The sequence below is a fragment of the Malania oleifera genome, chromosome 4 (assembly GCF_029873635.1).
Source record: "Malania oleifera isolate guangnan ecotype guangnan chromosome 4, ASM2987363v1, whole genome shotgun sequence".
Taxonomy (NCBI): domain Eukaryota; kingdom Viridiplantae; phylum Streptophyta; class Magnoliopsida; order Santalales; family Ximeniaceae; genus Malania; species Malania oleifera.
In genome coordinates, this window is record NC_080420.1 from 60,516,783 (window position 1) to 60,588,871 (window position 72,089).

Consider the following 72,089-nt stretch of genomic DNA (forward strand, 5'->3'; position numbering starts at 1 on the left):
ACCAAGAATTTTGCAATCTTCCATATTAAATTTCTTTAGCAAATCCCTGATATATTTATATTGGCATATGAAAGTTCCATGATTAGCTTGCTTAATTTGTAGCCCTAAGAAGAAACTAAGTTCACCCATCATTCTCATTTCAAATTCACTTTGCATGCATTTGGAAAATTCATTACACAGCTCATCATTAGTTGCCCCAAAAATGATATCGTTCGCATCAATTTGAACAAGGAGCATATCATCATTTTGGATTTGATGAAAAGTGTAGTGTCAATCTTGCCACGGGTAAACCCATTTTCTAGTAGAAAACCACTAAGCCTCTCATACCAAGCTAAGCCTCTCATACCAAGCTCTAGGAGCTTGATTCAATCCATTCAAGGCCTTAGATAACCGGTAAACATGATCAGGATATTTATGATTTTCAAAACCGGGTGGTTGTTCTACGTATACCTCTTCATTAATGTGGTCATTTAGAAAAGTGCTTTTAACATCCATTTGAAACAATTTAAATTTTTAAAAGCTGCAAAGGCAAGTAGCATACGAATGGCTTCTAATCTAGCAACAGGAGCATATGTTTCATCAAAGTCAATCCCTTCCTGTTGGTTATACCCTTGGGTAACTAGTCTAGCTTTATTTCTAGTCACTGCCTCATTCTCATCTTTCTTGTTTCTATATACCCATTTAGTTCCAATGATGGTATGCTCATTAGGCCTAGGAACTAAGGTCCACACATTGCTTCTTTCAAATTGATTAAGCTCTTCTTACATGGACATCACCCAAGACTCATCTTCTATGGCTTCTTTAATATTTTTAGGTTCTTCTTGGGATAAGAAAGCAGAATGATTCACTATATTTCTCAAGGAGGATCTTGTGGCTACACCATGGGATGGTTCACCTATGATTTGATCTATAGGATGACTTCTAATGAATTTCCAATCTCTAGGCAACTGTTGATTTCCATTTTCATTATCTTCAAGTGATTTTTCATTTGCTTCTTGATTTTCACTTGCATTGTTTTCAATAGACATTTTCTCTAAGCATTTTCTAATATCAATATCATCTTCATCATCTTTATTAGAAAATGGATTAGACTCATCAAACACAACATGAATAGATTCAATGACAGTTAAAGTTATTTTATTGAAAACCCTATATGCTTTGCTATTTAATGAATATCCTAGGAAAATACCTTCATCAGATTTGGAGTCAAACTTTCCTAGATGTTCATTATCTCTAAGCACAAAGCATTTACAACCAAACACATGAAAATATGAAATATTAGGCTTATGGTTGTTCCACAATTCATAAGGGGTTTTATTAATTGATGGTCTAATCAACACCCTATTCATAACATAGCATGCAGTATTAATAACTTCAACCCAAAAGTATTTAGGTAAGTTATGCTCATTCAACATAGTTCTACCCATTTCTTGCAGTGACCTGTTCTTTCTTTCTACTACACCATTTCTTTGGTCATTTTTCCTAATAATTTAGATACACAAATATAGTCAAGTTGTAACTCTCTAAAAGTAGGCATGCAATCGAAATCAGAATCAGATGAATAAAATGAAGATAATGACTTAGAAGATAAAACATCATCCTCATGTGCCATTAAGCACAGATTAGCAACCTCCATGTCACTATGATCTATGTCCGAGTCACTGCTGCTTTGTTGGTCCCATGAAGTGTTCGCCTTTATAGCTTTCTTCTTTTTCTTGGTTTCCTTTTTCAGCAATGGGCAGTCTAGTTTGATGTGCCCGATTTTATTGCAGTTATAGCATGTGAGAGCATTTGACTTTTCTTTTGTTTTGCTAGGCTCTCCCTTTTCAATGATAGATTCCCTATAATTTTTAAATGGCTTTCTGTTTTTCCTGAAGAATCTGCTAAACTTTCGGGTTAGCATAGCCATATCCTCATCAGTTTCAGATCCACTGCACTCACTAGATATGTTCGTGGAGGTTTTTAATGCAGTAACTTTCTTAGCCTTGTTGTGCCCATTAAACCTCTCATTTATGGACAATTCATAAGTAATCAAGGAACCTATCAGTTCATCTAAGGTCATGGCCTTAAGGTCTCTACCCTCAACAATGGTCGTAGTCTTGGCTTCCCAAACAAGAGGTAAGCCTCTAAGGATCTTCCTAATCATCTTTTATGTGGGATAGGTCTTTCCTAATGCATGTAGTGAGTTTATGATATGTGTGAATCTAGTGTACATGCTTTGAATGGACTCACCTACATTCATCTTAAAGGCCTCATACTAACTGGTCAACATATCTATCCTACTGTCTTTCATATCTCCAATACCCTCATATGTGACCTCTAACTTATCCCATATTTCTTTTGTAGTTGAACATGTCATAATCCTGTTAAATTCATTTACATCAAAACTGCAGTATAAAATATTCATGGCAGTGGCATTAAGACTAACAGCTTTCATATCATCATCATCATATTCATCCTCAGTCTTAGGAACCCTAGCTGCACCCTCAGTTTTCCTAGGGACATAGTTTCCCTTGGAGACAATCCTTCACACCTTCCAATCAGTATTCTGAAGGTAGATGTGCATCCTCTATTTCCATAAGGTGTAATTAACACCACTGAAAACAGGTTGTTGTGTGGAATATGGCCCCTCAAGGAAAGGGGTCACGAACTATGAGCCATATGTTATCTTTTTGAAAAATAACTACTAGTCTATGCAACGTGGCTCTGATACCAATTGTTAACAACTGTCGACCTATAATGTCAACAATTGTATTCATGGTTTGGGTTGTGAATTGGGGTGAGGAGGAAGTTATACCTCTTGTAAGCAGTGGACTGTAACAGGAAGCTTTGTCCCAGTTAAAGGAGCGGGTTAATGAATCCTTGGTTGCTTTGCTCAAGGCGAGGACATAGGCCGGCATAGGCCGAACCTCGTAAAAATTTGGTTTTTGTGTCTCTCTTCCCTTATCTCCTTTTATTTTCCACTTGCGTTTAATTGCTAATATTATATGTATGTATGTTTTAAATATTACGTGCACTTGAGATTAATTGGGTGTTACTGAATTTATCAAGATATTAATTTTATTAAATCTATTAGGTAGTGTAATAATTGAAATCTAAGTATTCCCACACTTGTGCTTGTTTTATTGAATATTAAATTAAGGGTTAAGAGATAAAATAATTTTCAAATAACCAATTCACACCCCTCTTGGGACTACACCAAAATTAACATTTGGTATCAGACAGTGGTTGCACTAGACTTAAAAGTGTTTTTTTTTTTTTTTGTAAAGGATCACGATGGCACACATCAGTGCAACCCCATTCGGTGAGGGACACTTATCCACTAGACCACCCATATTTTGTGGCGTTAACTACACATACTGGAAACAAAGAATGCAAATCTTTCTTCAAAATATTGATTGGAAAGTATGGAAAGTTGTTTTTAGAGGAAATCACATCCCTACGAAAATTATAGAGAAATAAAATATACCTAAGACTAAAGATGAATATACTTATAAGGACATGAAAGCTCTTCAAATAAATGCTACTGCTATGAATCTGTTATACTGTGCTTTAGATGTAAATGAATTTAATAGGGTCATGACATGTACAACTGCTAAAGAAATATGGGATAAATTAGAAGTCACATATGAAGGCACTAAAGATGTAAAAGATAGTAGAATAGACATGCTAACAAGTGAATACGAAGCCTTTAAAATGTCTTCTAGTGAATCAATCCAATCCATGTACACCAGGTTCACCCATATCACGAATTCATTGCATGCTCTTGGTAAGACTTACCCCACTCATGAAATGATCAGGAAAATTATTAAGGGTTTACCACCAGTTTGGGAGGCAAAGGCTACAGCCATAGCAGAAGGATAGAACTTGAAAGCAATGACACTAGATGAGTTGATCGAGTCCCTCATCATATACGATGTGACAATAAATGCGAGGCTAAGTGAGCAGAACAAAACTAAGAAAGTAACAGCACTCAAAATCATCCTCCAATAATTCTAGTGAAGAGAGTTGTTCAAAATCAGAAGATAATATGGCTCTTCTAACTAAGAAGTTTGGAAAGTTCCTGAAAAAGAATAGGAAGTATACCAAAAAATTCTGGGACTAAAAAACAGAAAAGGGAGAGTTAAGTAGAAAGCAGCAAAAAAATGATCCTCCTACGTGCTATAGCTACAGAGAAGTTGGGCACATCAAACCAGATTGTCCCTAACTGAAGAAAGTGGCCAAAAAGAAGAAGAGGCCCTAAAGGTCAGTTGGGACACACATAGTGCCAACAGTTCAGACTCTGAATCTAGCAATGACCAGATTGCTAATCTGTGTCTAATGGCTCACAAAGACCATAAGGTGCAATCATTTTTCTTAGCTTCATCATATTATTCTAGTGATTCTAATAATGATGATAGCATAATTTCGTATGATGAATTGCAATAGGAATATCTGTATACTCTTAAAATACTTGAGAAAATGACTAAGAAAAATTCTGATTTGAAATTAAAATTAAAGGAATTTTCAAAGTTGTTGGAAAGACAAAATGAATCTCATGCATCTTTGATAAAGGAAAAGGTTTTGAAAATTGAGGAGTTAGAAAGAAATTTGGAAGATAAACCTAAAATTATTTATAAATTCACAGAGGGTCAAAATAATTTGAAAGACTTCTTGGAGCACAAAGAAATTCCCTAAAAAAGGAAGGTCTTGGTTTTAATGGAAAAGAAAACCTCAAACAAAAACATGTTTTCATGGGATACTTTGTGAGAGACTCGAAATCTTATATTCCAACTAAAGACGCTCATAGATATACTACATGTTTTAAATGTAAGAGGTTAGGTCACATAAAATTTGATTGTCCTTTTAAGAACAAAGATGTTAAAATTAAGAAGGTTTGAAAAGTCAAAGGAGAATTGAGCACTAATCCCCTGGACCCAAGAAAATATGGATACCAAAATTAGTCAATTAAATGTCCATTGCAAGTGTGCTTGAGATTGTCTGCGTCAAAGGATAAATGGTGTATGGATAGTAGATGCTCTCGGAATATGATAGGAGATAAAGCAAAATTTGCATCTATCACATCTAAGGATAGAGGATTTGTGACTTTCGGCAACAACGCAAAAGGTAGAATCATTGGAGTAGGTAAGGTTGGTAAGGAACCTTACATTGTTATTTATAATGTGTTATTTGTAGATGGTTTAAAACATAACCTAATAAGTATAAGTCAATTGTATGATAAAGGTTTCAGGGTTTCCTTTGAACATGACAAATGCACTGTAGAGAATAAATCTGAAAACAAAATTTTGTTTACTATTGATCGTCATGAAAATGTCTACACCACTAGCTTTAATAATCTTACTTCTCAACATATAACTTACTTTTCTGCTATAAATGAAGCTAGTTGGCTTTGGCATAGGAGATTAGGACATGCAAACATGCACTTATTATCTAAACTTGTTAAAGGAGAATTAGTTAAGGGATTACCTAAGACAAAATTTGCAAAAAAAGATAAAATATGTGATGCATGTCAACTAGGAAAACAAATAAAATCTAGTTATAAGAAGAAGAAAGCTATCTCCGCCACTAGACCACTTCAACTGTTGCACTTATATTTATTTGGTCCTAATCCAACTCAAAGTCTAGGTAGTAAATTATATGCTTTCGTTATTGTTGACGACTATTCTAGATTCACATGGGTATTGTTTCTTGCACATAAAGATGAAACTTGTAAACAATTTACAAGTGTTAGCTTTACCGTGATCCAAAGAGGGGGGTGAATTGGTATTTTTAGAATTTAACCCCTAGGTGTTCCTCCTAACAGCAGTATGTTCACAACCCTATGATCAATCTAATGCAAATAATGCAAATATATCAGATATTAAATGAAGTGGTTTAATTAATCGCACAAGCACCAGAAAGCAGTAAATAAAGGGTGACACGCAGATATATTATCGAGGTTCGGCCAACTGCCTACGTCCTCGCCTTGGCTAACCAGCACAAGGATTATCACACTAACTTGCTCACTTGAACAGGTGGAGCGGCACCTATACAAACCAGGTCAAATTATCACAGGGCTGACCTCAACCTTTACACCAATCCTTACTGGGCTGGATTATCGCCCCCTCAGGCCACACCTAGAATCTCTCAGATATACAATCAAAAAGTACAATATATGGGTGCTTTCACGTAAAGCAAATTTGTACCACAAATGCGCACAAACACAAACACCACAGATGATTTAATAATGTAAGCTCAGTGTGGTCTAAGTAGTTCAACTCTCAAACAATTTTTCTATCAGTGTAGTACGCACGTGAGAGTGTCAATAATAATCTGTGTATTTCAGAGTATTCAATCAAATGTGTTCACACAGAATATCAAACAAGCCTTAAGAATGTCAATCAGTAGAATATCTCAATCGCACAAATATGTATATGCTTGGACTTGCAAATTATATATGATCTTTGTTTTGAGCAAAAATATATAAGTAAGTAAATATTGCAACAAAGATGTTTCACCTCAAACACAAATATCTCCTCAAATGGTTTTCAAAATAAAGAGCAATAGATATTTGTAAATGGTTTTGAAAATATTTTGCAACCAAAAGCAAATATGATCTTCTCAAGCTATTGCAACAAATATGCAATCTCAGAAGGCTTAGTAAAGTTTTCTTAGGATGAACTTATTGGCTAAGTCCCCTAAGAATCCTTTTGGGTCAGCTCTCAATAAAAATAAATCAATCTCACAACCAAGAGAGAGCAAACCTTCCTATCTAAACACTCAAGAACACTTACAGATGATTTAATGAGTTTTGAATGTAAGCTAGAGTGTATTTGGAAGAGTATGAGCAAATGGGAATCAAAAGAGAGTATTTTTTCTTGAGAGAAATTTTCTTAATCTTTTTGCTAATCGATGCTTAATTCTCCCAAATGAAATAGTATATATAGACATACCAAACTTTTTGACAGTTGGGGAACTATTAGGGATTGTTGGAAAAGTTTAATGACACTTAAGGCATTTTAACCCTGTTTAAAATTTATTTATCCACGGTAAAAATTATAGCAACCCGAGAGGTCTGGTCGACCAGAAATGTTTCGATCAACCAGGACTCAAATAGTTCGGTCAACCAGGAGGTTTTTGAACTGAGGGCTCGGTCGACCGGAAGTGGGTGATTTCCCAAATTTTCGAGGTTCGGTTGACTGGGCCATTTTGAACTACCTGGTTCGGTCGACCAGACCGTTGGGAAATTTCCGAAGGACCCTCCGGTTGACCAGGTAGTTGGAGTACAAAAGTGGTCGGTCGATCAACAGGTCAAAATGTTGACTCCCAAGTGGTTCGGTCGACCGGGGTTAAATGAACTGTAAGGGCTCGGTTGACCAGACCGTGGTCAACATGTTGACCCGGACCAGTTTCGGTCGACCAGGAGAAAATGACCTATGTGGGTCGGTCGACCGAAAGTACAAGACTTGTACATTTTTGTCCTTTTTCAAGCATGCAATCACCTAAGTCAAATATTCAAACATATGTATGCATGAGTGAGTGTCCTAGGGTCATTTTGTGTCCAAATCTAAGATACCGAAAAAATCCAGTGTCGGTCGATCGAAAGATACGCCCTAAGGTCATTTCTAGGTCACTATTTGGTTTGAGCTTACAGATTAAACCATGCATGTGTTGTGTGTGTTTATTACAAACCAAATAACCTAATTTACTATTACAGGCCAAATAGACCACTAAATATATTACAATTGAAAATACGAACTGGTCTTCAAGTTTTGAGCTTTCTCGTGCCATTGATGATATGCTAATATGAACCTGCACATAAGCTAAATATTTATTAAATACAGGAGTATTTGTCATTATCAAAATCGGGCGTGACCTATAAGGTCAACAACAAGACTTTGCAGAAAAATCCAAAATGAAAAGGGGTGCAAAATAACACACATTAGAAGTGATAGGGGAACAGAATTTAAAAATAAGGGTATAGAGAACTACTATGACATAGAAGGTATATCTCATAACTTCTCAGTACCTAGGACTCCACAACAAAACGGGGTAGTTTAGCGAAAGAATAGATCTTTAAAAGAAGTGGCAAGAACCATGCTTAACGAACATAACCCACCTAAGTACTTCTGGGTTGAGGCTGTGAACACTACCTACTATGTATTGAATAGACTTCTAATTAGACCCACTCTAAATAAAACTCCCTATGAATTGTGGAACGGTCATAGACCAAATATTTCATATTTTCATGTCTTTGGTTGCAAATGTTTTGTTCTTAGAGATAATGAACACTTAGGAAAATTTGACACCAAATCAGATGAGGGTATCTTTCTAGGTTATGCCTTAGACAATAAAGCCTACAAGGTGTATAACAAAAGAACATTAACAGTTGTAGAATCCATTCATGTAGTCTTCGATGAGTCCAATCCATTTTCTAAAAAGTCTAATGAGGATGATTTTGAGATAAGTAAGGAATAAGAAAAACTATCTATCGACAATACTTCAGATAAGAGCAATGAATTTAAGGAAACATCTTCTGGAGATAATCAAGTAGAAAGAGAGGTTAATGAGCTACCAAAGGAATGGAAGTATGTAAGGAATCACCCCATAGATCAAATCATAGGTGAACCATCATGTGGAGTAACCACACGATCTTCACTTAGAAATTTGGTTAGCCACTTTGCATTCTTATCACAAGAAGAACCTAAGAATGTGAGTGAGACAATTGAGCATGAATCATGGGTGATATCTACGCAAGAAGAATTTAATCAATTTAAGAGAAATAAAGTCTGGACATTAGTTCCTAGACCTGATAATCATATAGTTATTGGAAAAAAATGGGTCTATAAGAATAAGAAAGATGAAAATGGAATAGTAATTAGAAACAAAGCCAGACTATTAGCTCGAAGATATAACCAGGAGGAAGGCATAGATTTTAAGGAAACATTTGCTCCTGTAGCTAGAATGGAAGCCATTTGGATGTTATTAGCATATGCTACTTTTAAGAATTTCAAATTATATCAAATGGATGTTAAAAGTGCATTCCTAAATGGCTATATTAATAAGGAAGTTTAGGTTGAACGACCCCCAGGATTTGAAAACCAAAAATTTCTAAATCATGTCTATAAATTGACTAAAGCCTTGTATGGATTGAAACAAGCTCCTAGAGCTTGGTATGAAAGGCTTAGTGGTTTTTTTAATAGATAATGAGTCTACTAGAGGGAATATTGACACAACGCTCTTCATAAAGGCTAAAAATGATAACTTGCTCCTAGTACAAATATATGTAGATGATATCATTTTTGGAGCAACAAACGAAGAGTTGTGTAATGAGTTTGCCATCTACATGCGAAGTGAATTTAAGTGAGCATGATGGGTGAATTTAACTTCTTTTTAAGACTTTAGATCAAACAGGAAAAACACGGGATTTTCATAAATCAATTAAAATACATTAGAGACTTGCTCAAAAAGTTTATCATAGAACATGGTAAAATTTTAGGAACACCTATGAGTTCGTCCACAAAATTAGATAAAGATGAAAAAGGTATACTGCTGGATGTTAAGCTCTACAGTGGAATGATAGGTAGCCTATTATACCTGACTACTAGCAAGCCTGATATTATGTTTAGCATATGCATGTGCGCAAAATTTCAAACTGCACCTAAAGAGTCACTTCTATTAGCAGTTAAAAGGATACTTAGATACCTTATTGGAACTATAGAACATGGATTATGGTATCCTAAGTACACTTCTCTTGGGATTGTCAGTTATTTTGATGCTGACTTTGTCGATAGTAAAGTAAATAGAAAAAGCATGAGCGGCACTTCTCACTTTTTAGGACAATCCTTAGTTTCTTGGTTTTCCAAGAAATAGAACTCAATTGCATTGCCCACAAATGGGGCAGAATACATAGCGAAAGGAAGTTGTTGCGCTCAAACTCTAAATATGAAGCAACAACTAATGGACTATGGATCACACTATGAATTTGTTCCTATAAAGTGTGAAAATATGAATGCAATGAACATCTCAAAGAATCCTATGTCACATTCACAAACTAAGTACATAGAAAGTAGACATCACTTTCTTCATGACCATGTGCAAAAGGGAGATGTGGAACTTGAGTTTGTATGCACAGATGAACAATGGGCAAACATATTCACAAAACCACTTACGGAGGGCAAGTTTATCCATATTAGACGTGAATTAGGCCTAATGCATTGTCGAGAAATTGTCTAGAGATATATTGGAGCAGATAACTGAGGGGGAGCAACCTAACTTGAAAATACTATGGTTTTGATATTTTGATGAACTAAATTGGCTACATGCTTGTATAGATTGAAATACTCAATATGAACATTTTTTTGAAAGTAGTTCTTGTTTTAAAAAGGAATTTCTCTTAGCTAAGGTCTCTTTTAAATGCTTATAATTTTTTTCATAACCCTATTTTGTTGATGTCAAAAGGGGGAGAAATATCGCAAAAAAATTTTGGACAAAAGGGAAATATTAATTTAGGACAAAGAGAGAATATTTGTCCTAGAAAACTTTGCAATGCAAAAATTGTTTATTGTATTAAGTAAGAAAACTTAAGGGAGACTAAATTGTTCAAATTACAATCCTTGAAAATTTTATTGTCTTCCTTTTACAACATGTTTGGATTACTTTGCAAAATTGTTTATCATACTTATTCTTAGTGGGGAGCCAATTTAGGCTAAACCCAAAATTTTTACTCGTGTATTTGTCATCATCAAAAAGGAGGAGTTTAATGACTCTATGAGTCTAATCCAATTTTGAAAATGAAAAATCACATAGTATCTAACCTATGCAGTGATATTATGAACAAGATCTTTACTTAGTGTGCACGGAGGGTAAGGATGTTATGGAAGCCACGCGGAACTTAAAGAGTATACGACCTAACACATTCCATGGAATTAGAAGAGCAAAAGAATGAGATACTTCAATTTTTCAATTGTAATGGGTATTTAGTCTTACTTGTATTTACATATCTCATATGATATAATTGGGAGTTCAAAATGACAAATAGATGGACCTTATGATGCATGCATTTTATGAAAAATTCATATGCACTTGTCCTAGGTTGGAGAGGGCTGAATAACTGGAAGCTTGTCGATGAACCCCCTAGTCTCGTCGACGAATGACTGAAGGCAACTTGATGACGAATGCTTTGCTCTCATCGACAAGAAAATACCGAAACCATGAAAATATCAGATAGCCCACTGGTCGACGAATCCCTTGGTCTCATCGACGAACTCATGAAGGACACTCGGCAATGAATGCATACACTCGTCAACAGGTCCGTTGGGAAAAACAATGCTCCAACGCTGAAACAGATGGATTTTGTTTAATTAAAAATATATTTTTTAATTGAACAGTTAGAAAGCGTTTAGATGCGGGATTACCTATATATTTTAACCTAAAACCTAGTTTTAGAAGAGAACAAGAAGTTAAGCAACGTTTGAACCTTTTTGCCAACATTCTTCACATAACAGCATTCTTGGGCATTCCTTACGTTGATTTTCAAGATCAAAGAGCGTTTACTCATATCTTTGGCAAGCAACTTAGGTATTGAGGTTAGGTAAAACAAGCTTTAATTTTTTTAGCATTCAATCATCATATTCAAAGAATTTCTTCTCTCATATTTTCTTTAATATTTTACTGAGAGCAAGAACTTTGGTTCTTCATCGATCCAATATTTGAAATATTTCTTTGGGAAAAAGTTTTGCTAGAGTTTAAATCTTTGATAGCATTCACGTTTATATTTTGTTCAAAAATTTCATCGTATTCTATCGTTGCTAAACTATTTGAGAGCTAATCCCAAAATCTCCAAAATACATATTTTTAAGATATTTTTGTGGAGAAATTTTTAAATAAAGTTTGGATTTTTGGAGCAAGCTATCATATAGATTTTTATATACAAAGATCATATATTTGGAGCAATCTTATCTTATATTCTTTTCACACAAAGGTCATACATTTGTTATTGCAAAAACATTCTTGAAAACATATCACACTCATTAAGCTTCAAACTATATCCTATGAGTGTGTTTTAGGAATTTATTGTACTCACTAGCTTGTTAAGGAGCATCTGAGTGAGTAGAAAATTTGTATTCAACTATTTGAAATCAGGAATAGCTTCCCAAGAGGGGGGGTGAATTGGATTCTTTTTCTATTTTAATGATTTTTAGACTTTTGATTTTAACAACCTAGAAAACAAGATATATATATATATATATATATATATATATATATATATATATATATGAACAATAATCACACTTGAGAGTACTGAAATTTTAAATTCACAAGTCAATCAATGAAATCATGATAATTCAATCACCCAATCAAAATATGAAAACTTTTATTGATTTTCCTGAAAAACTCATAGTATACACTTTACTTGATCAAGATTTCCGTAGATTAATCAACGTACTCCTTTTTTGGGTTTCCGCAAACGATTAATCAAAACATACTTTCTTAATATCAAGTACCTTTGTTTCTTTCTCAATTCATAACCTGCAACCTGCACTTATAAATCATATAACAATAGCAAGAAAAAATTGTAGAGTAAAGCAGAGAGAAAGAGACAAGAGTTTTAACAAGGTTCGGCTTCAACACAACCTACGTCCTCGCCTTTGGCAAAAACACCAAAGAATTCCACTATATCAGTTCCGTTACTTGGTGGAACAATACCAATTTACAACCACTCCTTCTGCTAGGCTAGAGTCCACCTCTCCAAACAATAAACCTTTGTTTGGTTCAACGATTCAACAGCTTTGAATCATTTTAAGAATGATGATAATCAAATTATGTGTACAAAAAAAAACTCTCACAATAGAGCAAAATTGTACAATGATCAGCTCACTTATACTCCAAGGTAATTCAAATATAAGAAATTTGAAGCTCAGAACTTAGTATGAATTACCAAATAATTTTTCAAAGAAAAATGAAAGATTCTGTTTTTTGGAAGCTTTGATTCAAAGTAAATCAATAATAGATCAGAATTTTAAGCACAAGAGAGATTTAGATCCTTTGAGAAATTTGAATACTTGAAGATCGCTTGATCTAAAAACCTTTGAAAAGTTGCTTGATCTAAAAACTTTGAAGATTTCCGGATCTGAAAACTTTGGAGATTGCTGGATCTGAAAACTCTTGAGAATTGCTTGATTTCAAAAACCTTTCAAAATTGCCTCAATGATAATTATATTAAACCTTTGAAGCTTTTGACTATTTATAGATGTTTTAGAAGCCATCCATTACTCCCAAAGATTTCTAAAAATCATTTCCAAATATCTTGAAATAAATATGTTTAAAAAGGTGGTTTAAAAAATCTTCCCGTTGAGAGAATTTATGCCAACGTTCGAGTGGCAGTCGCCTGTCAAGTCCAAGGCAGTTGCCTGGCTTGTTCACGCAGGTGCCTGGCAGTTTAAGCAATCGCCTATCTAGCTACTGACTTTTTGAAAACCCATTTTCTTAATGTGGTAGTCGTCTGCCTCCTCATGGCAGTCGCCTGGCCCTTCATTATTTCAAAAAGTTTTCTTTTCTTAAACCCTTTTTTTTTATTGATTTAAGAAATATTCTTTAGAGTATATATATAAAAACATATTTTTGAATTTTTATGAGCTTCAAATTTGAGATTAACTTTGAAGTACTTACATTTAGAATATAAAAAAATATATATAATTCTTTTATTCTTCAATCTTGTTCTTCCATCAACTTTGTGATTTCAATCTTTCCTTTGTGCTTTTCTCAGTATAGCTTTGTCCTTCAATCTCTTTTACAATCCATAAGCTTTCCTTTGTGTTCTTCAAGGATTCTTTGTAATCCATAAACTTCCTTATGCACTTGAGCTTTGTTACTTTCCTGAAAAACTTTTATTTAAAACATATTAAGTATATCATTGATTTGTTATCATCAAAATAAGAATTGTAAGCCTTTAGGCCAATAGCTTGATTGATTTTTATTGAGAATTAAGTTAAAAATTTTCCCCATTGATTTAATCCATAAATTCATTTATGGGGGAAACTTTGAGAGCTTGTGAGTCGTTGCATAATTTTATTACAAGACTCTTGAGCTTATCTTGTGATTGTGAAGCAAAATCTTTTTGACAAGCTTGTGCTGAAAATATCTCTTGTGCTTAAAGTTTTTGAAAAACATTTTGAGATATTTGATTTGGATTGTGTTTTAACTTCCTTTGATTAATTGTTTGTTGAATATCATATCTTGAATCAAAGGTTGAACTCTCACATATACATATACTCACATATTTTGGAGAGTTTACATATTGGATCTCACCTGAGCATTAAATGCTTATCATCTGTGCGTGCATATTTATTTGGGCTATACTGTGGTACATATTTGCTTGTGTTAGACGAATTTGAATTGTATGCAAATTTCATATTCATCGATTGTATTCCAGACGTGGCTGAGGGGGTATTGATCTAGCCCATAAGCATTAGTTGTTAGGGCCTTCTCCGCCCCACAAGGAGAGTTTGTAAAGGTTGAGGTCAGCCCTAGTGTAATTTAACCTGGTTATAACCAATGCCGCTCCACCCATTAAGTGAGCAATAGTGGTAATCATCGAGCTTACAAGTTGAGGCGGGGACGTAGGCACATTTGCCGAACCCCGATAACATATTTGGTGTCACCTTAACTTTCCTTGCTTTATATTCTGCTTTGTGCTTGGTTTAATTTACTTGCTGAATATACTACATATCTAGTTGACACGTTATTGTTTTTGGTTGAGAGATACTGGATTGCATGTGCTGAAAATTAATAGATATATCATCTCCGCAATTTCATACATATTTAGATTACCTCTAAGTTTTGCAATATTGTTGCTAGATTAGTTCAACCTAGGAAGAATTTTTAAATCTCTAATTCACCCCCCTTTGGGATGGCACCAAAGTTAACAATTGGTATCAGAGCCTCGTCACTTAGACTTAAACGTTATTTTGTAAAAGACCATGATGACTTGAGTTGGTGTATCCCAATCATGTGAGGGTAGGTTCCCTACAAACCCTCAAATGTTCTCTGGTGAAAATTTTGCCGATTGGAAACTTAGAATAACTATTTTTATCAAATCCTTGAATTGGAGAACTTGGAGAGCTATTGCTCAAGGGAATATCGTGCCTATGAAAGATGTAAATAATGTTGAAATTCCCAAATCAGAAATTGAGCTAAATGAGAATGATATGAATTTAATGCAAGTAAATTTTGATGCCATGAACATTCTATTTTATGATTTAGATACTAATATCTTTCATGAAGTAAGGGCATGTCAAAACGCTAAAGAAATATGGGAGGAACTCGAGAAGAGATATGGAGTAACTAAGCAAGAAAAGACTATCACTTTGTGTGATTCAAGCTCAAAAGATCATGAAGGAGAAAATTTGTGCTTTATAGCTTTAACCGACGAAGAGGTAAATTGGTCTCCTTCTACTTCATTGAATAATTCATGCAATGATTCACTCAATAATTCTTGTGATGCATCTGATACTAAATCATGTGATAGTTCTAATAATGAAAGTGTTGATTTAGGTGTAATCCCAAGAGGGGGGGTGAATTGGGCATTTTAAAAATTCTTTGAAACTTTTTTAACTACTTACTTATCAAGTTGGTGTGAAATTATTCAAGATACACAAGCAAGCTGGAAATTGAAATACGATGCGGAAAATAAAAAGGATAGGGGAAAAGAGAATGCAACCGCAATTTTATGAGGTTCAGCTAACTCAGCCTACGTCCTTGCCTTGAGCAACCCACTCAAGGATTCCACAAAAATCCCTGCTCCTTAAATTGGGATGGAGCTTCCCTTACAATCCGCTACTTACAAGAGGTACAGCTCCCTCCTAATCCGCTGCTTATAAGAGACACAACTTCCTCCTAATCCGCTGCTTACAAGAGGTACAGCTTCCTCCTCACACCCGGTTCACAACCCGAACCGTGATTTCAATTTAGGCTCAAATCTGCAAACACTCAATGTTGCTTCTAACAAAAGCTGGTGAGTACAATTCAAATTCCTAATACATTAATATACGATGTAACTTGAAGCTCAGAATGTATGGAAACAATACAATCGTTTATGTATGATATGCTTCAACACACAAATCCCTCTTTAACCAAAACACCCAAGTAATGATATATTGAAAATGCTTTGGAGAATTTTAGGGTTCTTAGTTCACTTTGCAAAAATGCACAAATATATTTGATATGAACTTATTAATAAAAACTTTGTCTTGAATATTAAATCAATCAAAATCACAAAATTTTCTTTTAAATATTCAATCACAACACAACCTTTGCAATCCGCAAATATATATAGACATGTATTCCAAAGATCAAAAACCAATGGGATCTATTTAAGAAAATATCCTTCAACAATATATGTCTTTAAGAATTCCAAGGATATCTAATCAAGTGGACTTTTAATATTAAAAGTATCGAGTCTTTGAATGGAAAAATTCACTTAAACCTAAAATATTTAATCAATACCTAAAGCTATTTTCAAGTGGTAATCTTATCAAAGTGATTTAATATATATATATATATATATATATATATATGCACACTCAAGATCAACCTCTTAATACTTAATCAAAATAGATTTTGCAATAATAAGTTCTATGAACAATATATATACTCTTGAATCAAAAACCAATCAACCAAAAGCTAAAACCTTTCTCAAGTAATGATCTTGTTAAAAAAAATATTTATATGTATATGCACATTCAAGACCAGTTTCTCTAATGATATTTAATAACAAGTAATGAGATGAGAAGTTCTTGAAAATAATAACTTGAATGATCAAACCTCAATACTATATATATATACTCTTGAATCAAAAACCAATCAACCAAAAGCTAAAACCTTTCTCAAGGAAAGATCTTGTTAAAAAAAATATTTATATGTATATGCACATTCAAGACCAATTTCTCTAATGATATTCAATAACAAGTAATGAGATGAGAAGTTCTTGAAAATAATAACTTGAATGACCAAACCTCAATACTAGAATGAAATAAAATGTATACATGAGTTCCCTTCTGATTTTCTAAATTGATTTGCTCAAAGACGATGTGTAGAATGAAGTGCAGGCAATCGTATATCAATCAGCTCAAGTTTCTCTATTCTCTTTCAATAAAATGTGTTCTTCTCTCCTTGTGTGTCTTAGCTTGATTCTAGGGTTTAGATATTTAGTATTTATAGTGTCTTACCCTTAGGATTGATCTCAACCGTTGGATCAAAGAAAAAGCTCGCGAGTTCATTTAATAAAAATCTAATTTTTAAAATTTCCCGCGACTTCAGGCTACTAAAGTTGAAGTTCAAGCTCCTAAAGTGACTTCAGGTGACTGAAGTTCTAGTTCAGGCAACCGAAGTACCTTAGCCAGATTATGTTTTTCCCATTAATTCTTCAGGCTACCGAACTTAATCTTCAGGCTACCAAAGAAATTCTTCAGGCGACGAAAGTTGAGTTCAAGCTACCGAAATGCCATTTTTTCTCAATTTTTCTTCTCTAATTTAAAATTTTGCTTTGCTCTCTTTCTTGGGACATATTTTCCATGATTTTAAAAGTATTTCTAAGTTCATGAAAGTCCCCTAATGATATACATAAAATGCATGAATCCTAAAGTCATTCTAAGTTATATTGAGCCTCAAATTAAATCATATGAAAATGTAAGTACATGAGTTCTAAATACCCATTTCCAAGATGTTCTTGAACTTTGCCGCTTGCTCTTGATTCTCGTACTCTTTGAGTTCCATGGATCTTTCCAAGATATGTTGGTTTTACTTTATGGCTTCCATGACTCGTTATCTTTCTGTGCATGCTTAATATAGGTCATGTTCAAAAACTCAATGCACAGATCAAATACCAAGTGATTTGTCATTATCAAAATCAAATTGGACTCATAGAGTCAACAATATCCCACTTTTTTATGATGAAAAACACACAAACAAAAAGAATATATGATGGGTTATGCCTAACATGGCTCCCCCTCAATTAATGCATCAAATATTCAATGAATGACAATATGCTCATGTTCATACACAAGGTGTTTATCCTGAATCCAAATGAAATATGAAATATGCTCATAATGAATATGCTCATGATTTTTCAACCATGACATCTACAACAGTTTCTCCCCCTTTGTATCTCTCACCCTTTGCATAACTTCACTGACAATTTTTGCTACCAATTTTTCTTTGCTTCTAGTTTTTGTGTGTTATTATTTTTGCTCCCAATTTTTCTCCCCCTTTTGACATCAACAAAAAGGTGTATAATAATAGGACATGAATGGACATACCTTTATGTTCTTCTCCCCTTTGAAATCTTAAAGTTTTAATCTTTTTCAACCATTAGATTTTCAACGGACTTTACTTCTCCCCTTTTAACATCAACCATTCCCCTTTCTAATGCAAAAGTTTCAACGATTATGTGAGGATACCAAATATTGATTGATGTGATATCAAATGTGAACTAATGTTATATCAAATGTGAACAAAATGTTGATACCAAATGTTGATTAATGTGATACCAAAAGTTGATTGATTTAATACCAAGTGATTACATCTTAAGTGACGTTGCTCTCCCTGAATTATGTCATCTAATATAATTCTAGGCAACCACACTTATTTTACCTCAGAAAAGCTCTCCAATGTTTTACATCCTTAAGCTCAAACACATTATGGATTATGCAATTTAAAAAAATCTCTCTTGCTTTAGTTCTCATTAGAAATTTACTCTAGTATATATCTCTCACCTTTTCGAATCTTCAAAACAAGTTTTTATATAGATATTTGCTTTAAGTACATTCCGAAAAGAATTATAACTAGAGAGACTAACCGTACAGATCCTCATTATATCAATGCACTTCAAAACAAGATCATATGGTTAACTCATGAAGTTTTTGGCAAAATAATATACTTTTCAATTAGAGTATACAATATAATCATCATAATTGAGTGCATGCTACAGAAAGGTCACTGCGCATCTAAGCACAAGACATATTGGTAAGCATAATAGGATAAGCAATACTTTCCAAATGCTCCCCCTATGAATTTGAATACTTGCATAGATGAAACGAAATGCTTATACTTATCAAGGTTTAATTTCACTACTAGTTCAAAGCCATATAACCAATCATTGTGAATTCTTTTAGACCAACTAGAGTGACACTATGATGCACATGAGTTCTTTACACTCTTTCTCTATAAATGGAGCTCAGCTCCCCTAAGTATTCTCAAGCATGCAACAAGATTAGTTCAATATAGTTTTAAACAAAAATCATGTGGTTTACATGTTGTATCAAATATGCACACAAGAAACATACCATTCATGATTTGATACCAGATGTAAGCACAAAAAATGATACTAAATGTGATTATGCTTCTGTTTCAGATCCATAGTATTTTCAAGTTAATTTGCTCCCCTTCAATTATACTCTTATCATAATCTTATGTATTTTCCTTGTAATCATTCTTCACCAGTTTAGCCGAGTGTTCTAAGACTTTTGAATGGTTTATACTTAACTTTACCAAATTTAGCTTAGAAAACCAAAAAGACATAAACCATTTTACTTCAGAGTCATAAGCCTATATTGCTTTTTTTCTTATGCATCTCAATGCACAGGTTTCCTAGTCATTTGCATTATCATATAAATTGAAACCTATAACATATAGCTTAGCCATTTGACATATTCAAACTCTTCTAATAGATTTGACTTGAAGTTTGAGAGCTTGTGAAGTGAGATTTTTCAAATACTCTTAACAGTTTAATTATCATTAAGTTCGGAAGAATATTCATTGTCTATGGACAATATTCAAAATATTTTCATGGAAGTAGATATATCCAACTACTTAGGCAAAGAGCAATTTTGAATAATATTAATTTTGGAATACTAATATTTAGGTATTTCTGATTATCCAATTATTGGACGATACCTTATAAGTACGTCTTCAATTTTTAAGCAAGGGTACTACCCTATAATGGATGAGTCTTTACCGGATATGATCAGGGTATGGTAAAGATTTCTTGTGGAGGATATTGCTTAATCACATATCAAAATTAGGGATTTTTACGTTTTAAGGACAACGGGAATATTTATTAAAAATGTCTTGGTAAACAATTTGATTCCCTTAAAGAATGCCCCAAATTTGATTACAATAGGATGCCTTTTAATAAGCACTTTATTTATATATATGGAATTTTTTATTATTAGTGCTTGTGGCTAGAATGATGACTGATTTTAACCCTCTAAGGCTCCAAGAGTGAGTTTAGGTTTAGATGATTTTTAATATACGATTTATTCCTGAGACTCGGTCTTATGCAATGGACATGATCTGCTTAACTTAGGAATTTAATATTTAAGCCTGAGTTAAGCAACAAGAATTGTTTGTTAAACAACAATGCTTTAATTCACTTGGAAGTGGATTAATTCTTCAATGTTATGATATATGTTACTCATTTCAAGGATATTAGGTTCCTGATATTTTAACAGTTAATCTCTCAACCTTCACTTTTGAGTACATCAAGATTTGCGTGCTATTCAATATCTTAACATTTTATCCAATCATTATGATATGAAAACATTAGGTAGTTAGATTGGATACCTTTCTTAGAGAATCATATTGACATAACTTTCTCATAGGATTCTTAGTATAATAATAATGTAGTAGATACACATACTAAGATTTACATATTAAGCATATACTATTCCTAATCCTATTAGTTATCACGTCCCTCTTTTGTTTATGTGACTGATTTCACTAAATTCCCAATCCTAAAGTCTAACAAGGAGTTTTTGGGGTTTGTTTGGTACTCATTTTTCTTTGACTCGCCAAACCTGTTTGAGCTTCACACCTTTCCTTTTAAATGGACAATCAAATTTAATGTGTCCTTTGTTTTTACATAATATGCAGGTGATGTGAGCATATGGACCGGTGGAGGTACTAGCATAGAATTTTGACACTTTAACAAAATACCTCATATATAGGTTCTTTCTTCTCCTATTTTTAATTCCATTGTAACCTATACCTTCTTTGTCTAAGGTCATCTTTTGAGAACCTAAGAGCTTGTCAAAATTTTATTTTCCCTTCGTAAATGTGTGAATGATCTTAACTTGATCCTCAATCTTTCTTTCTAGGTCTTGAATTTTTGAATTCTTTAAACCTCTGCAAATAGCTTGTAACTTTACCAATTCGTCAGTCATTTTGTTTTCTTTACATTTGAGTTCATAAATTTTAAGATCTTTTGCATTATCACTCGAAATCTTAGATATTAACTCTTTCAGCTCTTTTGCCATCATATCATTCTTGTTTTCTAATTTCAAGATTTTCAAGTCCTTTTCTTTTTCAACACAAATTTTTTATTCTAAATCCTTCAGTAATGCCTCATTCTTGGTTACTAATCTTTTAATTTCTAAATCCTTTTCAGTCTTTTCTTTTTCCCAAGAAGTATGAGACTCTCAAAAATCCTCTAACTGTTTTACTAAGTCTTTATTTTCACTTTCCAACATTATTTTCTTTTTGGTCATCTTTGTTAACATTTTATAAGCCTTAACAAATTCCTTTTGTAATTCCTCATAAGACGGCATGTTATCATTGTCAGATTCATCATAATATTCACTGCCAGAACTATCACAAGATGTATCACAGTCATTGCATGAATCATTTTGAGAATTTGAATGAGAAGTAGAGTGAGTAGAGTGTACCTCTTAATCAACCAATGCAACTAGGCCATAGTTTTCTACTACCTTATCACTTGAGTTTGGATCTTCCCAAGTAGAGGACTTCTTTCCTTTGGTCTCTCCAAATCTCCTATCGAGTTCTTCCCATACCTCCTTAGCACTTTGACATAACTTGATTTCCTGAAAAACATTAGTATTTAAACCAAGCAATTTAATGTTCATAGCACCGAAATTTATTTGCATTAATTTCATGTCATTCTCATTCAGCTCATATTCCGATTTAGGGATTTCAACATTATCAATAATTTTCATAGGAACTATGTTTCCTTGATCAATTTTTCCACAAGTTCTTCAATCCATGGATTTGATAAAAATAGTCATTCTCATTTTCCATTTGGTGAAATTTTCACCATAAAACATTGGAGGTCTTGCAGATATTTGTTCCACACCAAATGGGGATACACCACAATAATCCATGTGATCTTTTTACAAATTAACAATTACGTCTATGTACACCCGCTCTGATACCAATTGTTGATTTAGGTGTAATCCCAAGAGGCGGGGTGAATTGGGTATTTTAAAAATTCTTTGAAACTTATTTACCAATCAATCCCTATTTCTATGTTTAACTAATTACTTATCAAGTTGGTGTGAAATTATTCAACATACACAAGCAAGCTGGAAATAGAAACACAATTCGAAAAATAAAAAGGATAAGGAAAGAGAGAATGCAACCACGATTTTACGAGGTTTAGCCACCTCGGCCTACGTCCTCGCCTTGAGCAACCCACTCAAGGATTCCACTAAAATCTCTGCTCCTTAAACTGGGATGGAGCTTCCCTTACAATCTGCTACTTACAAGAGGTACAGCTCCCTCTTAATCCGCTACTTGCAAGAGGCACAGCTTCCTCCTAATCCGCTGCTTACAAGAGGTACAACTTCCTCCTCACACCCGGTTTACAACCTGAACCGTGATTACAATTTAGGCTCAAATATGCAAACACTCAATGTTGCTACTAACAAAAGTTGGTGAGTACAATTCAAATTCCTAATACATTAACATATGGTGCAACTTGAAGCTCAGAATGTATGGAAATGATACAATCGTTTATGTATGATATGCTTCAACACACAAATCCCTCTTTAACCAAAACACCCAAGTAATGATATATTTAAAACGCTTTGGAGAATTTTAGGGTTCTTAGTTCACTTTGAAAAAATGCACAAATATATTTGATGTGAACTTATTAATAAAAACTTTGTCTTGAATATTAAATCAATCAAAATCACAACGTTTTCTTTCAAATATTCAAACACAACACAACCTTTGCAATCTGCAAATATATATAGATATGTATTTCAAAGATCAAAAACCAATGGGATCTATTTCAGAAAATATCCTTCAACAATATATGTATTTAAGAATTCCAAGGATATCTAGTCAAGTGGATTTTTAATATTATAAGTATCGAGTCTTTGAATGGAAAAACTCACTTGAACCTAAAATATTTAATCAATAGCAAAAGCTATTTTCAAGTGGTAATCTTATCAAAGTGATTAAATATATATATATATATGCACACTCAAGATCAACCTCTTAATACTTAATCAAAATAGATTTTGCATTAATAAGTTCTATGAACAATATATATACTCTTGAATCAAAAACCAATCAACCAAAAGCTAAAACCTTTCTCAAGTAATGATCTTGTTAAAAAAAATATTTATATGTATATGCACATTCAAGACCAATATCTCTAATGATATTCAATAACAAGTAATGAGATGAGAAGTTCTTGAAAATAATAACTTGAATGATCAAACGACAATACTAGAATGAAATAAAATGTATACGTGAGTTCCCTTCTGATTTTCTGAATTGATTTGCTCAAAGACAATGTGTAGAATGAAGTGCAGGCAATCGTATATCAATCAACTCAAGTTTCTTTATTCACTTTCAATAAGATTTGTTATTCTCTCCTTGTGTGTCTTAGCTTGGTTCTGGGGTTTAGATATTTGGTATTTATAGTGTCTTACCCTTAGGATTGATCTCAATTGTTGGATCAAAGGAATAACTCGCAAATTCGTTTAATAAAAATTTGATTTTTAAACTTTCCTGTGACTTCAGGCTACTAAAGTTGAAGTTAAGGCTCCTAAAGTGACTTCAAGTGACTAAAGTTCCAGTTCAGGCAACGGAAGTACCTCGGCCAGACGATGTTTTCCCCATTAGTTCTTCAGGCTACCGAACTTAATCTTCAAGCCACTGAAGAAATTCTTCAGGTGACTGAAGTTGAGTTCAGGCTACTGAAGTGCCCTTTTTCTCAATTTTTCTTCTCTAATTTAAAATTTTGCTTTGCTCTCTTTCTTGGGTCTTTTATAAAACATATTTTCCATGATTTTAAAAGTATTTCTAAGTCCATGAAAGTCCCCTAATGATATACATGAATTGCATGAATCCTAAAATCATTCTAAGTTATGTTGAGCCTCAAATTAAATCATATGAAAATGTAAGTACATGAGTTCTAAATACCCATTCCCAAGATGTTCTTGAGCATTGCCGCTTGCATCTTGATTCTCGTACTCTTTGAGTTCCGTAGATCTTGCCAAAGTATGTTAGCTTTACTTTATGGCTTCCATGACTCGTTATCTTTCCATGCATGCTTAATATTGGTCTTATTCACAAACGCAATGCACAGATCAAATACCAAGTAATTTGTCATTATCAAAATCGGATTGGACTCTTAGAGTCAATAGAAACATTGCCTACTTATGAGAAATTGCAAGTTGAATATGTTAGAACTCATAAGTCTTTTGTCAAAGCACTTAAATGCTATACTGTTTTGAAAAATAAGAATGAGTCATTGTTGAAAGAACTTGAATCAAAAATTCTTGTTGAAAAGGAAAATGATTTCAAAATCAAAAATTTAGTAAACAAGAATGAAAAATTGGAAAAAAAGCTAAATGTCTTAAAATCTCAAATTTCAAGTGATAATAAAAAGGATCTTCTCTTTTTAGAACTTGAGTGTAAAGCAAACACAATGACCAATGAATTCATAAAATTACAAGTTGTTTGCAAAGGTTTAAAAGATTCAAAAACTCAATGCCTAGAAAGAAAAATTGAGGACCAAGCCAAGATCATTCATACATTTACTAGGGGCGAAGAAAACTTAGACAAGCTTCTAGGCTCACAAAAGATGACCTTAGACAAAGAAGGTATAGGTTATAATGGGATTGAAAATAAGAAAAGAAAGAACCTATACATGGGGTACTTTGTAAGAGCATCAAAACACTATACTAGTTCCTCCTCCACTCCGTATACTCACACCACAAGTGCCTTGTGTAAAAAGAAGGGGCACATAAAATTTGATTGCCCATTTAAAAGCAAAGGTGTAAAATGCAAATAGGTTTGGAGAGTCAAAGTACCGCGTAGTCCTAACCCATCAAGACTCAAAGATAGAAAAATGGTATGGGTTGTAAAGAAAGGAAACTCATTAGAACTTAAGGAGGAACGAATTCCAATTGGAGTTACATAAATTCTTTTCTTAGGTTTTAGGCTTTGGGGGAGTGATGCTTATTGGCATACAAAGTGGTTTGTCCCTAAAATATCAAATCTTAGCATATTCATTCCACCTTTGGTATACTCTGATCATTTGAGAATCAAGTCAATCTGCAAATCCAAGTATATAACCAATCTGAACTTAATGCATATATTCATTGGTTGAAATATGAAATTATTGGCCGCTTGAACAAAAATTCACTTCCAAATAGACATGGCATGTTTTCCTTGTATTTAGTTTTTTTTTAAAATACTTAACTCATACTTAAATATGAAAATCTAATGTTAAGTAAACTTTGTCCATTGCATAAGCCTGAGCTTTAGGAAATAAATAATACATTAAGCATCATCTAATCCTAAACTCATCTTGGAGCCTTAAAAGCCTAATAAAATTCTTAGTCATCTCTCCAAGTTTATGCACTATTGATCATAACTCCTTATTCATCATGTGCTTATTAATAGACATCTTTCTCGTAATCAAAATTAGAGTCATCGACTAAGGGACTCATGCTTTAGTGGTCAATCGAAATAATCCCTTATGCATTAAAAATAAAATTCTCTGGTTTTGATTCACACTAATGCCTTCCTCCTCCATAGGAAAAATTCACCAACCACGATCACATTCAATAAAGTTTTCATCCTATTCCTTGGTTGTATCCTTGCTCAAAATAGTGATTATATTTAAAGGATACTTTCCATTCTCCCATGAGCTCTGTCCTATAATAATCATATACCCATAAATGCTCTTTGCCAAATTAGTTATGAAATATTGTTTGGCGTGCTACTCATGCATAATATCCTGCTTCCTCATATAGTATTGTGAACATAAATTTATTTCTTAAGAGTATTCAATTTTCCTCCAAGCTCTCAAACTTCACTCAACTCATTTAAAGCTTCACATGATCATAATAAGTTTAAAGGCAAAAATGATTACTATAGGTTTCAATCTAGATGATAGAACAAAATTCATAGAAACCTATGCATGAACCTTAAAATTCAAAACCATTTGAACTTATGCCTCTCACTTGTTAGGATTCATAAAGAAAAGAGGCAATGTGGGCTTAGTTCATTTAAAGAAATACTCATTGTGACTTTTTGGTCGTCTAAGCCTAAGCATTCAATAAGTTTTAAAAATCTTGGACACATGGCTAAAGATTTTAAAAAGAAAGAAAAGGCATTAATTGAACATGTATTAAACAGGGGGAGCATTACACCTTTATGACTATAAAAATTAAAATGCTCTCAACTACTATTTATGCATGAATTTGTATACAAGCACTACACTAAACTCAAATTTATCCTCTGTTCTCTACAATTTATATTCTTTGATGGATAGATTATATTTTATGAATTGTTGATTGCTACTTGATTGCATGCTTGTATTGAAAGCCTCCTACATGGCGGATGCAATGGAAGTGAATTGCATGTTGGTAGTAGATCTCAGGTTGTTGCATGATTTAGATGAATATCTTACTGAAAACAACTATCTATCAGGTACAACTTTTATGGGAAAATGTCTAATTTACAGACGACATGCTACCAAAATTTCAAAAAAAATTCCCAAAATAAAACCTTGTACATAGATGATTATGATATAATAACTGATAAAATAATTTTGATAGCATGAGTTGTTGACTTTTTGAGTCTATCCCTGTTTTGATGCTGACAAAGCACATGTTTCTTATGTGTGTATTTAGCATGTGAACAGGTCCATTAATTTAGCACACACATAAGGAAACGGTGATGGAAGATTACAAGACTTAAAGACTATACGATCAAGCGCATTTCATGAAGTCGAAAGAGTAAAAAGATGAAGAAAATGTTTATTTTATGTAATTGCATTTAATTTTTTATTTCTCTAGTTTGTAATAATGCATGCATCTGCATGATATGGATTATATGCTCAGATGGCCATAGTTTGACCATAGGGAACCGAATGACCTTAGGGCTTCCTTCGGTCGACCGACGCCGGATTTTTTCGGTGTCTTTAAAAAGACCTAGAATGACCCTAGGACACTCACTATTGCACATGTATGGGTTAAACAGTTGAATATGGTGTTTGTTGCATGAAACGGGACCGAATTGCACAAAATGTGTATCTTCGGTCAACCAGAAATTCATGTTTATTTTGCCCTAGGTCGACCGAACCTAGACTGGGTAAATCGGTTAACCACAGCCCGATCGACCGAACTTCTATAGTTCAATTGGCCCTGATCAACCAAACACCCTTGAGGTCAACTTAAATGATCTTTTGGTCGACTGTGAATGAAATGTACACCACCAACCTGGTCGACCGAGTTCCCACGTGTGGGAATCGAACGGTCTAGTCGACCGACTGGTTTAGTTCAAATTGACCCTAGTCGACCAAACCTCGCATATGTTGAAAAATTTCCCTCAGACATATATGTCCGGTCAACCGAACGGGCAGTTCATTTTTGGCCCGATCGACTAAACCTCAAGAACTTTGGTTAACCGAACTTGTCCTGGTCGACCGGTACTCTTGGGTTGGAATTTTTTAAAATGCATTAAAACTTCATTAAACTTTAATTAATATTTTCCAAAATACTAAGCATGTCCCCAACGATCAAAATTCTCATAAAATATATAAATATCCCCCCCCCCATTACTCCAAATTAGTAACTTTGATTAACTCAAATTTTCTCTCTAATCCATTGTTAATCAAAGTTCCCCCAAAATGTTTTTATTGTTTAAATCATTATTTTGGGGCCAAATTTTTATACAAAATTCTCCAACTCTCTTCCACTCTTTTATTTCAAAATTACTTGTGAAGAGAACATATCTATATTTGGGTATTTATTTTTACATACTTACTTTCACTTATTCTTTATTTTTTTAAAATCATTTTGAGAGTATAGCTTTGGTTTTCTCCCGGATTATTTCCTTGATAAATATATTTGGGAGTAGTTATTTGTTGCACAAATATTTTATTGAGCTCAACTCCTAGATTCTCCAAGTATTTCTAACTTGTATAAATCTTTGTTGGAGAACATAATACTCATTTTTCATATACATTCTATTTGTGCAAAAATCATTGAAAGAGCAAAACCCTAAGTTCTCCTATATTTTTGTTGAAATATCTTTTTGGAGAAAATTTTTATTAGGGTTTAAATATAGTTAAGCACCCTTACTCCCCTGAGCATTATTTCATATCATTGGAGTGTGTACTTTTATTGAGCTTATTGTGTACATCTCAGCTTGTATTTTCAGAAGCAATTTCATGTACAAAAATGGTTTTAATGTACTGGTTAGGTTCAGCCCGTTAATTAAATTAGGGAGTCTCAGCCCCGAAAATGAGACCTGTTCGGTTCAGCCCAGAATTGAACTAGGGAGTCTCAGCCCCGTAAGTGAGACTAGTTCGGCTCAACCTAGTAATTGAGTTAGGGTTTTCCTCGCCCCGTAAGGAGAGAAAGTAAAAGGCTTTTACTCTACCCGATTAAGTGAGCGGGTATAGTGGAATCCTTGGGAGTATGCTCAAGGCGGGGATGTAGGCTGGTTTGGCCGAACCTCAATAACAAATCTGGTGTCGCTCTCTCTATCATATTTAAATTCCTGCACTTTAATTTCAACATGTGTATGAATGTTTATTTAATAGAAAAATTATTCTCATTCACACATTTGATTTAAATAAGACACTGTACACGTGTATGTTTGCTTTTATTGTTAAACTCGCTTTACATACACGTATATATGTTGAATGGGATATAAACTATGGTGAATCGGAAAAAGGTTTTAAATTAACCGAAAAGTTTTAAAACCCAATTCACCCCCCCCCCCTTCTGGGGATCACACCAATTCCCACATGAGTGCAAATCAATTGAATATTATATTTCATCCTTGAATAATCATCAGGAACATTTAGGGGAGTTGAGCTCCATCCCTATAAGAAAAGAGCATAAAAGTCTCACATGCATCACTTCGCTTTTTGAATATTGAGGATCTTCAAAGAATCACGAACATCATATCCAGCTTTTAAAGCTTCACAACTTGATATGGATTGTTCTTGGTTATGAACATTATTGTATGTCTTAATATATATATTCTCTTATGTATTTTGAAGGTAGTAGGGAGACTATACTGCTTGCAATGATTGAAATGAATTAATCAATATCTTGTATAATTATGATAAATAAATTTTAAAAGATTGCTTATACTGCTTGGTATACTTAATAAATTAAATCTTTGATTAGTGTAAGTTGTTTATTTTATCTAAGATTGGATTCAAACTGAGCATTTAATTTAAAGAATTATGAAGATGATGTTATGCTCACCTATATTTTCAGCTTAGATCTAGTTTGAACTCTTTGTAGAATATGCTTAATTGTTAGGATTTTATTGAATTTTTTTTAAAATAAAAATATATTTCTTTGCCATAAGTTGTTTGTGTTTGTCATATGATTCTGTTTTAATCTTCTGACATATTTTAAATCCATGTGGTTTTTTATTCTAGTCATATTAGGAATGTGCCTAAATGCTAAACCAGAATATTGATGCTTGCTTGTACCTTATTTTAAAGTTTCTTTTTCAGCAATGCATCCCCCCCCCCCCCAGTACTTCATGAAAACATCAAAGGGGGAAATATTTTTAAAAATGCTTAATGGCAAAAAAAATTTTCAAAACTAAATCTATTTATCTCTTGCCTTATTATATATATTAAAATGGCCTAACTGGTTCAGTGATTACATAATGCATGCATACGAGTTAGACTGAAATTGTGCTCAAATCAACCATTTGCCATCATGTTCCGTACATTTTAAACTCAAATATTTTACGGGTCTCATGATGTGTTTTGAATTGCAAAGATTTGTGGATATTTCTGATCTGGCTATGCGACCGAACCTCCTGGGAGTCAACTTTTTGACCTCCCGGTCGACCGACCAGATTTGTACTCCAGCTACCTGGTCGACCGAGGGGTCTTGGGAGAATTCCCAACTGCCTGGTCGACCGAGCCCTGTAGTTCAAAAAGGCCCCCGTCGACCGAACCTCGGAAATTTGGCAAATCGCCCTTTCTAGTCGACCGAGCCACTCAGTTCAAAATTGCCCTGGTCGACCGAGCTACTTGAGTCCTGGTTGACCGAACCATTTCTGGTCGACCGGACCTCTCAGGTTGCTCCTATTTTTTACCGCAGTTAATAATTTTTTAACGGGATTAAATTATCTTAAGTGTCATTAATCTTTTCCAAAAATCCCTAATAAGTCCCCAACGGTCAAAATTTTTAGTATGTCTATATATACTCCTTCATTTGGTGATTTAAGTACGAATTAGCAAAAAGATTAACAAAATTTCTCTCAAGCCAAAATACTCATTTTTGCCTCTCATTACTCACACTTCTTTTGATACCTACTCAAGCTTACACTCTTCATCCATCTAAATTATTTGTAAGTGTATTGAGTACTTTTACTTAGAGGTTAGCTCTCCATATTGTTGCATATTTGAATCGATTTTTGAGAGCATAACCTAAGTTTTCTTAGGAAGCTTTGCCAATAAGCTTGCCCTAAGAAAGACTTGTTGTGACATCCCAAGTATTGCATTCTCGTTACAATATCTTAGGAAGTTCGTTTTTGTTTGGAGATTGCAAAAATACTTTCAAACATATCCGAATATCTTGTGGTGTTCATATTGATATATTTGTGAAAAGATATTCGTGTGTGTGATATATCAATCTTTGTGGTATTATTTATACAAGTATATATATCATTTTCCGAAAACAAAGATTATCTATTTTGCAATCCAAGCATATACGCATTCTATTGATTGATAATATTGAGGCTTGTTTGATATTCTGTGTGAACACTCTTGACTGAATATTTGAAGTACACAGATTATTATTAACACTCTCACGTACTTGCTACACAGATAGAAAACATTGTTGAGAGTTGACATATTTAGACCACACAGAGCTTACATTATTAAATCATCTGTGGTGTTTGTGTTTGTGCGCACTTGTGGTACAAATCTGCTTTACGTGAAAGCACTCTTGTATTGTACCTTTGATTGTATATCTGAGAGATTCCAGGCGTGGCCTGAGGGGGCGGTAATCCAGCCTGGTAAGGATTGGTGTAAAGGTTGAGGTCAGCCCTGTGGTACTTTGACCTGGTTTGTATAGGTGCCGCTCCACCCGTTTAAGTGAGCAAGGTATTGTGATAATCCTTGTGCTGGTTAGCCAAGGCGGGGACGTAGGCAGTTGGCCGAACCTCGATAACATATCTGCGTGTCATCCTCTCTTTACTGCTTTCTGGTGCTTGTATGGTTGTTTAAACTACCTTATTTAATTTCTGGTATATTTACATTATTTGCACTAGATTGACCCTAGGCTTGTGAACATACTGCTGCTAGGAGGAATACCTAGGAGATAAAATTTAAAAATACCAATTCACCCCCCCCCCTCTTGGGATCACGGTAAAGCTAACACTATGTTTTTCGTGTCTTTTAAATCTTTTAAGGACCAATTATACTATTTTGTGTACTTAATTGCTACACTTTTCAAAAATAGTTATATTGTAGCGACCTCAAAATTATATCTTTTTCTTTCTTTCTTCATATTATATATATATATATATATATATATATATATTAACTGTTGTGATACTCTCTACTATGAAACTCGGCCCTGAGCAGGCACTAGGTTAATCTTGTATACAATATTCGTATCTATGCAACGAAAACATAAACCATACATCCATACATACTATACAATACTAGAATCCAGTACATACCGACCATAGCCATACAAAAAAATTCTCTTCAATATCATCTACCCCAAAAATGCAAAACTCTTCCAAAAACTCACCCTACAACCAGGGTAATCAAATAAACTCACTATCCGCGAGCCTGATCTGCTCGCTTTGCTGGCTCACCTGAAAAATGATAAAGTAATGGGGTGAGACAATGCTCAGTAAGTGGAAATATGTTATTACTAGTGTGTGGCGATCGAGTTGTAAAACTATAATAATAGTATGTAAAACTACATGATCTGGTAAGTCTATAAAAACACATATATCACATGTATAGTAGCTTAAAATATATGTATCATCTGAACTTTCTATCATTCATATTTCTAATATCATACAATATACAACAAAAGTTGTAAAACTATATACGTATACATAATTGTGCTCTTTATCCCCGGAACTTTGTATGTCATGATTTGATCCCTCATGACAGGGTTGTGCGACCCATAGGCGGGACTTAACCTGGTCGGCCCTCTAGGAAATTCACTATACTCTACACTATCTCAGCCCGGCCAAACTACATCCACTCCTAGGCTCGGGACTGGCTGCTACCTTGTCAAATCGGCCCCCTCAACACAGCGAACTGGGGAGCTACATACTCTCCGAGCACGGTTGATGGTACTCACACACTATCTGAGATATGTGGTTGCACTCTATCTGTATATAGCAATGGTACCGTGCTCTGTATTCTGTATCTATACTGTATCTGTCTGTAATCTTTTCTCAGGGATCTGATACTATATATGTACATATATATTCTTTTACTATTTTCATCATGTTTCCAAACTTACCATAACGCTATCTTTTGTGCTGTAAATACTGTAATCTTTATATTATGTATCTGTAGCATCTTGATGCTATCTCTGTATATCTGTTCGTATACTCTGTCTATATACTCTGAATGTTATGGTAATAGGAAACTTGGCATACTGTATATACTATTCTGAATAAAGTTTTAATATACTAATATGAGTAAAACTGTAATGTACTATTCTAGATAAATATCTATGATATACTGATCTGTATAAAACTATAACATACTGATCTGAGTAAAATTGTAATATACTGTTCTGGATAAATATCTATAATATACTGTCTACATCTGTGTATTCAGTATAGTATGATATATTGTAAAAACTATATAAGTTCTTCATCACATAAATATCTACTCAGGCCACACAAGCATTTAAAACTCGTATTCTGTAAAACTGGGTAATAAGCTAGTATATACATATGTGTAAAATCTCTGATAACATTATAAAAATTCCTAGCATAGTATATTTCCCTTACCTTAAATCTGAAAAGCCTCTTACTGAACTCTAGCCCTACACCCGCAGGGTTCTTCACTCAACACCCTGACAATAACATCCTCCAGAACAAATCATCAGTATTTTCTTACCTACAACATTTCTTATAACTACAAGGCATAATCTGAATAAAATACCTTACCCTAGATTTGGGATGAATTCCAAACCAACTTCTCCCACGATTAGCTCCTGCAGACTTGCAGAGAACTTCGCCAGGAGCGTCATGGTGGCCTCGGATTTTCAATCTGACGAGACATGGGACCAGGATCGAAGAAAGAAGGAGGGAGAGGCGTTTTAAAGAGAGAACGAGCCTTTTTGCACCAAAATTTTGCTGAAAAGTTCGGGTTTTGGCAATTTATAGCCCCAGATTCGTCGATGAGACACATCATTTTGCCAACGAGTCTTTAAGGAATTTTGTCGATGAACTTCCTCCCTCGTTGATGAATTTCAGACTGGCCCCAAAATCTCTCTCAGTATTTTCTTGTCGATGAAATCTGTCCTCGTCGATGAGCTCCTCTGATATCCTCATCAATGAATCCCTTGTGTTCGTCGATGAGATGCTGAAAATTCTTCGGGTTATTACATATATTCTTTATGCCCAAAATTTTTTTTAATTAGGGTTGTTCTCTTAAGTTTCTTTTTAAATGCTTAAATTGTTTTACTTAGTTTAACCTTTTTTTGCTGATGCCAAAAGAAGGAGAGAAATACACCTACAAAATTGGGTACTCTTGATACTTGAGCTTAATTAACAAACTTGAATGCAATTTGTATTTGAAATGTCTTCCTTTCTAGATATGCTTGATCTGCATTGAAATTTTGAAATTATGCACATTCTTAGGGGGAGCCTTCTTTTGCTTTACTCACTTTTGTATTTTGTATTGGTTATCATCAAAAAGGATGAGATTATTGACATTTTGGGTCATATCCCATTTTGTTTATGAAAAATACAAAGTATCTTACCTATCCATTGAGTATGTGTGCAGGATTATCACTTTACAATCACAGATGGTAAGAATTAAATAAAAGTCATGAGGAGCTAAAATTCAACATCACTAGACGTATGGCATGGCAATACGAAGTGCAAAAGGAATGAATACATTGTCTATATTATGTCGTAAATGCATTTAAGTTTTGGGTTTGTAATATTTTAATATGGTCTGTAATAACTGCATCTGCATGCATGATAGGGATTAATGCTCAAGACCATAGTTTGACCTTAGGGAGGTCGACCGATGTCGGATTTTTTTGGTAGGCTCTCATTGTGTTGATTGTATAATTGATTTTTATTGAGAGTTAAGTTAAAAAAATTTCCCATTGATTTAATCCATAAATTCATTTGTGGGGAAAATTTTGAGAGCTTGTGAGTCTTTGCATAATTTTATTGCAAGACTCTTGAGCTTATCTTGTGATTGTGAAGCAAAATCTTTTTGACAAGCTTGTGCTAAAAATATCTCTTGTGCTTGAAGTTTTTGAAAAACATTTTGAGATATTTTATTTGGATTGTGTTTTAACTTCCTTTGATTAATTTTTTGTTTAATATCATATCTTAAATCAAAAGTTGAACTCTCATATATATATATACTCACATATTTTGGAGAGTTTACATATTGGATCTCACCTAAGCATTAAATCCTTATCATCTGTAAGTACATATTCATTTGGGCTATATTGTGGTACATATTTTCTTTTGTTAGAAGAATTTGAATTGTACACAAGTTTCATATTCATTGACTGTATTCCAGGCGTGGCCTAAGGGGGCAATGATCTAGCCCGTAAAGATCAGTTGTTAGGGCATTCTTTGTTCTTCAAGGAGAGTTTGTAATGGTTGAGGTCAGTCTTGGTGTAATTTGACCTTGTTGTAAACATTATGTCTCCACCCGTTAAATGAGCAATAGTGGCAATTCTCGAGTTTGCGAGCTGAGGCGGGGACGTAGGCACATTTGTCAACCCTCGATAACATATTTGGTGTCACCTTTACTTTCCTTGCTTTATATTCTACTTTGTGCTTTGTTTAATTTCCTTACTGAATATACTGCATATCTAGTTGACACGTTATTGTTTTTGGTTAAGAGATATTGGAATTGCTTTGTATGTGCTGAAAATTAGTAGATATATCATCTATGCAATTTCATACATATTTAGACTACCCCTAGGTTGTGTAATACTATTGCTGGATTAGTTGAACCTAGGAAGAATTTTTAAATCTCCTAATCACCCCCCCCTATTGGGATTGCACTAAAGTCAACAATTGTATTCACGGTTTGGGTTGTGAACCAGGGTGAGGAGGAAGGTATAACTCTTGTAAGCAGCGAACTATAACAAGAAGCTTCGTCCCAATTAAAGTAGCAAGTTAGTGAATCATTGGGTGCTTTGCTCAAGGTGAGGTCGTATGCCAGGGTAGGCCGAACCTTGTAAAAACTAGTGTTTGTATCTTTCGTCCTTTATCTCTTTTTATTTTCTACTTGCGTTTGATTACTAATCTTATATGTGAGTATGTTCTAAATATTACGTGCACTTGAGATTAATTGGGTGTTACTAAATTTATCAAGATATTAATTTTATTAAATCTATTAGGTAGTGTAATAATTGAAATCTAAGTATTCCCACACTTGTGCTTGTGTTGTTGAATATTAAATTAGCAGTTAAGAGATAGAATAATTTTTAAATACCCAATTCACCCCCACTCTTGGGATTACACCAAAATTAACAAGTACTATTGACTTGGGTCTATGGTATCCTAAAGACACAGGCTTTGAAATGATTAGCTATTCGGATGTAGATTATGCTGGATGTAAAATTTATAAATAAATAAAAAGTATAAGTGGTACTTGTGACTTTGTAGGAAGATCTCTTGTACCTTAATTCTCCAAGAAATAAAATTTTGTAGCCCTATCTACTATTGAAGTTGAGTATGTGGCAGCAGGTAGCTGTTGTGCACAAACTCTCTACATGAAGCAACAATTAAAAGATTTCAATTTGAAATATCGAGCTATACCTATAAAGTGTGATAATACCAGCGCCATACATATTTCCAAAAATCCTATATCACACTCAAAAACCAAGCATATAGACATAAGGCATCAATTCTTAAGAGATCATGTGCAAAAGGAAGACATCTTACTTGAATTTATGAGTATAAGTGACCAATGGGTAAATATTTTTACCAAACCTCTTTCAGAAGATAGATTTATATCTATAAGAAGAGAACTAGGATTGTTACATAGTAGAGAAGTTGTTTAAAGAGGATATTGAATTAGTAAAGAAGAATTTGAAAGGCAAGTGGTCAGGCGACTGAAACATAAGGCACAGTCGACTAAACACTTTCTGACTTTATTAGTATTTCAGGATCAGTACAGTCAGGCGACTGATCCTCTAAGCCTCAGTCGACTGAGTCACTACAATTTGGGTATAATTTAAATAGGCTAAATTGTTAGGCGATTGACCCTCGATTTCAGTCAACTGACTGACAACAATTTAAATACCTAAAGTGCGTGAAACCCTAACCTTTTAACTTCCTATGTACCCGACCCCATTTCTCTATTCTTCTCCATATGTTCTCCTTTGATCCCAAGTGCCTCTATCACTCAAAATCCTCCGTTTAAACTTTGAAGAACATCTCTCTACATCATTCTCTCATGATCTTCTAGGGTTTCATCATTCATTTTCTTCAAAATGGCAAGAACAAAACAAATGGCAAATCGTTGTTCTACTTTAGGAAGGGATGACAACAATATCAAGAAATGGCTTGTAACTTCTGATGCAAAGTTGCTATACATAGAACTTATTCGTTCAACTAATCCTATTCTCGGTAAGGTTCTAGACACAATGTTCTTTGAAGAAGAATTTCCTAACATTTTAACCATGTTTAGAAATTTAGGATGGAAGAAGTTTATTACTTATCAAGCCAAAGGACTCTATCCAAACTTGGTTAAGATTTTCTATGCTAATATGGTTAAATGAGAAACTGTAATCACTACCCAAATCATGGGAAAATCTATTGCTCTCACTCCACAGACCTTGGCAACGGTTCTAAATATTCTACAAGGTGAATTTGAATGTCCAGCATTTTGACAATCTTGGATCATGGAACAAGGTTTCACCCCTCAAGAATTTTTGCCACTAATCATAACTGAGGAACCAGTCTATTTTGGTCATCCTCCACTGTATAAGCAACTAAACCTTTAGGCACAGATCCTACAGAAGCTAATCACATACAACATCTTGCCTCAAGTTGGTTCTCACGACCACATGTCATATTTGGATTGTTTTGTCATGTAGTGCTTACTTAAAGAGAAAAAGCTTGATTTGTCAAGTTTGATTCTCAAATGGATGATCTCTCGCATAGAAGCGTGTCGAGTAATTCTTCCTTATGGAGGAATTCTAAAACCACATATTTGCTCATCTCAATATAACCTCTCCATTTGACATGTTCATCAAGCGTACTCATTATGATCTTTTCACCACCACTACACTTAAGCAAATGGGTTATGAAAAACTAGATCAAGGTTGGTTTCCTAAGTTTAATCAAAGACACCTACAGGCTTAGGAACAACACCAACCAGTTCCATAACTAGAACAGCACCCTGCTCCTCTAGCTGATGATGCACCATCTTGGTTTTTAACTTACCATCAATAATTCACCGATTTTGGTGGTGAAATGAGAGTTGATTTTCGAACTCTTCAGGACAACTTTGCTATTCTTTAAGTTACTATTCTTCACTGGATCAACATCTTAGTCGTATTGATCATCATAAAGTTGGTTCTTCCTAAGGAAAAGATCCAATGGAGATAAGTGAAGCAGGCACTGAAGAAGAAGGAGATGAAGAAGAAGAAGATATGAAGATACAGCAAAAAATGCTCAGATTTTTTTTATTTGTATGTCAGACATTTTCTTTGTAATTCTCGGATGTTTCTCATATTGCTTTTGGCTCCTGGCTTCCAATATGATGAATGTTATTTTTGGTTTTATGTAAACATTGCTCTATGTTTTGGATTATATATGTTTATTGTCACACCTCTCTTTTTGATTGATGTCAACAGGGGGAGAATTTTTTGAGCAAAACTGAGACAAGAAAAAATGAGCATTAAATCTGAAATTGACATAGCATATAAATCTAACTAACTTGCTAAATATTGATCTTGCTAATTGAGCATGATCTTGAATTCTAATATGATATGATATTAAGTAATCTTGATATATGATCTTGATATTGGAATTGGTTTTGAAATAAACACTGAGTTAGTTAGTATGCATTATATATTACATATATTGTAAAGTTGATGCTTATTGTAAGGAGGAGCCTTCTTAAGGCTTACTCATTTTTGCTCCTAATTTGTCATTATCAAAAAGGGGGAGATTGTTAGCCTAACAAGGCTTAAGAATCTTATTTTGATGATAACAAATCAAGGGAACTTAACATATTTGGTTAAGTGATGATGTTTCAAGACTCAAGTGTTTTTAGATCAAGATTAAAGTGACTTAAGTGATCAATGTCAAAGTGCTTGACAAGTTTGACAAAAGCTTAAACTTAATACTACAAGATCTTATGAAGCGTAAGACTAACTAAGCTTGAAAGACAAGCTTATCATGAAGAATGAAAGCTGAAGCATGAAGACTTAGTGTTTAAGATAGTCTTATTCTATACAAGTCTCACATAAGTACTTCATAAATATCAATATAAATTGTTGAAGCTCTTAGGAACAATTATCGACTTAGAGACCTGATTTTGTAAACCTTGGAAATATTTTTCAAAAGTCTCATTTAAGTTTTTAAATATCAAAGGGATAAAATGTTGAAATAAAAGTTTTTGGAAATTTCTGAAAGTTGTAGGATCGGACAACTAATAGGTTTCATCAGTTAACTTACTTAATTATGCTAAAAAAATGTTTGAGCAAAAAAAAATAGAATCAGGTAACTGATCTTTCAGGCTCAGGTGACAGACTCAGTACTGACTTTTGAAATATACCGAATTGTAAAAGCTCAAGCGACTGACCATTTGGGTTTAGGCAACTCACACTACACTGACTTACAAAACTTGTTGTTCTATAAAAGATCAAGCGACTGACCCCAATAGTCTCAGTCGACTGACCTTTGGTATTTCAAATTTAAAACAGCGAGGGAAAGTTTCCAAAACTGATTACTTGATCCCCAAACTTTGTGAAAACTTGGGAAACACTGCAAGTAACTTGGGGAATACGAAAATTAAGTTTTTCTATCTATAAATACTTGTTAAACCTAAAGATTAAACACACCAACAATTACTAACAAATAGTTATTGATCTAATTCTTATACTTTCAAAGAGTTCTTGCTGAAAACTTTGCTGAAAGCTATTGCTAAGTACTTGCTAAATTAAAGCTTACGGTTCTTGTGCTCTAACTGAGTTTTACGATCTAAGAAAGAACCTTGGTGATATTTACTTTAAGCGTCATCTTTCTATATTGATTTTTATTGAAGTATGTTTGTATTCATTTGTACTACTATGCTCTTGTTTAGAGTTCTTATTGTACACAAGATTGTTTCTTATTTTCTCTTGTTGTTTTTTACAATTTAGGGTTATTGAATCGTTGGCTAACGAGAAGGGGTATTCTTGTTAGAAAGGGATCTCCACTTGAGAAGGAGAGAGGTTGTAACTTAGCCTAATAAAAATTTGGAATCCTCACAGCAGTTGCTTGGGGCAAGGATGTAAGCTGCAGGCCGGACCTTGTAAAAATTTGGTTCTAAGCTCTTCTTCCCTACTCTCTTTAAATTCTGTAAAGATATTAAATGCGTGCATGATCTTTATATCTTGCTAAACTTTTGGGAGTGTTGGAATCTTGATTCTAAAGTATATTTAAATTCAACATACATTAGCTAATTGTTTGGTTTGATAAATTCATCAAAGTTCTGATTTTTGAATATCAAAACAGCTGCAAGGTATTTTAAACTAAGATCTTTCAAAAATTAAATATATGAAAATTATATTTCATTGATTGGAGTAAAGGAATAAAATTTGAGTTTTGAATTTGAAATCTGAGTTTTATTTTTAAACTATCCTAATCTGATTTTTGGAATTTAATCAGTTGAGTGTCAATATCAAAGATTTAAAGTTGAGATTAAATATTGGTTAAACTTAATTGATTATCAATAGTATTATGGTTATTGGTAAATTGCTAAAAGTATATATTGCTGAGATAAAAATTCAACTAAGGAATTTTTAAATACAAAGTAAGCAAAGAAATTTTAAATACCCAATTCACCTCCCCTCTTGGGAGTTCACCTTACTTTTCATTCTAAAATAGGTAATGAATATTATTCTTCTATCTATTTTAGTTACTGTGTGTTTTTGACATTCTTCACATTTTTAGACTTTGACATGGGTCAATTCTTACTTACTTTTTCTACTAGCAGAGTGAGTTCTAGACTGATATGAAGCATGTAATAAGGAAAGCATATCATAAAAAAGTATAGTTTTAAATATAGATCTAATTGCCAAAAAAATTATTATTTTTGTTTCAATTAGATATGGATATAAAATAGAGGGTTGATTTCCATTTCATAGAGATATTTTGAAGGTAGGCAATATGAAATTGGCTTAATAAGGGTAAAGACGGGAGGAAAATTTCAAAGTCAAATGAACCATGTTGCAATCTATAGTTAAGGGGGAAAGGGGAAAAATATTTCCAAAGGCAAATTGTACCATGCTGGAAACATATAATTAAGGAAAAAATAAGAAAAAAAAATATTTTCAAAGGCATTATGTAAATAAGGGCAAAAAGGGACAAACATTTCAACCACATCACATTAGGAAGCTAGCAATTCCTGATTGAGAGCTCAATTGAGAAAAAAAAATTAAATTGTTTTTAAAGGCATTATAAGGGCAAAAGGGGAAAAAAATTAGCTTCATCACATGTAGGAAGCTAGTAACTCTTGATTGAGGACACAACTGAAAAAAAAAAACTATTTTTAAAAAAATCATTTTTGAAGGAATTATGTAAATAAGAGGGAAATGAAAAAATAAATAAATAAATAATCACCCACGTCACATGTAGCAAGCTATCAAATCTTGAATGAAGGCATAAATGGAAAATTTTATTTTTTAACTTTCATCTGAATACTAACAAAAAGTTGACATAAGGGAATGTGGATGTCCATAGATTCAAACTTGAAGGGAGGCTTGTGGGATTTTAAAAACTTTAGAAGAGATCTTTGTCTTTTTAGCGAACCTTAGGGGAGGTGAGCATCTTTTGCCCTAAAATTTTCCTTACCTCAACTTTAGGTGACAAAAGTAAAGGTTAACTATTTACTCAAAGTCATCTAATATAGCTTAAGTGTCGATTGTATTAACAAGTATTGCCTTGAAGACTCGATTGGACAAGTATCTTGCCAAGAAAATCTACTTAACTATTAAAATATTTATCGATTCTTGACAGTTGTAGATAGTATGTATCAATGATGACCTCCATAGTAGCACATCCGATGAGTGGTTAGGGAATTGCTAGACTCATCGTATGCCTGAGCTTATCCAAGCATACACATAATGCCACAAGAATGTTGCTAAATATTAGTTGGGCCCTTCTCGAAATTAGCTATTCAATTCAAGCCATTATAAATGTAGGCTAGGGCCAGTATAGCAAGATATAGTCAAATATCCTTGAGCTATTAGGCAAGCCACTCTAAATTTTTCAGCTTGACTAAATTCCCCACATTCACTGGCAAGAGCAAAAGTACATAACCAAGTTGCCAAAAATGCAGCCAAATTCACTTCATCCTCATTATCGTTATTAATGCCCAAGTTTCCAAATACTACATCTTCTTTCAATGTTTGCCTTGCAAAGTTTTGTAACTCCTGAAGGAATATGTGCACCACTTGCAAATCTTCTATCCTTGACAGGACCTCTTCAAAATATATTGTTGCATGTTAGATCCCCACATAACTAAAACTCAATCCAAGATTGAATGATAACTCTATAGCGACGAGATGATCTATGGTGACTTTTTTTTTTTATCTTATGAGAAGAATAAAGTAGAAGTCTACAATAGGGGTGGCAAAACGAGTCAATGTCTCCAATGGATGGAATGTTACCCATCCATTTAAATCAAATTTCAATTTGAGAGCTCAATTAATTAATGGATTAGTCGAATTCAACTTAGGCATTGTCAAGTTGCCTATTTAATTTTAAAAAAAATTATTTGAGAATATATATATATATATATATATAAATTATGATAGTTAATGCATGCATGTTGCATCATGTATGTGTAAAATAATATTAAAAAGATGGAGTTATTAAAAGAAAATGTTTGTTGAAATATTAAGGAGGAAAAAATGATAAATATTTATATGTGGTATTTTTAAAATTTCAAATCAATTTTCATGAAATGTTAAAGAGAAAAATAATAAAAGAATTTTAATTTCGTTTGCTAATATACTAATGAGAAAGAATAAATGAGTGTAGTTTTTTTAAAAAAAAAAAAAACATTCTCTTATTTTTTATTAAATATTAAATAAAAATTTTAAATAATTATTTTATATATTTCCTAAGGGTACCTGTTTACAACCTATTATTAATTAGGCAAATTTGAGTTTATGGTTATACACTTATAAATAGATCAACCCAAACCCAATCTATTTAAGTTCTATTTGTTGACTTTTTGAGTCTGATCCTTGTTTTGATAATAACAAAACACAAATTTCTTATGTGTGTATTTAGTATGTGAACAGGTTTATAATTCAACACACACATAAGAGAAAGGAAAAATGGAAGCCATAAGGCGCTTATAGCATATTTCATCCGGTGTATTCCATGGAAGATTAAAGAGTAAAGAAGAAGAAGACATATATTTTGTATTGTAATTGCGTTTAGTTTTGGGTCGTAAATGCATGCTCTACATCATATGATTGCAAAGCTCAATGGACCATAGGATGACCGTAGAAAGACCTTAGGGAACAAATATGTTGGCCTATCATGGCTTTCGAATCTCGTTTTGATGATAACAAAAGAAGGTTGATTTAACATACGTTGTTAAGTGATGATGTTTCAGGAATGCTTAAATGACAAAGTTCAAAATACCAAAGAAAATGCAAGTTCAAGATCAGCAAGGACCCTAAAGCCACATGTTAGCCTAACAATGCATACAATTCTTATTTTAATGATAACAAATCATGATATGTTTGATATGGTTTATTTCAAGTGAAAGTTTTTCAGGAAGAAGACAAAGCTTAAAGGTAGTGACAAAGCTCAATGAAGACAAAGCTTAAAGGTAGTGACAAAGCTCAAAAGGATGATAAAGTTTATGGATTCAAAAATATCAAGAAAGAAAGATGATCAGAAGCTCAAAGATAATAGAAGAACAAGGACTTACTTGAAGATCAAAAGAATATGTTTTTAAGGATGTTTTGTATGTAAGTACTTCAAGTGAACTTCAAATATAAACTGAATCGAAGCTCCCATAAAATCAAAAGAAACTTGGAAATAAAGTTTTAGTAAAACCCTAAAGTATGTTTTTCAAATCAAAGAAAAGAAGGGTTTAAAGAATAAAAGTTTTTTTAACAAAACAGAAGGGCCAGGCGACTGCCTCTACATGCCAGGCGACTGCCCAAATTAAATAAATAAATTTCAAAGAGGTAGTAGGGTGTCAGGCAACTTCCTGAGCACAGCCAGGTGCCTGGGTGGTCATGCCAGGCGATTGCCTGTGTTTTGGCAGGCGACTGCCAATGTTCTATGTTTTAAGTTTCTTCTATGGCAAGCGACTGCCAGGTCATGGCAAACGACTGCCACTCGAACGTTTGTTTAAAAACTTCCAATAGGAAAATTTTTTAAATGGATTTTTTGGGCACTACTATTTTGAAAAATTTGGAAATTACTTCAAGGAAACTTTGGGGGCAAGGAATTACTCTTAAACATCTATAAATAACCCCAAACTTCAAAGAATTTATACACCAAGAAATTTCCAACAATCAAAGTTCTCTAAAAAACTCTCAAACTCTCTTGTGTTCATTCAACTTCAACTACTGAGTTACTACTGATACAAACTCCGAAGTAAAGCCTTCAAAGTCTGAATCTTTCAATACTTGGAAGATATTTGGCGATCTAAATTCGGTATTGAGCTTCAATCCTTTTATATTTGATTTACTTTGAAGTATTCTTGTGCTAATTGTTGTACTAATCTACTCTGCTGTGAGTGTGTCTTTTGTACACAAAGTTTTCTCTATCTTGGTTCTTGTTTATAAACGATTCAAGGTTGTAGAATCGTTGGACCGAATGAGGGAATATCGTTTGGAGAGGCAGGCTCTAGCCTAAAGGAAGGAGTGATTGTAATCGATATTGTTCCACCCATCAACGGAACTGAACTAGTGAATTCTTTGGTGGTTTACCAAAAGGCGAGGACGTAGGCTGGGTATAAGCCGAACCTCGTAAAACCTTGTGTCTCTCCTTTCTTCCTTACTCTTTATTTTTCAGCAATACTTACAACCTGCGTGTATGCTTTAAATTGTTAAATTTTGATTGTGTTAAATAAACAGGAGGATAATTCGTTTTAGCTTGACCAGCATTGATTGCGGAAACCGAAAGGGACTACGTTGGTTGATCATCCTAAACTTATTAATCTGAAAGTTTGTTTTAAAACTAAACACAAAGAAGAAATGTGAGTTTGAAATAATACGGGGCTTACATAATTTTAGCGTGCTTTACAATTTATTACAGGGCTATTGATACAAAGATCAAGATTTTGATTATCTTGTTGATTGGTTGTGGTTGAATTGATTTTTTGTTTACTTGTTATAAGACAAAGTATTAAAAAGAATATAAGTTTAAAAATCCAATTCACCCCCCCCCCTCTTGGGAAGCTATCCTAATTTCAGTTGGTATGAGAGCCAAGTTATAGCAAATTCCTAACGAGAAGCTATAAAAAGATCTAAATGGAAAACATAGGAGTAGCTCCTTTTGGAGAGGGCTAATCCTCAACTCGTCCACCAATCTTTTGTGAACACAACTACACTTTTTGGAAAAAGAGAATGCAAATCTACCTCCAACACATGGATTGGAAAGCATGGGAAGTAGTCATGGATGGAGACCTTATTCCAACTAAAATAGTAGATGGAAAATAGATTCCAAAAGAGAAAAAGGATATGATCGATTAGGATTATAAAATGCTTCAAAAAAATTCAAGTACTATAAATGCTTTGTATTATGCTTTAGACGCTAACGAATTTAATAAGGTCATGGCTTGTAAAATAGCTAAAGAAATATGGGACAAATTAGAAGTCACATATGAAGAAACTATTGATGTTAGGGACAATAGGATAGACATGTTAACAAGCGAATATAAAGCATTCAAGATGAATCCAGATGAAACCATATCAAGTGTGTACACAAGATTCACTCACATAATCAATTCCTTAAGTGCCTTAGGAAAAATTTATACCACCTACGAAATGATTTGGAAAATTCTAAGAGGCCTTCCCTTCATATGGGAACCAAAGGCTACAGCAATTACCGAAGGAAGAAACCTTAAGACCACCTCCTTAGATGAACTCATAGGTTCACTCCTTACCTATGAAATGGCTCTAAAAGAAAGAAATCATGAACCAAAGCACAAGAAATCTATTGCACTAAAAGCATCTAGCCACAGCACAAGTGAAGAAGAAAGTGAAGCAAGTGACTTAGATCAAAATGAATTAGCATTCATCACTAAAAGACTAGGTAAGTTTTATAGAAGGAATAAAAGATTTCCTTGAAAGTTCAATAAAAGGAAAAATGAAAAAGGAGAATCAAGTAGAAAAGAATATAAAAGTAAAAATGAAACCCCAATATGTTATCACTGTAAGAAACCAGGGCATATCAAACCGGACTGCCCATTGCTCAAGAAAGACAAGAAGAAAAAGAAGGAAGCTATGAAGGCTACTTGGGATGACTCAAGCTCCAGTGAAACGGAAAATGAATCAAGTGGACAAGAGATGGCAAACATATGCTTCATGGCGAATTATGAACAGGTAAATTCCTACTACTCTTCAACAGAATCTTGCAATGAATCTTGTGATTAGTCATGTGATAGTATGCCCTCATACAAGGAATTACAAGCTGAATTGTTTTCCCTACATAAAATATTCATAAAAATTTCCAAAAGAAATATAAACTTGAAGGATCAAAATAAAGAACTATTGAAGCAACTTGAATTATTCAAAATCATTGAAAAAGATAAAGACTCATGTATTAGGAAGTTAGAGGAGGAAGTAAGTAAAGTAACTCAAGAATTAGGCAAAACTCATAAAGAAAACTTGAATAAAAAGGATTTAGAAGTGAATGGACTTAAGAAATTAGTGGAGGATAAAGGAAAAATTATATATAACTTTACAAAAGGTAAAGATAATTTTGAAAAGATGATTGGACAGTAAAGGCTACATGGGAATAAAGAAAGAATAGGTTATAATGGTAAAACAAATAAAAAGAATAAAAAATTATACATGGGATACTTCGTCAAGGAAGCCAAGCACTATGCTAGCACTTCCTCAAACAAAAAACATGAACACACTACTTGCTAAATGTGCAAGACTAAAGGTCAAGTAATGTTTGATTGCCCACTAAAAAGGAAGTATGTTAAAGTACAAGGAGAATGGAAAGTTAATAATGGAACTAACAAAAAAACAAAGAAAGTCAAAAGGATTTGGGTTCCAAAGACTAACACAATGAATCATCCATTGTAGGTATGTTTAAGGAAAACATCATCAATGGACAAGTGGTACTTGGACAGTGGGTGTTCAAGACACATAACCGACGATAAGACCAAGTTTATCTCTCTAAGACAAAAGGATGGAGGATATGTCACCTTCGGCCATAATGCCAAAGGTAAGATCATTGGCATCGGGAGAATAGGTAAAGAACCTTCTATTACTATTGATAATGTGTTATTAGTAGAAGGATTAAAACACAATCTTTTAAGCATTAGCCAATTGAGTGACAAAGGGTTTGAAATAACCTTTAAGAAAGAAAAATGTGTTAACCAAGATCCTAAAGAAAATAGAATCTTGTTTATAGCTCATAGGATAAATAATGTTTATTGTATAAACCTTGAGAATCTAATGAATCAAAATGTAACTTGTTTGGCGGCCATGAATGAAATAAGTTGGTTGTAACATAGGAAGTTAGGACATGCTAGCATGGACCTATTATCCAAATTATCAAAGAAAAATCTTGTAAAAGGATTACCAAATACCAAATTCATAAAAAGACAAGATGTGTGATGCATGCTAAAAGGAAAAACAAGTCAAAACAAAGTTTAAAAAGACAAAGTATATATCTACTAAAAGACCCCTAGAACTATTACACCTAGACTTATTCGGTCCAACTAGAACCTTAAGCCTAGGAGGAAAATAATATGCTTTTGTAATAGTGGATGATTATTCAAGATTCACTTGGGTATTATTCATAGCAAATAAAGATGAAGCTTATATTAATCACCTTATGTAAGAAATTACAAAATGAAAAGGGCTATAATGTAACAAGTTTTAGAAGTGATCAAGGTAGGGAGTTTAGAAACAAAGAGGTTGATAAATTCTGTAATAAATATGGAATAAATCATAATTTCTTAACACCTAGAACTCCATAATGAAATGGAGTTGTAGAAAAAAAATAGAACTCTACAAGAAATGGCAAGAACAATGATGAACGAAAATAACCTACCTAAATACTTTTGGGCTGAAGCTGTAAATACGGCATGTTATATTGTAAATAGGGTGTTTATAAGATCAAGTATAGACAAAACACCGTATGAACTATGGAAAGGTAGAAAACCTAATATCTCCTACTTTCATGTATTTGGATACAAATGTTTTATCCTGAACACTAAAGATGATTTAGGAAAGTTTGATGCAAAATCTGATGAAGGTATCTTTTTAGGCTACTCTACAAATAGCAAAGCCTATAGGGTTTATAATAGAAGAACTCTTACTATCATTGAATCAATGCATATAACATTTGATAAATCAAACAATTATGAAAACAAAATTAAGATTGATGAAAAAGAATATATTCCACAAAAAGAAGAAGATCTTGAAATAAAAGAGGAAAATATTAATGAAACTTCAAACGAAAACATTGTAGAAAATCTAGAACTACCTAAAGAATTGAGATATGCTAAAAGCCATCCAAAAGAACAAATTCTTGGAGAAACTTCAAAAGGAATAACCACTCGAGCCTCATTAAAAAATATTTGCAACCATTATGCCTTTTTATCTCAAGATGAACCCAAGAATATTGAAGAAGCCTTAAAAATGACTCTTGGATTATAGCTATGCAAAAGGAACTAAATCAATTTGAAAGAAGTCAAGTATGGGAACTTATACCTAAACCCAAAGACAAATCAATCATGGGAACTAAATTGGTGTTTAGAAATAAAAAGGATGAAAATGGGATAGTTATAAGAAATAAAGTTAGGCTAGTAGCACAAGGTTATAATCAAGAAGAAGGTATTGATTACGATGAAACCTTTGCCCCCGTAGTAAGAATGGAAGCAATTAGAATGCTCTTAACTTATGCAGCCTATAAGGACTTCAAATTATACCAAATGGACGTAAAAAGTGTTTTCTTAAATGGATATATAAATGAAGAAATATATGTAAAACAACCTCCAAGTTTTGAAAATTCAAAAAATCCTGATCATTTATTTAAGTTAACAAAAGCTTTATATGGATTGAAACAAGCTCGTAGAGCTTGGTATGAAAGGCTAAGCAAGTTCCTAATTCAAAACAATTTTTCAAGAGGAAAAATAGATAGTACTTTATTTATAAAAACCAGAAACAAAGACATGCTTATAGTACAAATTTATGTTGATTATATTATTTTGGAGCAACCCATGAGGATTTGTGTAATGAATTTTCTAAGTCTATGCAAAAAGAGTTTGAGATGAGTATGATGGGATAGTTAAATTACTTCCTAGGATTACAAATCAAACAAGAAAAAAATGGAACTTTCATAAATCAAACTAAATATATTAAAGACATGTTAAAGAAGTTTGATATGGAAGAAAGTAAACCTATAGGAACTCCCATGAGTACCTCAACTAGTCTTGACAAGGATGAAAAAGGGAAACAAGTAGATATCAAGCATTATCGAGGCATGATAGGAAGCTTACTTTATTTAACAGCAAGTAGACCAGATATTATGTTTAGTGTATGTATGTATGCTAGGTTTCAATCAGTTCCTAAGGAATCACACCAAACAACAGTTAAAAGAATCCTTAGATATCTACTAGGCGCACTTGAACTAGGCTTATGGTATCCAAAGGGAACTGAATTTGAAATGATAAGCTATTCCGATGCAAACTTTGCTGGATGCAAGATAGATAGAAAAAGCACAAGTGGAACGTGTCATTTTCTAGGACACTCTTTAGTCTTCTGGTCTTCAAAGAAACAAAACTCTGTAGCATTATCCACAGCAGAAGCAGAATATATAGCAGCAGGGAGTTGTTGTGCCCAAACATTGTATATGAAACAACAACTAAAAGATTTCAAAATTCAATATCAAACTATTCCAATAAAATGTGACAACAAAAGTGTCATAAATATTTCAAAAAATCCAGTATCTCACTCAAGAACAAAACATATTGACATAAGACATCACTTCTTGAGAGATCATGTGCAAAACGAAGACATAATGCTAGAATTTGTAAATTCAAATGACCAATTAGCAAATATATTCACAAAACCACTCTCTGGAGAGTGATTCATATTCATTAGAAGAGAATTAGGGATCATGCATATACGAGAAGCAAACTAAACAAGTTTTCTGCTTGGCAGGCGACTGCCACCTAGGTGTCAGGTGACTATCAGGCTACTGACTTTCAAGTTTGTTTGTTTGACAAATGCTTGCCTTATCCTAGCAGGTGACTGCCTCGCGGTGGGTAAGGCTTAAAACCCTGTTTTATGTCTTTTTAACTTCCATCAGGAGCCTGCCACTTCTCCTCTCTCTACGAAAATCCTCATTCCTACTCTTTTCCAAACAAAATCTTCTTCCAAATCAGCCTAAAACCGTGACTCAAACCTACCCTCCACATCAAATCGCATAAAAACCTAGGGTTTATCAGCCTCCCTCTTCAAAACAATCATGCCACAGATCAAATCGGTTGGTAACAAGAGTTCCTCCTCCTCCACAAGGATCAACAATGATGAAGTAGAGAAGTGGTTACTAACACTTCATGCTAAGCAACTCTATAGGAATCAAATCGCTTTAGCCGAACCCGTCCTAGGTAAAATACTTGATGTTACATTCTTCAATTCTGATTTTCTTGAAATCATGGACCTTTTTAAGGAAATTGGGTGGAAACGGTTTATTATGTATCAAGAAAAAGGATACTATCCAAACGTGGTTCGAATTTTCTATGCTAACATGGAGAGGTTTGAAAATGGGATCAAAACAAATCTTATAGGGCAAAATATTCATCTTACCCTCATATATTTGGGAAAAATTCTTTGAGTCAAGCCAGGAGATTTTGATGTTCACATTGTTGAGAAACAATGGATAATGTCCCAAGGATTTACTCCAGAGGAATTTTTACCCCTAGTCATAACTGATACACCTATCTCCTTTGGGCATCCACCTCTTTACAAACAGCTCATTCTCCAAGCTTTAATCCCTACCACGTTTCGGTTTTCATGATCATATTTCCTTTTTAGATTGTTTTGTTATGTGGTGTATTCTTAAAGGAAAAAAGCTGGATCTTCCAAGTTTACTTATCAAATGGATCATTATGAAAGTTGATGCCCCTCGTGTCATTCTACCATATGCTGGGATGTTAAATATGGTATTTGCTCATTTCAAGGTTCTCACACCATCATTTAACTTCACTAGCAAAACCCATTACGATATCTTTTCTGATACTATTCTTAAGCGTATGGGATATAAGCACTCTCCTCAAGGATGGTTTCACAAGGGACATCGTCACATCTCATCTGCACCACCACCTCAATCTTCCATGCTAGCCCTTTTAGTACAGCTTGACCCAGAAACTCCTTCTTGGTTCGTTCCATTTTTTAATCATTAAATGACCTTCAATAATGGAATGCAATCTGGACTTGGTACACTTAGGGAGAAGGTTTCTATTGTGGAAACTCATTGTTCAAGCCTTGTTTAACATGTTGACAAGATTGAGAAACATTTGGCTAGCTCTTCCAAAGGTAAATCTCATATGGATATCAGCTCTGCTCCATCTAGTGATAATGAATCTGCGGAACAATCTGGTGAACAAGAAGAAGAAGAAGATGAAAGTGGGTCTATGGAAGCCTCTGATTGATGTATTTCATCTATGTGCTATTTAACACTTTTGTCTATGTATTAGTATCTCTGAGTACTTCACCAGCTAGTATTTCTTTTGTGTTTGTAAGATCTATGAGTACTTTGTTCTACAACACTTCACTATGTTGTTTTTGTATCACTCTCTTTTCCTTTTTGATTGACGTCCAAAGGGGGAGAGTGTTTAAGAGAAGGAAGTGCAAAAATGAATTATGCTATGGTTTGTAAGACTATGAATATGTATGGAATACCTTGTATGATGAATATATATGGGTATGAATTCATTATGAATTATGCTATGGTTTGTAAGACTATCAATATGTATGGAATACCTTGTATGATGAATATATATGGGTATGAATTCATTTTGCAAATGACATGGTTTGTATAAATATTTTTGGTATATCATGCTTATTGAAAGGGGGAGCCATGAGCATTATTTCCTATTATTATTTTTGCTCTCGATTTGTCATCATCAAAAAGGGGGAGATTGTTAGCCTAACAAGGCTTACAATTCTTATTTTGATGATAACAAATCATGATATGTTTAATATGGTTTATTTCAAGTGAAAGTTTTTCAGGAAGAAGGCAAAGCTTAAAGGTAGTGACAAAGCTTAATAAAGGCAAAGGTTAAAGGTAGTGACAAAGCTAAAAAGGATAATAAAGTTTATGGATTCAAAAAGATCAAGAAAGAAAGATGATCAGAAGCTCAAAGACGATAGAAGAACAAGGACTTACTTGAAGATCAAAATAATATGTTTTTGAGGATGTTTTGTATGTAAATACTTCAAGTGAGCTTCAAATATAAACTGAATTGAAACTCTCATAAAATCAAAAGAAACTTGGAAATAAAGTTTTAGTAAAACCCTAAAGTATGTTTTTCAAATCAAAGAAAAGAAGGGTTTAAAGAATAAAAGTTTTTTTAACAAAACAAAAGGGTCAGACGATTGCCCAAATTAAATGAATAAATTTCAAAGAGACAGTAGGGTGCCAGGCAATTGCCTGAGCACAACCAATTACCTGGGTGGTCATGTTAGGGACTGCCTGAGTTCTGGCAAGTGACTACCAGTGTTCTGTGTTTTAAGTTTCTTCTATGGCAGGCGACTTCCACTCGAACTTTTGTTTAAAAACTTCTAATGGGAAGATTTTTTAAATAGATTTTTTGGGCACTACTATTTTGAAAAATTTGGGGATTACTTCAAGGAAACTTTGGAGGCAAGGAATTACTTTTAAACATCTATAAATAGCCCCAAACTTCAAAGAATTTATACACCAAGAAATTTCCAACAATCAAAATTCTCTAAAAAGCTCTCAAACTCTCTTACGTTCATCCAACTTCAACTACTGAGTTACTGCTAATACAAATTCTGAAGTAAAGGCTTCAAAGTCTGAATCTTTCAATACTTGGAAGATATTTGAGGATCTAAATTCATTATTGAGCTTCAATTCTTTTATATTTTATTTACTTTGAAGTATTCTTGTGCTGATTGTTGTACTAATCTACTCTGCTGTGAGAGTGTCTTTTGTGCACAAACTTTTCTTGGTTCTTGTTTATAAACGATTCAAGGTTGTAGAATAGTTGGACCGAACAAGGGAATATCGTTTGGAGATGAGGGCTCTCGCCTAAAGGAAGGAGTCATTGTAATCGGTATTGTTCCACCCATCAACGAAACTAAACTAGTGAATCCTTTGGTGGTTTGCCAAAGGTGAGGATGTAGGCTGGGTATAAACCGAACCTCGTAAAACCTTGTGTCTCTCTCTTCTTCCTTACTCTTTATTTTTTAGCAATACTTACAACCTGTGTGTATGCTTTAAATTGTTAAATTCTGAGTGTATGGTTGTTAAATAGACCAGAGGATAATTCATTTTGGCTTGATCAGCATTGATTGTGGAAACCGAAAGGGACTACGTTGGTTGATCATCCTAAACTTATTAATCTGAAAGTTTGTCTAAAAACTAAACACAAAGAAGAAGTGTGAGTTTGGAATAACACAGGGCTTACAAAAATTTAGCGTGATTTACAATTTATTACAGGGCTATTGATACAAAGATCAAGATTTTGATTATCTTGTTGACTGGTTGTGGTTGAATTGATTTTGTGTTTACTTGTTATAAAACAAAGTATTAAAAAGAATATAAGTTTAAAAATCCAATTCACCCCCCCCCCTCTTGGGAAGCTATCCTAATTTCACCACACTTATCTTCAAAGTGATCCAAAGGAAGATAAAATGGACAAAAATGATTTGACAACCTAAAGTTGACTCAAGCTCAAAGTCTTAGAGGATTCAAAGCAAAAACTCATATGAAAACTTCAAAGCTTAGTGTGTTTAAGGTTTTAGGATGATTCTATGTAAGTACTTCATAGTGAATATCATGTGGAAATGATTTGAAGCTCATTAGGGTTTGTCTTGGGGTTAGAGACCTTGTTTTAAAACCCTAGAAAATATTTTTATTGGTGTTTTTTGGATACTAAACCGAAAAATAAAAATTTTGTCTGTTCAGGTGATTGAAGTGTGAGCTCAGGCACCTGAAGATTTTCCTCAAGTGACTGAGGAATAAGTTCAGGCGCTTGAAAATTTTCTGAATGAATTTTTGAACCTCAGGTGACTGACCCTTGTCACCTCAGGCACCTGACCTTATTTTCAGTTTAAAAATTTCAGTTTTAAAGAACTTCAGGCGATTAACCCTGAGAGTTCAGGCGCCTATACACTGTTAATGGCTATATTTTTTAAAAAGTTTTAAAATTCAAAATTAAGTTTCTTGTGCCTTAAATTTTGAAAAAACTTGTGAAATACTCCAAGTAAACTTGGGCAACACGAATTAACCCTTTTGAGCCTATAAATACATGTTTTCATGAATCAAACTTATACCACGCAATTGAAAATCTGCTCTTAAGCTAAAAGCTTTCTTGTTCTCTCAAACCTCTCTCTTGCTCACTCTTACAATCTAAGAATTACTAGAATTCTGAGTTGCTGACCATTCTTCTTTGAGCACTACAATCTAAATTACTGATTTCCATCTAGAGAAGTATTTCGGTGAAATTATTCTTGAGCTTTAACTCTATTTCTTTTAATATTTATTATTGAAGTATATAGTGATTTCATTTGTACTAACCAGCTCTATCTGAGAGCATTTTTTATACAAAAAACAAAAAATATTTCTTGTTTCTTGTTTCTTGACGGTTTAGGTGATTGGATCGTTGTAAGCGAACGTAGGGTATCGCTTGGAGAGGGGGTTCCACCCTAAAGGAGTGTTTTAAACAGTTTGTTCCACCTGAAAAGGAACAAGTTAGTGGAATCCTTAGGAGATCTTGCCTAAGGCAAGCACGTAGCCTGGGGATAAGCCAAACCTCATAAAAAATCTTGGTCTCACTCTCTACCATTTTCTATTTAAATTTCAGCATATACAAATTGTGGTTAAAGTGCAGGTTTGCTAAAATTCTGAGATTAAGAAGACCTTTTAATTTAAGAAAGTATACTGGTTAATATTTTGTGGAAACCTTAAAGGGGAGTACATTGATTAACCGCTTGCGGAAATCTTGATTAAAAGGAGAGCTTAAAAAATTATTCATACAGGGCTACAAACCAAAAATTGGCAAATGCTAAAATAAGAAAGTGCTGCAAGCTTTCACAATTTTGTTAAGTATTGTGTGATAAGGTAATTGTTTATTGTTTGGCTTGTGTTTGGATTATTATTGATTTAACATTAAGTCATTCTGGTGTGTTTGATTAAGTTTTTCAAAAGATTGAAAATTCATAAAAACAATTAAAAGAATTTTTATAAACCCAATTTCACCCCTTCCCCCTCTTGGGATAACACCTTGACTCTCAATTGGTATCAGAGTCTGAGTTATAGAAAATCCTAATTAGAAGCTATATAAAGGTCTAAATCACGCACCTAGGTGTTTCCCCTTTTGCTGAAGGTCAATCATCTACTAGACCGCCTATCTTTTGTTGTTTAAATTATACATTTTGGAAATAAAGAATGAGGATATATATATATATATATTCAAACCATGGATTGGAAAGCATGGAAGGTTGTCACACATGGTGACTACATTCCTACTAAACTAGTAGATGGTAAAGAAGTTCCTAAAGAAGAAAAAGACTTGACCAACAATGATTATAAAATGATCCAAGTAAACTCTAGTGCCATGAATGCACTATATTGTGCTTTAGACGTTAATCAGTTTAATAGGGTCATGGCATGTAAGTCAGCCATTGAGACAAGTTAGAAGTAACCTATGAAGGAACTATAAATATTAGAGATAGAAGAATCGACATGCCCACAAACGAGTATGAGGTTTTCAAGATGAAACCATCACTAATATGTATATTAGGTTCACTCACATAATAAACTCCCTCAATGCCTTTGGGAAAATCAATAACAAAAAGAAAAACAAAAAATCAATAGCCCTTTAGGCTAGTAAAGAAAGTTCTAGTGATGCGGATGAAGACAATGAATTAGACGATGAAGAATTAGCCTTCATAATGAAAAGACTTGGAAAATTTTTCAAGAAGAATAGAAAATTCCCTCAAAAGTTTAAAGGATCAAAAACAAACAAAGAAGAAACAAACACAAAGCAAACTAAGAACAATCCACCAACATGTTATAATTTTAAGAAGGTTGGACACATTAAACCCAATTGTCTACAGCTGAAGAAGGACAAGAAAAAGATAAAGAAAGCAATGAAAGCTACGTGAAATGACACAAGCTCAAACGAATCGGAGGATGACTCAAGTGAACAAGAAGTTGCCAACATGTGTTTTATGACTCACAATGCTGAGGTAAACTCTTATTATAGTCCATCGAAAGAATCTAATGGAGAGTCTAGTAATAGTTCATGTGATAGTATGTCTTCTTACAAGGAAATCCATGCTAAATTGTTCAACTTACACAATAGGTTCGTTAAAGTGTCTAAAAGAAACATAGCCTTAAAAGAACAAAATGAAAATCTTAAGAATCAACTAGAAAGTTCTAAGTCAGCTGAAAAAGAAAAAGATTCTCATATTGATGATCTAATGAAGAAAATTAACGATATGTCTCAAGAATTAGTAAAACTACAAGTAAATGATGAAAGTAAGAAAGACCTAGAAATAAGTGATCTTAAGAGTAAAATTGAAGATAAAGATAAAATCATTTATAATTTTACTAGAGGAAAAGAAAATTTTGAAAAGATGGTTGATTGACAAAGGATGATAAGTAATAAAGAAGGAATAGGCTACAATGGAATAGAAAAAAAAAAACAAAGAAAAATTTATTTATGGGATATTTTGTAAAAGAAGCTAAATACTATGCAAGCACATCTTCTACAAATATACATGAAAACACTACTTGCTACTTGTGTAGAAATAAGGAACACATAAAGTTCAATTGTCCACTTGAAAAGAAATATGTCAAAATCAAGAATGAATGGAAAGTAAACACTAAAACTAGGTATGACTTAAAAAGAATTAAGAAGGTTTGGGTTCCAAAAGTAACACCATGAATCCTTCCTTGTAGGTATGCTTTAGGACTACTCCATCAAAGGAAAAATGGTAATTGGATAGCGAGTGTTCAAGACATATGACGGGAGATAGATCAAAGTTCACGTCTCTAGTTCAAAAAGTTGGAGGCCATGTGACCTTCAGTGACAATGCCAAAGGTAAAATCGTCGAAATAGGTAAATTGGTAAAGAACCCTTACTTACTATTGATGATGTTTTGTTAGTTGATGGATTAAAACATAACCTTTTAAGCATTAGTCAACTTAGTGACAAAGGTCTAGACATAATCTTTAAGCAAGATAAGTGTATAGTTCAAAATCCAAGAAATCATGAAATTCTATTCACAACCTATAGAATAAATAATGTATATTGTATAAACCTTGAAAACCTAATCTCTCAAGAAGTAACATGCTTGGCTGCCATGAATGAAGCTAGTTGGCTTTGGCATAGAAGACTAGGACATGCAAGCATGGACCTATTATCAAACCTATCAAGAAATAACTTAGTTAAAGATTTACCAAATACATAATTCATAAAAGATAAAATTTGTGATGTTGGCCAACTTGGAAAGCAAATCAAAACAAGTTTTAAAAAGAAAAAACATATATCTACTAGTAGACCCCTTGAACTTATCCATTTAGATTTGTTTGGTCCTACTAGAATTCAAAGCATAGGAGGTAAGCAATATGCCTTTGTAATAGTTGATGACTATTCTAGGTTTACTTGGGGTATTGTTTTTAGCCTCCAAGGATGAAGCTTGTAATATGTTTATAAATCTATGTGAGAAATTTCAAAATAAAAAAGGATATAATGTTTCAAACATAAGAAGTGATCAAGGAAGAGAATTCAACAACAAAGATATTGATAAATTTTGCAATGAACATAGAATTAATTATAATTTTTCAGCACCTAGAACTCTACAACAAAATGGAATTGTTGAAATAAAGAATATAACACTTCAAGAAATAGCAAAAACAATGTTAAATGAACATAATCTACCAAAATACTTTTGTGCTAAAGCAGTAAACACTGCATGCTATGTACTAAATAGAATTTCTATAAGAACAAATTTAAATAAAACTCCTTATGAACTTTGGAAAGGTAGAAGGCCTAACATCTCTTAATTCCATGTTTTTGGCTGTAAAAGCTATGTATTAAATGATAAAGATGATTTAGGCAAATTAGATGCAAAAGCTGATTAAGGGATATTCCTAGGATATTCATTAAAAAGCAAAACCTATAGAATATACAATAAAAAACTCTTACAATCTTAGAATCAATTCATGTAATCTTTGATGAAGAAAACTCATTCAATAAACCAATAAAAATTGAAGAAGTACAAACTACTCAAAAACAAGAAGACTTAGACATAATAGAAGCAAAAACAGAAGAAAATGAAGAAAAACCAAATGATGCTATTGAAAATACTGAACTACCAAAAGAAAGGAAATTTATAAGAAATCGTCCAAAAGATCAAATAATAGGAGAACCATCAAGAGGAATAACTACAAGATCCTCTTTGAAAAATTTATGCAATCACTATGCTTTCTTATCTCAAGATGAACCAAAGAATGTAGAAGAAGCTTTAAGTGATGATTCATGGATAATTGCCATGCAAGAAGAGTTAAATCAATTTGAAAGAAGTAAAGTATGGAAATTAGTTCTCAAACCGGATAACCATTCAATCATAGGAACTAAATGCGTATTTAGAAATAAAAAGGATGAAAAGAAATAATGGTAAGAAATAAAGCTAGACTTGTAGTTAAAGGATATAACCAAGAAGAATTAATAGATTATGATGAAACATTTGCTCCCGTAGTTAGAATGGAAGCAATTAGGATGCTCTTAACTTATGCATCTCATAAGGAATTTAAATTGTATCAAATGGATGTAAAGAGTGCATTTTTAAATGGTTATTTTAATGAAGTAGTATATGTAGAACAATCACCGGGCTTTGAAGACATACAAAAACCTAAATATGTGTACGAGCTAACTAAAGCATTAGTTGGTTTGAAACAAGCCCATTGGGCTTGGTACGAACTTAGTGGATTCCTACTAGTAAAGGATTTTCTAGAGGTAAGGTTGATAGTACTTTGTTTAGCAAATCTAAGGAAGATGACATGCCTTAATCCAAAATTATGTAGATAGTATTATTTTTGGTGCAACTAATGATAATCTATGTAAAGAATTTACTAAATGTATGCAAGAAGAATTTGAAATGAGCATGATGGGAGAGTTGAACTACTTCCTAGGATTACAAATCAAACAAGCAAAGAATGGACTTTTATAAGTCAATCCAAATACATAAAAGATATGCTTAATAAATTTGATATGGAAAGTCGCAAAGCCCATAAGCACTTCCCTAAGCATTAATAAAGATGAAAAAGAGAAACCAGTAGATATGAAATATTATAGAGGTATGATAGGAAGTTTGCTATACTTAACAGCTAGTAGGTCCGATATAATGTTTAGTTTATGCATGTGTGCACAGTTTCAATCAACACCTAACGAATCACATCAAATAGCTGTAAAAAGAATCCTAAGGTATTTGATAGGCACAATCGATTTAGGACTTTGGTATCCTAAGGACACCTAATTCAAAATGATTAGCTATTTGAATGCTGATTATGTAGCATGTAAGATAGATAGAAAGAGTACAAGTGGGACTTGTCATTTTTTAGGACAATCTCTAGTATCTTGGTTTCTTAAGAAACAAAATTTCATAGTCTTATCCACATCTTAAGCTGAGTATGTAGCAGCTGGGAGTTGTTGTGCACAAACCTTGTACATGAAACAATAATTAAAGGACTAAAATTTAGAATATTCCATCATACCAATTAAGTGTGACAACACAAGTGCAATAAACATCTTTAAAAATCCTATATCACACTCAAGAACTAAACACATTAACATAAGACACCACTTTCTAAAAGATTATGTTCAAAAAGAAGACATCATACTTGAATTTATAAATTCTAATGATCAATGGGCAGATATCTTCACAAAACCTCTTCCCGAAGAAAGATTTATATCCATTAGAAGAGAACTTGGGTTGTTGCATAGCAAGGAAGTTATTTAGGAAGGATTCGTATTGATCAAAATGAGAAAACTAAGAAATTAGGGAAAGCTCAGTCGCCTAAAGTCGTGGGATCTATATATTTAACACGCAAAAGCCCAAACTTCAAGCTACTGACTCCTACTTTATCACTCACACGAAGCTCCAACCTTTGGGCTTCCTTGCTCCCTCACTCAAAATCCATCGAATCACAGCCCCAAACTCCTTCCACTACACTCTTTCCCTCAGATTCTAGGGTTCCATTCTCCAAAAACACAACGATGCCTCGCACTATGACCACAACGAACCGAGGATCTTCTTCTAGAAGGGATGATAACAACATCAAGCAATGGTTAGTCACTCCCCAATCTAAGCTCCGATATCGTTCTACTCTTCGTTCCATAGACCCAATCTTTGGTAAGGTGATTGACACCACCTTCTTTGATTCCGAATTTCTTGAAATATTGCCTATGTTTAGGAATATAAGATGGAAAAACTTTGTCGTTTATCAAGCCAAAGATATGTATCCCAACTTAGTCAAAATATTTTATACCAATATGATTCATGATGAGAATGTTTTAACCACTGAGGTTAGAGGCAAAAAAATAGTTTTGACCCCTCAAACTCTAGCTCCCATTTTGCATATCACCCCAGGTGAATTCGAATGTTCCGCCTTTGCCCAATCTTGGATTCTAGAGCAAGGCTTCACACCTGAGGAGCTTTTGCCTCTAATTATGGTAAATAAACCCGTACACTTTGGCCATCAACCTATGTATAAGCAATTGAACCTCCAGGCCCAAATACTTCATAAAGTCATCTCCAATAACATCCTACCTAAGGTCAGCTCTTATAAACATCTTTCCTACGTTGAATGCTTCGTTTTATGGTGTTTACTAAAGGGAAAGAAGCTTGATCTCTCCAGCCTCATTTTGAAATGGATGTGGGCCAAGTTGGAAGCCACTCGTGTCATTCTTCCTTATGAAGGGGTGTTGAACCTTATTTTTGCTCAACTTGACATTACTACACCTTCTGAGTTGTTCATAAAACGTACCTGCTATGACCTTTTCACCTCCACAACCCTTAAAAAAATGGGCTATGAAAAGCACGATTAGGGTTGGCTCTTGAAAGGAGGGAGACCTTAAAGAGCACCAGCAACTACACCTCCTCCTCCTCTAGCTCAAAACCAAGGACCTCCTATTGATACGCCTTCTTGGTTCCCCTTTCATCATGAATTCTCCACCTTCAGCAGAGACATGAGATGAGGACTTCAATCCCTTCAAGAGGATGTATCTTCACTTCACACTATGTGTTCCTCACTTGATCAGCGCCTCACTCGTATTGAGAAGTATCAGGCTAGCTCATCCCACGTTGTTGATCCTATGGACACTAGTTCTTGTCCTTGGAGTGATGATGAAGAATTAGAGGGAGGCAATGAGGACGATGATGAAGAGGAAGGAGATGAAGAAGAAGCTGAAGAGGAAGGTGATGATGTTGATAACTGATTTAGTTTGTCATTTTGTGATATATTAAGCACTCTCTATGTATTAGCTACGTCTTATGTTGCCTTGCTTGTTTTTGTTTGAAATTTGGCTTGTAATTCCACTCCTTTTTTTTGTGTAAAATGGCTATGCTCTTAATGTGCTACAACTCTTTTTTGCCTTTGCCCCTCAATTCTTTTCGAATGATGTCAAAGGGGGAGAAATTTTGAGCAAATATGAGAATACAAATACAATATGAGAATACATTGCAATCATGAAAAATGAGCATACAAAAAATATGTAAAATATATAAATTTTGGCATATAACAAGGGGGAGTAAAAGCACAAATACAAATAAGAACATAAGAAGAACAAGACTATAATGCAAATATGTACATGACATGAGCTATAATGAAAAATACTCAATTGTACCTTATTTTTGAACTTACACATACTTGAAATCATCATTTTTCATATTTGTTTTAAAAGCATGCTTATTGTAAGGGGGGGCCTTTTTCAAAGGATCTCTCATCTTTGCTCCTTATTTGTCATCATCAAAAAGGGGGAGATTATTGGCCTACATGACCTTCGAATCTCATTTTGACGATAACAAATGAAGGTTGATTTAACACGTGTTGTTAAGTGATGATGTTTCAGGAATGCTTAAATGACAAAGTTCAAAATACCCAAGGAAATGCAAGTTCAAGATCACCAAGGACCATAAAGCCACACTTATATTCAAAGTGATCCAAAGGAAGCTCAAGTGGACCAAAATGATTTGGAAACCTAAAGTAAACTCAAGATCAAACTCTCAGAGGACTCAAAGCAAAAACTCATATGAAGACTTTAAAACTTAGAGTGTTTAAGGCTTTAGGATGAATCTATGTAAGTACTTCGTAGTGAATATCATGTGGAAACGATTTGAAACTCATTAGGATTTGTCTTGGACTTAGAGACCTTGTTTTAAAACCTTAGAAAAAGTTTTTATAAGTAACAAAGCAAGAGAACTAGGTGTTTTTTTGGAAATTGAATTGAAAAATAGAAATTTTGTTTATTCGGGAGACTGAAGTGTAAGCTCAGGCACTTGAAGATTTTCCTCAGGCGACTGAAGAATAGGTTTAGGAACCTGAAGATTTTCCTGATGAATTTCTAAAGAGGTAGTGTAACCTCAGGCGGCTGACCCTTGTCAGCTTAGGTGTCTGACCCTGTTTTCAGTTTTAAAGAACTTCAGGTGACTGCCCCTGAGACTTCAGGTGCCTGAACACTATTAACAACTATATTTTTTAAAAGTTTTAAAATTCAAAATTAAGTTTTTGTGCCCCAAATTTTGTAAAAACTTGGGAAATACTCCAAGTAAACTTGGGCAACACAAAATAACCTCTTTGAGCCTATAAATATATGTTTTCATGAATCAAACTTATACCAATCAATTGATAATCTGCTCTTAAGCTAAAAGCTTTCTTGTTCTCTCAAAGCTCTCGCTTGCTCACTCTTGCAATCTAAGAATTACTGGAATTTTGTGCTACTGACCATTCTTCTCTAAGCACTACAATCTGAATTATTAATTTCCATCTAGAGAAGTATTCCGGTGAAATTATTCTTGAGCTTCAACTCTATTTCTTTTTATATTTGTTAGTGATGTATACAGTGATTTCAATTGTACTAACCAACTCTATCTGAAAGCATTCTTTATACCAAAAAAAAAAAATTCTTGTTTCTTGATGGTTCAGGTGATTGGATCGTTGTAACCGAGCATGGGGTATCGCTTGGAGAGGGAGCTCCACCCTAAAGGAGGGTTGTAAACGGTTTGTTCTGCCCGAAAAGGAACGAGTTAGTGGAATCCTTAGGTGGTCTTGCCTAAGGTGAGGACGTAGGTTGGGGATAAGCCGAACCTTGTAAACAATCTCGATCTCACTCTCTACCCTTTTCTATTTAAATTTTAGCATATACAAATTGTGGTTCAAAGTGTAGGTTTGCTGAAAATCTGAGATTGAGAAGACCTTTTAATCTAAGAAAGTACGTTGGTTATTAAATGGTCATTTAAAAGATTAAAATGACATGTTAAAAAGATCATACATGAAATATCCTCAAACCATTGCAATTTAAGCACAAAGTAAGACCCGCAAAAGATTTGAATTTAAAGCATGCAGCATATAAAAAATAGGTTTGAGCATGAGATTGATCTAACCAGTTTGTATGTGTTTCCATGTAAGATCCATGAACCAATTATGCAACACCCTTAAAAATTTTGAAAGTTCATGACATCCAATTTTCAACACAGAATAGCACAAGTCATGAAGACATTTAAGCACACAAGTAAGACATAGAGTATATTCCATATAAGTTCGTTTCTTGCTTTTGAAAATAAAAATATATAATATAAATAAATATATATATATATATATATATATCCCTTATGATTTTCAATAAATGCTTGGGAGCAATGCTTGCTAAAAAAGAAACTTTAACATAAGAGTTCGAGCAAGCAATGTTTTTTTGGTTTAACATATAAGCACAGAGCATTTCAATAAATGCCCAGAAAAACAAACCATATAATTGCTAAAAATATCATAATAATTTTAAAAACAAGGATCACATGGTAAAACAAAGAGCTATGGCTAAGTAGTATATTTCAATTAAAAATTTGCAATAAAATTATCACTTAAGCACAAGCCATAATGAATAAAAAAAAATAGATCTAAGCTAATAATATTGGTGAGCATAACTAGATGGGAATTTAGTTTTAGAAGCTCCTCCTATCAATTTGAGTTCGTGCTTAGATACAGTTATTAGAATTGGTGTGATCCTTTAAAGGGGGGGTGAATTGGATTTTAAAAACTTTTCGACTAAATTAAACTTTTACATCCATTCACCCCAGTTCAAATCTCATTCAGTATAATGGCGTGTATGAAAAATGATGAAGTTATACGTTCAAACATACACATGTGACATATCTCATTTAACTCAAATGTGTGCATGCAAATAATTATGACAGTAAATAAACAAGCATGCACATATGGAATTTAAAGGGCAAAAAGTAAATGAGAGAGAGAGACACACACACACACATACACACACGATATTTTTTATCAAGGTTCGGCCAAACCAGCCTATGTTCGCGCCATGGGCATACCCTCCAATGATTACACTAACCCTGCTCACTTAAACAGACAGAGTAGAACCGTTACAACCTCTCCTTGCGGAGCGAGGTAAACCCTGGCTCAATTACCAAGATAAGCCCAACTGGTCTCCCTTAGGGGGGCAGAGACACCTCAGTTCAATTTCTGAGCTGAACCCAACCGATCTCACTTACGGGACTGAGACTCCCCAGTTCAATTAACAAGCTGAACCCAACCGGTCTATTAAAAAAAATTTTCATACATATAAACACACTTCTAAATACAAGCTGAGATGTACAACATTAAAAGCTCAAATACATACACTCTCTTGGGATATGCATTATGCTCAGTAGAGAAAGGGTGTTTTCTCAAAACAATATTTTCAATCTTTGAGAAATGATGTGTATGATAAAATACTCAAAGATGTGACTCTAAAATTTTCTCCCAAAAATATATTTCAATACAAGTATAGGAGAACCTAGGGTTTGCTCTTCAAATAGTTTTTGCACAAATAATATATATGAATATGTAAATAATAAATATGTTCACCAACAAAGATTTTCGCAAATAAAAATATTTGAAGAATCTAGGAATTAAGTTTAAAGATATTTGTGCAATGAATACTATTTGAGCATTTGAATCTTGCAATAGAGGTGCAAAGATTCAAAGGCTACGAAGAGCTTTTCCCACAAAATATTTATCAAAGAAATAATATGAGAAGAACTCTAAATCTACTCTCAAAAATAATTTTCAAACTAAAAGTTCAACAGAGTAAGTGATTTTGAAAAATGAAATGCCCAAACTGTTAACCTGATAGATCACGCCCAGTTTTGATCATGACAAATACTCTTGGTATAGATAATTATACTAAAGCTTGCATGCAAGTTCACTGTGCACGTGTAATCGAACTGAAAGACATATTATGATGGCGTGTAGTGTTCGTGCCAAAGAATAAAGAATTTTGTGTTATATTTGTATTTATTTATTTCATTTCTTCATTTTGGGATGTAATATTTATTATAAACTGTAAACCCTGCAGCTTGTAATAATTTGCATCGTCCATGGTAGGTAGGTATGCTCATACAGACCTTAGTTGGACTTTAGGTACCTACACAAACCATAGAAAGACCTTAGGGACGCCAGGTTTTTGGGCGTACTTGAAAATACCTTAGGCCCCAAGACATATGACTAATAAGTCCCCATTATCATCTTCATATCAGCAGAATTAAATTTGGCTAAAATGGACTTAAATTGAAAATCTTGAAAGGGTTCGGGCGACCGAACCTAAGCCATATGAAATGGTTCGGGCGACCAAACAAGTCAAAATATTGACTTTGTGTTCGGGCACCCGAACTTGATTTGAGCGTATCTTCCTCGGGCACCCGAACTTGTGTCAAAGCACTTTTCAACTACTCGGGCAACCGAATTGGTTAGTTCGGTTAACCAAACTAGGAACCGGGCACCCGAACCTCGAACAGAATGCTACTGACTTTTGTTCAGTTGACCGACCGTTTCTTCAGGCACCTGAATCATTTTAGAATGAATTTTTTACTGTGTCTGTTCGAGCACCCAAACCTCAGGATGGGCACCCGAACCTCGCAGGTTAAAATATTTTTTACCGATTTTTTAATGGGGTAAACTGGGTTAATTTTCTTAATGGTTTTTAAAATAAATTTAATTATTCCCATTGTGTCCCCAACGGTCCAAAAATCCTCCTTGCCTTTAAATATCTATTCATTTGTCATAATTAGCAAGGATTAGCATTTTGATTAAGGCCAAAATTCTCTCAATTTCAAAAATCTCTTTTTAGCCTATACTACTTACAAACACTCATACACTCCATTTTTCTTGATCTTTTAAGTGTTGTGAGTATTTCTAAACTAATTATGCTTAGTCTTACTAGCTAGTACTCTCATTTGGTATATTGTTTGATTGATTTTATTTGAGAGTATAGCCTTAAGTTCTTCCACTAATTTTACTTGATAAATCTTGTGTGGGAAGTATTAGAAGGTTGTGGTTCTTACATTGTCATTGCAAGACACCTAAACCTATAATTTTTGTGTGCAAAATCCTTTTCAAAAGCTAGTTTTCAAACACTCCATTGTGCTTTGTATATTGAAATATCTTGTTGGGATTGTTTGAATCAACTTGCTTAGCATATTTGAAACCCTGATCTAATCTTGTATTATTCATGTATTGAGTTTCAAATCTTGCTTTGATATACACTCTAGATCTGGACTAATAATCTATACTTGATTGAGTGTTTAGCACACATTAGAGCACTGAGCATATTTACATATCATTTGTGCTTGCAATATTAATTGAGTTGTATTGGTGCACATATCTGCTTGTGTAGAAGCGTGTTTTCATGTGCAAATTATATACACATGGGTTGTATTCCAGGCGCAGGCCTGAAAAGGGAGACTAGCCCTGTTGAATAGTCTTGAACTGGCTTAGACCCAGTTAGGAAAGCTAGGTGCATCATCCTGGTAAGGCGTGTTGATTGAGATCAGCCCCTTGAATTGACCTAATTGTAATCGGTGTCGCTCCACCCATTAAGTGAACTTTAGTGGAATCCTTGTGCTGGTGTAGCCAAGGCGGGGACGTAGGCAATTTGGTCGAACCTCGATAACATATTGCATGTATTGTTTATTTCTAGCACCTTACTTTTACTGCACGTGTATGTTTATTTGTTGATTACGTAGACTGACCTTATGTTGTATTACACTGTTGATAAAACCAATTAACCTAGGTGATAAATTTTAAATACCCAATTCACCCCCCCCCCCCTCTTGAGGTTGCACCAAAACTAACACAAACAAAATAAAATGCTCTCTTTCAAAAGATTTTTCAAAGAGTGATAAAGAGAGTTTAGGAGAGTATAAAATTTATCCCATAAAGATTTTTTCAATGAAAAAGTAGTTAGGGGAACTTTGATTAACTAAAAAATTTGAGAGAAAAATTTGCTAATCAAAGTTGCTAATCTAAGCAAATGAAAGGGTATATATAGAGTTTAAGGAAAATATAACCGTTGGGGACACGGAGGTCATTTTAGAAAAAGATTAATGATGTTTAATTAAAATTAACCTCGTTTACCTAGAGTAAAAAAATTGACCAACCTGAGAGGTTTGGTCGACCAAGGGCAAGGTTCGGTTGACCACTTTAATAAGTTCGGTCGACGAAGGCAAATTTCAACTACGGGTTTGGTCGACCATCTCAGAGCAATTCTAAACCCTTCATAGGTTCGGTCAGCCATGGCTTAGGTTTGATTGACCGCTCTCATGGTTCGATCTACCAAGGCTAACTTGAACTACACATTTGATCGACCAAGTTGTTGGGGTGTCAAACACTTTATGGTTCGATCGACTAAGGACAGTGCGCTCAAAACAAAACGGTCAACCAAGGGAAGTCAATGTGTTGACTTCGGACTTGTTCGGTCGACCGAGCCAATTTGTGTATGCTAGATTCAGTCAGGCAAGGCATGGTCAAAGGTTGACTCCGTGGGTGAATAGTGTTTCGGTCGACCGTGGTAATATTACACATAATCGGTCAGTCGACCGAGCAAGCCAAAATTACAATTATGCCCTCAGGACGAGTTCAGTCAATTGAAGTGATTTAACAAATAAAAGGTCGGTCAACCAAGGCTTTTTAATTAAGCCTAAAAATCTGACGTCGGTCGACCGAAGTTACTTAAAGTTGTTCTAAAACTTTTGTTTGATTTTAGTTTTTATGAAAAGGGTTTTTGATTAAACTTTAAGTGCCCTAAGGTCAGTCTATGGCCATCTGAGCATTCAAGTAATATCATGCAAATGCATACATTATTATAGACCAAATAATAAGAGAACTTAAATACAATACAAATTAAAATGAATATCTTCGTCTTTTGCTCTTCAGTCTTCATGAAATACGCCAAAATGATGATAGGCTTGAAGTTCCTCTTAGCTTCCACTTCCCCTTATGTGTGTGTTTGAATTAAAGACCTATTCAATCACTAAATACACACATAAGTAACTTGTGCTTTGTCAGCATCAAAACAGGAATTGGACTCAAAAAGCCAACAATAGTCAACTACTTATACTGATTTTAATTGTAAAATAGTCATTTAGAGAGAAAACAGTATAAGTACTAGAACACTCATGCACCAGAAGTGTGTACAAAATAGGGGTCCAAAAGAATGACATAGCTCAAAGTCCACAATGAGTGTGTACAAAATATAAAGCTCCCTTTAAGTCATACAAATCACCTAGTTACATGGATTTGAATGTTATGACATGATGATCAACCATTAAGGTCCAGAGTGAAATTCATAATCCAAGGATTAGGACCAAATGGTGTCCATGAACTAGTTCATCCTAAGACACAAAAATGTGCCCATGTCTTCAAAATATTTAGCGATTTTGATTTTACATGTACTAAACTATTTAGTTATTATGCATGTATTTTCAACTAAGTGATGAGAATTAATTATTCTTTTATGATTCACTCATTCTTTCAAAAATACCTTATGCATAAACTTATTTTCTTATTACATGGTTTCATTTTTGGGAAAAGTTTTACCGAAATTTCGACAGCATGCCGTCTGTAAATTAGACGTTTTTTTCATTTCACCATATACTTGAAACCTAATAGATTCAAGCAACCAATTTAAAATAATCTGCATCATGCAGATACAAATCAGTTTAAGCATGTGAAAACCTATATCCACTACCAACATGCAATTCACATCACTGCATCAACCATGTAGGAGGCATTCAGATCAAGCATGCAATCAGTAGTTCAATCAATAGATCAAATAAAATATAAATTTTCCATCAGAAATGTAATCATTTTGCCAGCAATGCATAATGGCATTCATCTCAAAGCAGTTTAAAAAAAATATCCATCCATCAGAAGATAGAATCATTTAGCACAAGTGGATATTTGCATTTTGCACAACAGTAGATGATATCAAGAATATAATTCATCCATCAAATGTAATTGACCTTTGAGCAAAAGATGGATTGTGAGCATTCAGAGCAGTGATTGCAGTTAACTATCCATCAAAGAGTTTAAACATCTCACAACATATAGATAGTGATTTGCAGTTCAAAAATAAATTGTCTGCTCCCCCTTAGTTATGCAACCAAAGAACTTTTTATTCAATTAATAATATTTGGCATAATCGATGCTTTCTGATATGGGGAAGAGCTTATGAATTTCTTATGAATTTAGGGTTATATGAGATATACAATATGAATTCCCTAAGCTTCAAATTTGTGTGAAGGACAAAATATGCTATATTTAAGAATTTTAAATTTTAAGCAAATATATTTAGCATTAAGAAATAAATAAACATTTGTCCACTAGCAAGGGATTCACTCAAGCATGCAATTGCCAATATTTTCATATTATAACCAATCATAATAATATGCAGAAGTTAAATGAATAGATTGGATATTTTCATTAAATTTTTCACAAAGGCATGCTTTCCAAATGGTTCAAAGTAAAATAATAGTGTATAATAAAATTAAGCTTTTAAGCACAAAGCACTATTCAAGCATTTAAAAACATCATAACCCCTTTATATAATGTATACTAATAAAAATCTTATGAGTAATAATAGAATTTCTTTGAAAGTGCACCTCATAAGATGGTATGCAATCATAAATAAATTTTCATGATTCAAATAAAATTTAACTCAGTATAAGCATCATGAAATCATGACATAAAATATTCAATGAAATAGAATGAGAAAGATATACCTTTACATGCTACTCCTTCTTAATCGTTTAAGTTTGGAGTGGTGTTTTTCTCTCTCTCTGTTTCTATATACCTTATGGTTCCCAAAAACCTTAGTACTACAATATGACAGAAACTTTGCAAACACATTAATAGCCAAGGCACAAAACAATATGCATGACACTCAAATGATATGCATTAAGTTCAAGTCATGCACTTTCAAATCATTTTCATGTTTGGGAAACTATGCATTTTAAAGACATTTTCTATGGGATATGATTTCCTTTACCAAACACTTTCTAAAACCTCAAATCAAATGATTTTACAAAAACATTTATTTTCAATTTCTGATCGGTAAAATCTATACAATGAAAACAGTGGAGGATACTAACCCTCAAAATAGGGATACACCAAAAACGAGTCGTTATAAAAAAAAGGGGGGGGAAATTGTTGACTTTATGAGTCATATCTCATTTTTATAATGAAAAATCCAAAGTATTTCACTTGTGCATCTAGTGCTTGAACAGATAATCCTATTAGAAGGCACGTAGAGTCGAGGTACGATCAAAACCATAAGGAACACAAAGCTCACACCACATGATGGCTATGTGAACAGAAGAACTGAAGAATGAAGACATTTTTCATTTTAATTGTAAAATGCATTTAAGTATTGGTCCTTCATAATACATTTCATGCATGATGGGAATGACAACTCAACAAAGACCATAGACTGACCTTAAGGAACCAATGCTTTCACGAAAAACCTTTACCTAAGCTGTTAAAAACTTACAAAGTTTTTCAAATGAACTTGAGGCCAAAAAGAGGACCATTCTTGTGTTTTTAACAAGGCTTGGCTGACCAACCTCCTTAAATAATAAATGCCCCAATTGACCGATCTTGCCACGTGGGCCGTTTCTATGAAGCATCGATCGACCGATCCTTTTACTACTAAAAAAGACCAATTGACCGACCATGAATGCCTCGGCCGACTGAACCTCCGTAAGACTGGATTTTATTTTTTGGCATAGCCGACCGACACTATACTCAGCTGACTACACCTTGCAAAATTTTGAAAAACACAGAAAGGCAAGATGACTGACAGTTTGCCCAGCTGATCAACCCTGTGACGCCCTAATTTTTCATACCAATTTTTTTTCCACATATTAACAAACATAAGATATCGTCCACGTCACGACCCTGACACCATTTAAACATGACCTAGCCCGGGGTGGGTACCGGATAAAACAATCATACTAGTATTCCTATTAGCGGAAGTCACAAAATATATATATATAGACATCACAGTGGATACACATACCAAAGTGTCAACTAACCAGAAGTTTATACATTAACATATATCCCAAAATAACAAAACTCTAGAGGAATCATCCATCCCTAGTTACACACACTCACCAGGTATGTTAGGGTACCAACTCCACTCTATGTGGGAGCACTATCACCAACTAGATCTCGGTTTCCTAAAAAATTTAGTTCATTGGGTGAGACACATCTCAGTAAGACGGAATAAATTGTTTATAGTGTGTGGCAATATGAGATTCATTGTTTCATAAGATATAACATATCAGTGATAGTAACTTTTGAGAAAATATATCATTTCCATAATCATAATCATATAAATATACAACACAAGTTTTTATAAGTTTTTACTTCCATTTCCA